The 60,521-nt window shown below is 46.8% G+C and overlaps 1 protein-coding gene across 1 annotated transcript; it reads left to right on the plus strand.

The window, feature by feature from the left end:
- Positions 1 to 1,879: 1,879 nt before the first annotated feature.
- LOC119976392 (membrane-spanning 4-domains subfamily A member 4A-like) lies at positions 1,880 to 38,617 on the plus strand. The gene is made up of 7 exons (XM_038816905.1): positions 1,880 to 1,996; positions 12,598 to 12,792; positions 18,867 to 18,995; positions 27,865 to 27,921; positions 33,863 to 33,985; positions 34,082 to 34,198; positions 38,330 to 38,617. The coding sequence occupies exons 2-7, from the start codon at positions 12,613 to 12,615 to the stop codon at positions 38,405 to 38,407; spliced, it is 684 nt and encodes a 227-aa protein (XP_038672833.1). The 5' UTR covers positions 1,880 to 1,996; positions 12,598 to 12,612; the 3' UTR covers positions 38,408 to 38,617.
- The last annotated feature ends 21,904 nt before the right edge of the window (positions 38,618 to 60,521 follow it).

Raw genomic sequence — 60,521 nt, forward strand, 5'->3', positions numbered from 1 at the left:
ATATTTAATACTTTTTCAGTCTAACATTCCCTGGGTAACTGTTCAGGCACGTCGGAACTTTTGGAAGATTTGGGGCAGTATGTTCTGAACGAGCTTTGAAGGCTAGTTGAGTATAATCAGTTCTGTCTACGGCAAACAGCCGAAGGCAATTGCTGCTTGGTCGGATGGATCAGTCTTTGGGAGGTCTGTTCCATGTACTTGGCATCGCAGGAACACTGAAATTCACACACCACGTTTGTGTGGGAAACAGAACGTCTTTTTTTTGGCTTGACGGGAGCATCTTAGTAAAAAATACGACTGTTTTGCAGCAGTATGAACCGGCTTCAGCTGTTGCTCACTTTTTATAATAGAGTAATTGAAAACATGAAACAATGAGTCCTTTGGAAAGAACTGACCTGGTTTTGTTTCGGGTCAGTCGGGTCTGATTAATATTTTTATTTGTTTTGTGGAGATTGCTAAGAAGACAGACAAGGAGTGTCTTGGCTTGTTTTCTGTATCAAGTTCCAGAAGGCATCAGTTAATGTTTAACACGATTATCCAAAATGAGAGTGAACATAATTGGAGATAACATTTAGATTTGGAGTAAAAATTGGTGTAACATAGACAACGATTCGGTAGAAGAATGGGCACTCGGATTGGCACAATGATTGGTGTTGCCCAGGGTCCATTCTCGAGCCTTAGTTTCTCACTATACAGTAATGACTTGGGTGAATTCACAGAGAGCTGTGTGTCCAAGTTTACAGATTGTATCAATTTAGGAGGATCATTGATTTCGATTCCACTAAGTAATTTGGAGCTAAAGTATTTTGGAGCAGTCAGTTGCAGAGGGACGTGAACAGATTAAGTGAGTGAGAAAATCTTTGGAAAATGGAACTCAGTTTGGGGAAGGGCGAGGCCATTCACATTGGACAAAGAGAAGATAAATCGAGTATGTTCGATATGGTGAAAAATGCGGAACGTTAGAGGAGAAAAGAGGTTCCGGAACCAACTGCACAAATCTTTAAACGGTGCGAAGCAAATTCGAAAACAGTCAAATGGCGAATGGACTGTTAATAATGTGCCTGGAATAAAAACGGGTGGAAATGATTGTTTGCTGTACAGACAGAGCCTTGGCTAGACACCAGCTAGAATAGAGCATTCCGTCCGGACACAGCGCCGCAGGAATGATATATTAACTTGGAAGGATCGTTGCACAGGTTGACCAGAAAAATACTGGAGTTAGAGAAACTAAATTCTGAGGAAAGGTTGCACAAACAAGGTTTTTATTCTCGTGCAGATACGAGATTGAAGGGTAATCAGATCAAGGTGATTAACATATTTAGAGGATTTGAAAGAGTAGATACAAAAAAGATTATTTCCTTGGTGGGGATCGGGTACAAGGATAGAGCGAGAACATTCTCAAATTACACTTAAATGACAAATGAGGGAATCCAGTTTGAGGATTATTTCGCTCTGTGGATGCTGGGTCAACCTGATCTTTCAAGGTTGAATAGATAGATTATAATTGGCTAGAAAGTAGTGAGAGATATGGAGCAAAGATGGAAAATGGAATTGAGAGGCATATCAGACATCATCGATTTGATTGGTAGATCGGGCTCAAGAAGCTGGAATGTGTATTCATGTCCCAATGCCAAGTGAATGCTGAAAAGACCCAACACACTGTTCTCATCCGGAATTCACAGCCAGCGTTCCCAGTGAAGGTGATTGGACAGCAGTGACTGGACAGAATCCCGACTGATTCCTCCCTCAGCTCCTGGGTGCTGGTAACAAGGAAAAAGACGACAGAAAATGCAGAGGGAATGGTAAAGAGCAAAGGATTGGGGCTGATTTGATAGTTCTTTCAAAGAGCCAGCATTGAGAAAAGGGGCCGAGTGGTCTCGTGTGAGCTGTGCAATACACCAACCCTGCTGGGATCAGATAACTCAACCTGTCAACAGAATAATAAGTGGATCCATTTCCGGAATGAGAAGTGGACGGAGGGGTTGAGCAACTCAAGGTGGGATATTTTTATTTATATTCATTTTCAACTTGCGAAACATGGGCGGCACGGTAGCATAATGGTTAGCACTGTTGCTTCACAGCTACAGGGTCCCAGGCTTGGGTCACTGAGAGGTTTGACGTTCTCCCAGTGTCTGCGTGGGTTTCCTCCGGGTGCTCCGGTTTCCTCCCAAAGATGTTCAGGTTAAGTGGATTGGCCACACTAAATTGCCCATGGGTCCAAAAAGGTAGGGTGTGGTTACGGGGATAGGGTGGAGGTGTGGGTTTAAATGGGGTGCTCTTTCCAGCGGCTGGTGCAGACTCGATGGGCTGAATGGCCTCCTGCACTGTACATTCAATAATTCCCGCATAGTTCAACAGTGAACGTATTAACACATTCAATGCTGGAATTTTCCAGACAACTTCCTGATAATCAGACAAAGGCATTTTCCACAAAGGGAGGGGTCCCACAGTGCATCTTGTCCTTTCTTTGGTGACCCGGAGAACGGAAGATTTGGGGCATTATGTTCAGAATTTTGCAAGCCAGGGCTAGTTGAGTTAATGGAAATTATAAGTGGGACTTTGGACATTCTTTGGCCAAATGGACGTGTTTGATTGGATCAAAGTGAACAATGCACCTTGGGGTTTACTCGGCATCATTAGATGTGTTAAACTTTCAAACACATTGTCAAACTAAATTGATCGATGTTCACCAGAGGTACAGGACTGGTTCTATGTTTGGGAGACTCCAGGACTGGGGAAATTTAGGACGGGTTAATGGCACCCGCGCCATGTGGAACTCATGCAATTCCAAAGCCTGTGGGTGTGTGATACGACGGGGTCGGGATCTGCACTAGAGAGTGTGACAAGCAGGAGCTGCATCTAAGCACTCCACTGCCCACACACCCTCATCCCGCCAAGAAGATGGCACTACTTGTGCTAGAGCACAGCCGTTCCATTGCTGAGTTGGCTGGGGAAAGAGTCTACCTCGGGGGGGTGGTTGAGGGAGGGGGCACCCATACACCCATGGCACTAAGTTCACAATGGGCAGTCAGCGGCGTGCATAGCCACATGGTTGGCTTGCAGGCTGCAGCAGCAATGATGGTTTGTGCCTGGCCACCCAGATCCTGCAGCCCACCTCCTGGCCATACCCTGCTACTCCCCCCAGCCCTAGCAGATGCCCCTTGGCCAGCGGCACAACTTCAGCACACTATAGCATTGCTGCACACTTTTTATACCCATTCTCTCTCCCTCAGCAACCACGGCACTCGGTTCCCGATATTCAATACCACAAGTGAACCTCGCCATCAGTAATGGCGGAGGTGGAGCATCGCGGGAGGCCTGCACAATGCTGGGTCAGACCCGGTAATGATACGCCAAAGGCATGCCCATGCTGGCATGGGCTCCATTCACGTCGCTGTCGAGCATGGCATTCTGTTGGGTGCCTGGCACCAGCCTCGACTTTCTGGTGACATGCAATTTTCCGCTCTATCCCGTTTCGCGATTCCGGCATCGCTAGATGGAGAATCCTGCCCTCAGTTACTTCCATGGAGGATGAGCGATCCTAACATGGGTGGAGAGAGCTGAGTACCTCAAATCTTTATATTATTGTTTCCAATTGAAATCCTAAAAGTTTGATAATTCAACAGAATTAAAATGACAATATAATCCATCGTGATTTGAATCTAATTTGAAGGATTTATCCTCCATGATATCAGATCCAATTAATCATCATGCTATCTACCATAGGTCATTATGATATTGGTTTGATTTTAAACCATTGGCATGAGACCATTAATGTGTAAATTAATCCAACGTGTAGCTGAACAACACAGAAATACGAGTTAAAATCCTGAACTGCTGAAAAATTCAAGACCATCGGGCAGATTTAGCATGGTTATCTGAAAGGAAAATCATTTGTCCAATACACTGAAGTTATTTGACGGAATCACAACTATTGTGGATAAAAGATGTGCCATGAGTTTCAAGAAGGCTTTTGATAAGGCAACACATCAATGGTTATTGTAGGAAAATGGTATCGAGGGTAACGTATTGGCATGGATAACATATCGGCTAGCTGACAGGAGAGAGTAAGCATAATGGGTCTTGTTCTGGTTGGGAGGATGTAACAAGTGGATCAGTGCTGGGGCCTCAACAATTTACAATTTATGTAAGTTACTTGGATGAAAAGATCAAAGGTACAGTTGCTTCATTTATGATGACACAAAGATAGGTAAGGAAAATAAGTTGTGAAGAGGACATATGGAGGCTACAAAGCGACATAGATCAGTTAAATGAGTGGGTAAAGACCTGGGGTGGTATTCTTCATCCCACTGCACCCGTTTTCTGGTGTGGTGCACTCCTGCCGCCAACGGGATCCACTGGCCTGGCAGCTGGTAAATGGGGTTTCCCATTGTGAGCACTCCACGCCGTTGGGAAATCCGTGGGCGTGAGTATGCTGCCAGCAAAATGGAGGATCCAGCCCCTGGCAAATGGAGTATAAGGGCAGCACAGTAGCACAAGTGGATAGCACTGTGCCTCAAAGCGCCAGGGTCCCAGGTTCAATTCCGCGCTGGGTCACTGTCTGTGCGGAGTCTGCATGTTCTCCCCGTGTCTGCGTGGGTTTCCTCTGGGTGTTCTGGTTTCCTCCCACAGCCCAAAGACATGTAGGTTAGGTGGATTGGCCATGATAAATTGCCCTTAGTGTCCAAAATAGGTTAGGAGAGGTTATTTGGGTTACGGGGATAGGGTGGAAGTGAGGGCTTAAATGGGTCGGTGCAGACTCGATGGGCCGAATGACCTCCTTCTGCACTGTATGTTCTATGTTCTAATGTGGACAAATGTGAAATGGTCCATTTTGACAGGAAAAATAAAGAAGAAAACGAGAGATTGCAGAGCTGAGATTCAGAGGGATCTGGGTGTCCAAATGCATGGATCAGTAAAGGCTAGTATAGTAAGTAATTAGGAAAGATAATAGAATATTATTGTGAGGTTAATTGAATATGAAGTCGTGCAGATATGCTTCAGTTGTAAACGGCACCGGTGGGACCACATCTGGAATACAAAATACAGTATTGGTAACCTTATTTAAGGAAAGATGTAACTGAGTGAGAAACAATTCAGAGGAGGTATACTGGGTTAATACCAAGAATGGGCACATTGTCTTATGAGAAAGGTTGGACAGAACAGGCTTGAATCCAGTGACATTTGGAAGAGTAAGAGGCGCCTTGACTGAAATCTTTAAGATCCCAAAAGGTATTGACAGGTTGAATGTGGAAAGGATGTTTCCTCTTGTGGGAGATTCTAGAACTGGGGCTCACCAATTAAAAATCAGGGGCAGGATTCACCGTCCCGCTGCACCCAATTTCTGGTGTGGCGCGCTCCTGCTGGCTGCGGGATTCTCCATCCCAGCAGCCGGCCAATGGGGTTTCCCATTGTGGGCATTCCCTCGCCATCGGGAAATCCGCAGGCGTGAGAGCACTGCCGACGAAGCGGAGGATCCCGCCGACGGAGACTCCAGCCCAAGGTGTTACCCATTATGAGAGAACATAGGAGAATTTCCTTTGCTCGGATGGTCGTGAGTCTTTGGAAACCCTTCCTCAGAAGACAGTGGAATATTTAAGGCAAAGGTAGATAGATTCTTGATTAACAAATGTATGTTTATCGGGGGTAGGCAAGAGGTTATGATAAGTAATAATCCTCTTGAAAAGCAGAGGAATTTTGAATGGCTGATTGACCTCTCATGCTCCTAATTCATGTTTTTTTGGTAATACATTTGTGCTGATAAATTTGTGTCCCTGAGCAATTTTACTCCGAATCATCACCCCTTTTGTAACATTAATGTGTTTTTAACCAAAATCCTGAAGTAAACCGAAGTTTCATACTTCGTGACCTTACTTTGGTATTTGCTATTTGAAGAATCCAGGTAATGCTTTAACTAATCCAGTTTACATACTGCGGCTATGTGCCCACTATCTAACACAGCACAATTGAATGAGTCCATTACTAGAACACCCATTACTTGACAAAAGTTTTTGTGAACAGTATAATTCTTGCTGACTAATTAGTATCATCATTTTACCCTTTGACACTCGACATGTCATGCGTTATTTCAAAAAACCCTGGCGGGTTTCTCCATCCCGCTGCACCAGATTTCTGGTGCAGCAAGCTGTCGGGATTCTCCGTTTTGCCGGCTGGTCAATGGGGTTTCCCATTGTGGGGCAGCCCCACGCCGTTGGGAAACCCCCGGGCTGCCAGAAAAATGGAGAATCCCACCGGCGGAGAATTCAGCCCCTGTTATTCTGTTTCACACAACTCATCGCGTAATTATATTTTGATTCATATTTGTGTCACTGTCTGTGCGGGATCTGCACATTCTCACTTTGTCTGCGTGGGTTTCCTCCGGGTGCTCCGGTTTCCTCCCACAAGTCCATAAAGACGTGCTGTCAGGTGAATTGGACATTCTGAATTCTCCCTCTGTGTACTCGAACAGGCGCCGGAATGTGGCGACTAGGGGATTTTTCCAGTAACTTCATTGCAGCGTTAATGTTAGCCTACTTGTGACAATAAAGATTATTATTATTATTTGTGGTCCTTCTTTTTTTATTGACACTTGTGACCCACATCTAAACAGTCTCGAAATGCTGCCAGCATTGAATCTTCCACCATTTTTGTTACCACTGAAGGTCCCACTTGTGCCTTGAAAGTGGCTGGAAATGAATGTTTCCCCAAAACCTCTTTCAAGCTTCATGCTTCTAAATTGTCTTTAGTGTCCAAAGATGTGCAGGTTAAGTGGAGTTATGGGGATATGGTGGGGGAGTTTCAGAGTGTCTGTGCAGACTCAATGGGCCTAATGGCCTCCTTCTGTACTGCAGGAATTCTATAAGGATTCTTGGGATTCTATTTCAAAGGTGAATCTCTTTCTAAGAATCTAACTCCAGGCAAGGCCAGGAGCCTATCTATGTTTGATACTTTAGCACAATCCAATGAGAAGTAAGGGTTTCCAGATAGGATTTCTGCAATCTTATATATAACCTGTTAAATTCCATAATATATTCTTCCATGGAATAGCCATCCTTCTAAAATGATCAAAGTCTGACCATGCCTCATCATTTAACAGATTATCTTTCTTTCAAATTTTAATCCTATTTTGAAGAGTTTATCCAAACCTTCTAATGTGTCCAAATGATGAGCCGGCAACTCTGAAAATACTTTGCACCTGTTCCAGCTTCTGCTGGGAAGTGAAAGTGCCAAGGACAAACTTTGCTGTTTCTTTGGTTATGAAGTAATCAGTATCCATATCTGCATTTCATTCTTTCAATGACCATAAGCCTCAGCTTCACAGAACAAGAGAAAATCATACCTGATAGTTTCCACTTGTTCCAACCATTCTTCTCCAAAGTAACTTTAATTAGAAGCTTCCACACCAAAATATATCTCAGATTCCAATCTTCACCTTTAAGCCACCATCTCCCCCGATGTTGTTCAGCCTCAATACTCCTCTCAACCTTCCCCTATTTATAATTCTTCTAATAAAACAAAACTAACAAGACAGGGTGGAAGCCCCTCATGTGGAACTGTCATAAAGAAATTCAAAACTTCAAAGGAACCTTATAAAATCAAATTAAAATGTTGTTCCATGGGTGATGATGCACCTCAGCTCCCATGCTGCTCATCAGTCACAGATGGTCTTCTATTCATCAATTTTGAGCCCATTCTTAACGTTCCAAAGCCAATGTGCAGAGTGGACAAGGCAAATCCTTAATCAATCTCATTGCTTGTTCCAAAAAACAATTCAAATTCAAATTAATGCCAATTCATGGACCGGGATTCTCCGTTTGCGCTCGCAGATCAGGATAATTCACTATCTTTCGACATGCAAATTTATGCATGGCGAGGACGACGAGGGATTCCAGTGGGAATCCCACTATCGGGCCGCCCGCTCAAAATGGCGGCCCGATAGTGAGGTCCCGCAGTGACCAACCCCCACCCGCATCACGAATTAGCCCCCTACCGCTCCCCTCCCAATCGTGAATCTACCCCCCACCCCAGGATTTTCTGGGTACCCCTCCTCCCCCAAGTACGGGGGTGCCCAAAGTTTACAAATATCAACCACTTCAAAGAAAGTTAACCGCTGCCTATTTCCAGCTGAGCACTTCAAAATCACTCAAGCGGGAACATGGGTGATTGCAATTCAGTAAACTCTCTTTGAAATGGTTGATGTTTGTAAACATTGTGGTTTCAGCCCTTGCCAGTTACTCGAGCATGAGGGAAGATGAATGAGGCAGGGCTGACAGCTGTGTTTCTGGAAGCTGTCAATCACGGCCCACTAAGGTAAATGAATGAATGGATTGCAGCTCAAGGATCTTTAAACATAGGTTACTCTTTCCAGGAATTGACACACGGTGCTTCCTGTGTTTGAGCCAGTAGCTCTATGCCCAGGTGAGTGTTACTGTTACAACAGTATTTGTTTTGAGCTTCCAGACATGGATCTCTTTTCTGGGGGTCTCTGGGGATTCCTTTATTTAGGGGGTCTCTGGGGGGCTCCCTTTATTTGGGGGGATCTCTGTGTCCCTATATTTAGGGTTTCTGGGGGTCCCTTTATTTAGCAGTCTCTGTGGGGAACCTTTTATTAATGGAGTCTCTGTGTGTGGGCCCCCTATTTAGGGGTCTTTGAGGGTCCCTTAATTTAGGGACTTTCTGTGGGGGGGGTTCCCCTATTTAGGGGGTCCCTTGTGGGTCTTTTTACTCAGGGGATCTCTGGGGAGCTGGCGGGGGGGAGGGAGTCTGGTGTGGGAGGGGTGGGCAGGTCTGGCATTGTGGGGGGGGGGGGGGGCTCTCGGATGAACTTAGGGTGCAACTCCCTGAAGGGGTTACCCCCTGGCCCACACCAAGGTCCACCACGTCACGGTCATGCTGGTAAATATGAGTAGTGATTTCCGCCCACGTGATTCCTGGCCCAGATATCCGGAGAATCATACAGGCCCAGAGATTCTGGTGCCCGGCCAGCTTAATGGATGTAAATGGGTTATTAGGCCCCATTTGCATCCCCCCCGACTAGCCCGTCCCTTGTTGAACCCCCAACCCAACACCAGAAGGGGGGCCGGAGCGTCACAAAAGGATTGGCGCTCAACGCTGATCCCGCTTTTACCCCAGATGTCCAATTCTCTGCCACATCGTGAACCTCGCTACCAGCGGCGAGTGGCGGAGAATCCAGGCCGTGGTCTCTACAAGAGAGACGTACAAGATCCAAGCTGACCAGATAAGGCATTGCACTTCATCTTGAGCTTGACCTGACACTTTATCTTAGCCAAAAGGCTCAAAGTATTTAATTAAACAATGTCCTTTGCCTGTGTGCCTTAGGAATATGATTAACATACTATGAACACTAGCCATTTTCTATACCCAAGCCAGCAAGGATTTGGGGTTGAAGGGTGAAGAGGGGAATTAGCACAAATATTTAGGACCCCAGTTCTGTTCATATTCACTATGTTACAAGACTATAATTTGCAAATTAATTGTTCTAAATTTTAAGCCTATTGATAACATGACAAAGCTTTATGCAGAACATAATCATATTACTTTCCCTTCTGATATATTTTATTTGTTGTGATTTTAGATTCAATGACTCTGAATTAGGTTAACCAGACGTCCCGGTTGCAACAGGGGGGTCCAGGTTTAACACTAAGTGGCCCAATGCCCAACACTTTTCCCGAGGTTGCTCAAATATCCAGGTTTTCAGTTCCACTGAGGTCCCTTCCCTTTACCCGCTACTTGTGCTCCATTTCATTTACATTGCGAGGATATCGGGAGAGTGGAACATAATTGTTTAAAAAATAGATTCCTTTTAAATTGTAAAGTGTTAAAAACGCCAATTCAGGGAGTTAGATAGCAGACTGAAAAGCAGGACCTCTCGGATTGCAATCTCTGGATTACTCCCAGCGCCACGTGCTAGTGAGTATAGCAATAGGAGAATATCGCAGATGAATGCGTGGCATGGCAGAATGAGTTGGTGCAGGAGGGAGGGGTTTAAATTTCTGGACCACTGGGGCCTAGTCTGGGGAAGGTGGGAGCTGGACAAGTGGGACGGTCAACATCTGAACCAGAGCAGGGTTAACATCTTTGATTGTGGATTTGCTAGCGCTGTTGGGAGGAGTTTAAACTAATTTGGCAAGGGGGGGGGGGTCTGGAAGCAGAATAGGGACCCAGCATAACACAGAAAAGCAATCAAGTTCGAGGAATTACAGCGGGAGTAAGTTTCAAGGGAGTAAGACAAGGCTGAAATGGCCTCTACTTTAATGCCAGGAGTATTACAGGTAAAATGGATGAGTAAAGGGCGAGAATTGAAACATGGAGTTGTGATTTAGTAGCCATCACAGAGACGAGGTTGAGGGAGGGGCAGGATTCCCGGGATACAGAATCTTCAGGCGAGACAGCGGAGGGGGTAAAAGAGTAGGAGGTAATGCATTATTAGTTAAAGAGTCAGTTATTGTGGTAAGGAGAGATTAAATCTTGGAGGGGGCATCAAATGAAGCTTTATGGATATAGCTTTGGAACAAAAAAGGGACAGCCACACTGCTAGGTGTTTATTATAGACTCCCAGATAGTCAGTGGGAAATTGAGGAGGAAATGTGTGCGCAATTCGCAGATATGTATAAAAATAATAACAGGTTAATTATATCAGTGATTTCAACTTTCCAAACATTAATTGGGATCGTCGCTTCGTTATGCGCTTAGATGGGGTGGAGTTCGTAAAAGATATACAGGATTTTAGCTCAATATGTCAAGTGTCCAACAAGCAACGGGCCAGTGCTGGACCTAATTCTGGGGAATGAAGCCAGTCAGGTGGTTGATGTGTTGTTGGGGGAGCATTTCGGTGATAGCGACCATAATATGGTGCTATTTCTGTTTGTTATGGACAAAGGAATAGACAAGTTGCAAAAAAAAGATTTGGATTGGGAGAGAGCGGATTTTAGTAAAATAAATCAGGATCTGGCCAAGGTAGACTGGAGAAATAAATCAGGATCTGGGGAAGGTACATGTTCCTTCCAGGGAAATAGGAAGGAGTAATACGCCCAGAGAACCATGGATGACCAGAAACATTCAAGATACGATGAGCAGGAAAACAGAGGAGGTGATACACTTTGGTGGGAGTAATATGACAAGGAAGTATTCAATGAATGGCCTAACACTGGGATGTTCCGAGGCAAAAAAGGACTTGGTAGTTTGATGAGCACTTGGTAGAACGTCATAACATTCAAGGCTATGGGCCAAGTGCTGGCAAATGGGATTAGGTAGGCAGGTCAGGTGTTTTTCATTCATCAGTACAGACTCGATGGGACAAAGGGCTTCTTCTGCGCTGTATTATTCTGTGATTCTATCCACATAACCTGGCCTAACCTGCACATCTTTGGATATGAAGGAGCAACTTAGCAGGACCAGTCCACCTAACATACACATAGCATAACATAACATGGACTAAGGGAGGAAACTGGAGCATTGGGAGGAAACTCACACAGACACGGGGAGAATGTGCAAACTCCACACAGACAGTCACCCAAGGCCGGACTCAAACTTGGGTCCCTAGTGCTGTAAGGCAGCGGTGCTAATCATTGTGCCACCTTAGGACTGAGATGAGAAGAAATTTCTTCACTCAGAAGATGGTGAACCTGTGGCATTCTCTACCACAGAAGGCCATGGAGGCCAAGTCACTGAATACATTGAAGAAGGAAATAGATAGATTTCTTTTTTTTTTAATTTAGAGTACCCAATTCATTTTTTCCAATTAAGGGGCAATTTATTGTGTTAAATCTACCTACCTTGCACATCTTTGGGTGTGGGGGCGAAACCAACGCAAACACAGGGAGAATGTGCAAATGCCACTCGGACAGTGACCCAGAGCCAGGATCGAACCTGGGACCGCGGCATTGTGAGACTGCAGTGCTACCACTGCGCCACCCCATAGATAGATTTCTGTACACTAACAGCATCATGAGGTGTCAGGATAGAGCAGAAGTATGGCATTGAGATAGAGGATCGGCCATGATCATGTTGAAAGATGTAGCAGGTTCCAAGGGCCGAATGGCCTCCTGCTCCTATTTTCTATGTCTGTGTCAATGCGATGATCTTCTACCACCAACAGCACCTTCTCCAGATTTGTGCCATTGGTCACCCAACATGTCAATCTCATGGAGCCCCACCCTTCCCAAAGCTTTTCAACGTAAACAGGTATTGATTTTTGAAAATCTGGACACCCTAATCAGAATGCCCTTTCTGGAATGAATGCCTTCAGACTTTTTTGAAATGCTGCTGAGGTTTTCTGTTCCACCGCCCTACAGATAATCTTTCTGCTGTTCTATGATGCTCATACTGAAAAAAATGCTGCTTAGATTTATTTCCTGTGGGCACCCTCTCTTCACAACTGTGTCCACCACTCCTGCAATCCTAAAACAAGACAGAAAGATTTCCTGGCCCTCACTGTTTCTGTGTATCTGTGTTTAATTAAGAATTGTGAAGACACGACTGTACACAATGTCACACACTGTAATCAGCGAATGCAAGTTGAGATACACAATCGAATATTGGTTCACAAACCAAAATAGACTCTACTTTAAATTTCAGACAACTGCCGTGAAAATGCCGGACTTTTTGGACAAGGTCTTAAATGCACAAGCACAAAACAAATTCCCAGCAGAACGGCCACTGCCCAACACCCCTCAAGTGAACAATGTTTTGAACCAAGCCATGGCTGCAACACTCGCTCAAAATAATGCTGTTGGACAGAATATGCTCCGAGGAAACCTCAAGGCCCTTGGTGTAAGTACACTTTTTAAAGGGCAGATTATTGTTTATATACTAACAGGATACAGTTCAGAAACAACACAAAGGTGTTGTCACAGCATTAACGCTTTTGGCATCACTGCTGGATATTAACCAATGGGGGAACATGCATAATGATCAGTAATCTGGTGGCCTGAATTAATGATCTGGAATCAGGGGCGCAATTCTGCCAAAGGGAGACAAACAGCCGATGCCGGAGTGAAACCTGGAGTGTTTCACTCCGGCGTCGGAGGCCGCTCCTTGCCCCTATTCTCCACCCCCCCCCCCCCCCTCAGGGGGCTATGAGCGGTGGCGCGTGAATCCCAAGCGCCTGGCCTTGATGCTTGCGTCAAAGTGGCGCACCGGGAATGATGTGGCCAGCGGCGCCGAAGTGACGTCAGCCGCGCATACTTCACACACACCACACAGATAATGATCTGCTGCAGTGTCATGGAATAAGCCAAATACTCATCTTACTTTCAAAAGGTGATTCCAGCCACAAACCATAATGGGACTGCTGGTAGCAATTATGTTATGTTAATTTGTAGCTTAGCTCAGTTGGCTAGACAGCTGGTTCAAAGAACAATACAGCTCGGGAACAGACCATTTGGCGCTCCAAGCCTGTACTGGTCATACATAGAAGACAGGAGCAGGAGGAGGCCTTTTGGCCCTTCGAGCCTGCTCCGCCATTCATCACCATCATGGCTGACCATCCAACTCAATAGCCTAATCCTGCTTTCTTCCCATAGCCTTTGATCCCATTCTCCCCCAAGTGCTATATCCAGCCGCCTCTCGAATATATTCAAAGTTTTGGCATCAACTACTTCCTGTGGCAATGAATTCCACAGGCTCACCACTCTTTGGGTGAAGAAATGTTTCCTTATCTCTGTCTGAAATGGTTTACCCTGAATCCTCAGACTGTGACCCCTGGTTCTGGACACACCCATCATTGGTAATATCCTCCCTGCATCTACTCTGTCTAGTCCTTTTAGAATTTTATAAGTCTCTGTGAGATTCCCCCCTCATTCCTCTGAACTCCAGCGAGAACAATCCTAACCTAGTCAATCTCTCCCCATATGACGGTCCTGCCATCCCTGGAATCAGTCTGGGAAACGATCGTTGCACTCCCTCGAGTGCAAGAACATCCTTCCTCAGGGAAGGAGACCAAAACTGCACACAATACTCCAGGTGTGGCCTCACCACGGCCCTGTACAATTGCAGCAGCACATCCCTGCTTCTATACTCAAAACCTCTTGCACTGAAGGCCAACATACCATTTGCCTTCTTTACTGCCTGCTGCACATGCATGGTTACCTTCAGCGACTGGTGCACAAGGACACCCAGGTCCCGCTGCACACTCCACTCTCCCAATTTACAACCATTCAGGTAGTAATCTGCCTTCCTGTTTTTGCTTCCAAAATGAATAACCTCACACTTATCCAAATTATACTGCATCTGCCATTGATTTGCCCACTCGCCCAACCTGTCCAAATCATGCTGTCGGATCCCTGCACCCTCATCACAATTCACCCTCCCACCTAACTTGGTATCATCTGCAAACTTTGAGATGTTACATTTTGTTCCCTCATCCAAATCATGAATGTATGTTGTGAATAGCTGGGGTCCAAACACCAATCCCTGTGGTCCCCCACTAGTTACTGCCTGCCAATTTGAAAAGGACCCATTAATCCTTACTCTTTGTTTCCTCTCTGTCAACTAGTTTTCTATCCACCTCAATACATCTCCCCCATTCACGTGTACTTTAATTTTGCACAATAATCTCTTATGCGGGATTTGTTAAACTCCTTCTGAATGTCCAAATATATCACATCGACTGGCTCCCCCTTGTCAACTGTACTGGTTACGTGAATGAAAATGAAATGAAAATGAAAATTTGCTTATTGGCACAAGTAGGCTTCAAATGAAGTGATTGTGAAAAGCCCCTAGTCGCCACATTCCGGCGCCTGTTCAGGGAGGCTGTTACGGGAACATCTTCAAAGAATTCCAACAGATTTGTCAAGCATGATTTCCCCTTCATAAATCCATGCTGACTCTGACTGATCCTGCCACTGCTTTCTAAATGTTCTGCTATAAAGTCCTTGATAATGGATTCAAGCATTTTCCCCACTGCCGATGTTAGGCTTACTGGTCTATAATTCCCTGCTTTCTCTCTACCTCCCTTTTTGAATATTGGAGTGACGTGAGCTACCCTCCAATCTGCAGGGACAGTTCCAGAGTCTGTAGAATCCCGGACGATGACGACTAATGCATCCACTATTTCCAGAGCCACCTCCTTAAGCACTCTGGGATGCAGATTCTCAGGCCCTGGGGATTTATCCGCCTTCAATTCCATCAATTTTCCCAGAGCCATTTCCCTACTAATGTCGATCTCCCTCAGTTCTTCCATCTCACTAAACCTTTCATTCTCCAACATTTCTGGTATCTGATTTGTGTCCTCTTTTGTGAAGACAGAACCAAAGTATTTATTCAATTGCTCAGCCATTTCTTTGTCCCTTATTATGCATTCCCCTGTTTCTGTCTGTAGGGGGCCTACATTTCTCTTTACCAATCTCTTTCTCTTCACATATCTATAGAAACTCTTAGTGTCAGTCTTAATGTTCCCTGCAAGTTTCCTTTCGTACTGTACTTTCCGCTTCTTAATCAATCCTTTTGTCCTTCTTTGATGAATTCTAAACTGCTCCCAATCCTCAGACCTATTATTTTTCTTGGCCAATCTGTATGCTTCTTCCTTGTTTCGGATACTATTTCTAATTTGTAAGCCATGGATTGGCCCTCTTACCCCCTTTGCTTTTGTGTCAGACAGAAATGAACAGTTGCTGTAGTTCCTCCATGCATTCCTTGAATGTTTGCCATTGTCTATCCACTGTCATCCCTTTAAGTAACTCTCCCCAATCTTTGAAGGCCAACTCACATCTCATATCTTCATAGTTCCCTTTATTGAGATTCGGCACCCTAGTCTCCAAATCAACTATTTCACTCTCCACCTTGATAAAAAATTCCATCATGTTATGGTCACTGATCCCCAAGGGGTCTCGCACAGCCTGATTGGCAATGACTCCTTTCTCATTACACAGTACCCAGTCTAAGATGGCGTGCTCTCTAGTTGGTTCCTCCACATATTGGTCAAGAAAACCATCCAGTATACACTCCAGGAATTCCTCCTCTACGGCATTGTGGTTAATATGATTTGCCCAATCTATGTGAAGATTAAAATCACCCATGATCACTGATATTGCCTTGTTACATGTATCTCTAATTTCTTGTTTAATGCCGTTCCCAACCTCACCACTGCAGTTTGGGGGTCTATATATGATGCCCACTAATGTTTTTTGTCCCTTGGTATTTCTCAACTCTACCCACACAGATTCCACATTGTCAGAGCTAATATCCTTTCTCACTATTGTGTTAATTTCCTCTTTAAACAGCAGTGCCACGCCACCACCTTTTCTTTTACGTCTGCCCTTCCTAAATACTGAAAACCCTGGGACATTCAGTTCCCTTCCCTGTTCACCCTGCAGCCATGTCTCCGTAATCCCAATTATATCATACCCATGTATATCTATCTGCACGATTAATTTATCCACTTTATTGCAAATGCACCTGCATTAAGGCACAGAGCCTTTAAGTTTGTCTTTTTCACAATGTTTGTCTTGCTCCCAATATTTTTCTCTATTGCCCTGTTTGAATTTTGCCCTTGGTTTCTCTACCTATCACTTTTCTTCTTCATTTTTCTACCTTTTCCATTTGCCTTTGCTCCCTCTTTCTCTGACTCCTTGCATAGTTTCCCATCCTCCTGGCATTGTAGTTGAAACCCTCCCTAACCGCTCTAGCAAATAGGACATCAGTTCCAATCCTGCCCAGGTGTAACCTGTCCAGTTTGTACAGGTCCCATCTCCCCCAGAACGGGGGTAATTTAAATCAACCCAAAATGGTTATTTAAGTCAAATAAAAAAAATAGTAATTCAAATCAACTTAAAAAAAGCAATTTAAATCAAATTAAAACTAGTATTTAAATCAGTAACTCCACAGATATTCAAATTTAGCCCAGTCTGCCTTTCAGCCAATCAGGTAACGTCCTCCTGTGATGCCACTTTACCAGTTTTTTTCAATGTTGAAACAAACAAACAAGAGTCTTACCTGTAGAAGAGTCCACGCAGGTCCGACTCCTCATGATATCGACCTTTGCCAAAAACCCTCAGCACTTCCATGTCTCATATCCCTCTATACCCATCCTATCCATGTATTTATCAAGATGCCTTTTGAATGCCGTTAATGTAGCTGCTTCCACAACCTCCCCTGGCAACGTGTTCCAAGGAATCATCACCCTCTGCATAAAAAACCTGCCTCGCACATCTCTTCTAAACTTTGCTCCATGGATCTTAAATCTATGTCCCCTGGTGACTGACCCCTTCACCTGGGAAAGAGTGCCTGCCAATCCACTCTATCCATCCCCCTCATAATCTTGTAGACCTCTATCAGGTCACCTCTCAACTCCATCTTTCTAATGAAAACAGTCTGAGTCTATTCAGCCTCCCCGCATAGCTAACACCCGCCAGACCAGGCAACATCCTGGTAAACCTCCTCTGCACCCTCTCCAAAGCCTCCACATCCTTCTGGTAGTGTGGCGACCAGAAATGTGCACAGTATTCCAAGTGCAGCCTTACCAAGGTTCTATCCAACTTCAGCATGACTTGCCAGTTTTTATACTCTACGCCCCGTCCAATGAAAGCAAGCATTCCGTATGCTTTCTTGACTACCTTGTCCACTTGCATTGCCACTTTCAAAGATCTGTGGACATGCACACCCAGATCTCTCTGACTTTATATATTCACAAGAGTTTTGCCAATATATGGTATATTTCCCCTCTATGTTAGATCAAACAAAATGCATTACCTCATATTTGTACGGATTACACTCCATTTGCCATTTCTCAGCCCAAGTCTCCAACCTATCTATGTCCTGCTGTATCTTCTGACAATCCTCAACACTATCTGCCACTCCACTAACCTTGGTGTCATCCGCGAACTTACAAATCAGACCGGCTACATTTTCGTCCAAATCGTTTTTGTACACTACAAACAACAGAGACCTAAGCACAGATCCCTGTGGAACACCACTCGTCACAACCTTCCATTGAGAAAAACATCCTTCTCCTGCTACCCTTTGCCTTCTGTGACCGAGCCAGTTCTGTATCCATCTTACCACCTTATCTCTGATCCCATGTAACTTCACCTTTTGCACCAGTCTGCCATGAGGCACCTTGCCCAAGGCTTGACTGAAGTCCATGTCAACAACATCCACCGCTCTCCCCTCATCAATTATCTTTTTCACCTCCTCAAAAAACTCGATCAAGTTAGTGAGGCGCAACCTTCCCTTCACAAAACCATGCTGTCTATCGCTTATGAGTCTATTTGTTTCTAAATGTGTATAAATCCTGTCCGTGAGAATTCTCTCCAATAACTTACCTGCTACCGACGTGAGGCTTGCCAGCCTATAGTTTCCAGGATTATCCATGCTACCTTGCTTAAACAGCGGTACATTAGCTATTCTCCAGCCCTCTGGGATCACACCTGTTCATGATGTAAAGTGATGTTAGCAGCGCATGTTCAATTCCTGCACAAGCTGAGGTTATTTATAAGGCCCCGCCTTCTCAACTTTGCCCCTCGCCTGAGGTGTGGTGACCCTCAGGTTAAACCACCTCCAGTCAGCTCTCCCCCCTCAAAGTGGGAAAGCAGCCTCTGGTCACCTGGGACTTTACCTTCAATGTTATGTTGATACGTTAATTATAAAGGAGAGAAGATTCCATTAATTATTGTTTTTCTTAGTACTGCATTTTCTAAAATAAATCCTCAAAGTTACTATTTCAAATTCAGGAATTCCACATTGTGCTTCTGTCGATAAACTGTACAGAATGGAAATCAATGGAGAGGAAAATCAGACTCTTTCTATGGAATGGGCGGGTGATCTACCATGCCAATTTCATACCGAAGGAGCAAATTGAAACTGATGCTCATTTATTATAAGTTAACACAATTTTTTGGTTCTTTCAGATAACAGAGATTGTAACGGCTATAATTATACTACTCATTGGAATAGTAAAAATTGGTGTTAATTCAAATCAACATGTCCCAAACAAATTCAGCCTAATAATCGGGGCACCTTTTTGGACTGCAGCTCTTGTAAGTACTATTGATGAATAGATGAAAGTAAAATTTAGATCTTTCAACATCTGCTTGTATCTGTCAATATCTGTCAGTACATCTGGCAGCAATCATGCATTGGCAACCTTGTACAAAGAATGCAATGTGCAGTCAATCTCCAATTGAGGCTCTGCACTCTTTGCACATGTTAATAATAGAGCATAGCCCCTATCTTAGAATCCCTTTGTCAAATTCGGCATCCTTCAGCAGCCGGACACTCCAAGGTTTTCTTGTTGTGGATGCGTGCAATAAAATGGGAGCTACCTAAATGTCACCATTATACTTTATTTTGAAAACTTCCATACGAGGAGCTCTTCCTGCCTTCAGGAATACTCCAGAGGGCCCTCCTCCATAGAATAGAATAGAATGCAATAAATCCCTACAGTGCAGAAGGAGGCCATTTGGCCCATCGAGTCTGCACTGACCCTCTGAAAGAGCACCCAACCAAGGCTCACTCTCCCGCCCTATCCCCGTAATGCCATAACCCCACTAATCTACACATCTTTGGACGCTATGGGGAAATTTAGCATGGCCAATCCATCTAACCTACACATCTGTGCACTGCGGGAGGAGACCAGAGCACCCAGAGGAAGCCCAAGCAGACAGGGGGAGAATGTGCAAACAGCACATAGGCAAGCACCCAAGGCCAGAATTGAACGTGGATCCCTGGCACTGAAAGGCAGTGGTGCTAACTACTGTGCCACCGTGCCGACCCCTTTACCCATACCATTATTTTTCAACCACCTAAGTCCCATGATTTAGTTGAATGCCCCCAACTGCAAGACAGGGGGCGGAATTCTCCGACCCCCGCAGGGTCGGACAATCGCCCGGGGCCAGCGTAAATCCCGCCCCCGCCGTGGCCGGAATTCCCCGCCACCTGGGAATCGGCGGGAGTGGGAATCACGCCCCGCCGGTCGATGGGCCCCCCGCGGCGATCTCCAGCCTGCGATGGGCCAAAGTCCCGCCGCTGTCAGGCCTCTCCCGCCGATGTGGTTTAAACCACCTCTGGTGCCAGCGGGAGCAGGCGGCACGAGCAGGCCCCGGGGTCCTTGGGCGGGGGGGGGGGGGGGGGGGGGCGCGGGGCGATCTGACCCCGGGGGTGCCGACACGGTGGACTGGCCCGCGATCGGGGCCCACCGATCGGCGGGCGGGCCTGTGCCGTGGAGGCACTCTTTTTCTTCCGCTCCGCCACGGCCTCCACTATGGCGGAGGCGGAAGAGACCCCCTTCACTGCGCATGCGCCGGGGTGACATCTGCGGCCGCTGATGTCCGGCGCATGCGCGGACTCACGCTGACCGGCAAAGGCCTTTCGGCCAACCGTGGCACCGGTCGGCGGAGCGGGAGCCACTACGGTGCGGGCCTAGGCCCGAAAGGTGCGGAGAATTCCACACCTTTGGGGAGGTCCGACGCCGGAGTGGTTCTCGCCACTCCAGTACGCCGGGACCCCCCGCCCCGCCAGGTAGCGGAGAATCCCGGCCAGGCTTCCTGAAGTGAAACACTCTGAGGCAGGATAGGTGCAAACAGCCTGTCATTAGTATTAAAATGTGAAACAAGGCCCATTGGTTATCAGGCTGAAAATGAACAGCCCTGGCGTAAAGAAGTGTAAAATTCCCTGAGTTCCTTTTTCATTGAATCTGTTTGCAGATTATGCACGTCACCTCGAGGTCAGCATTTATTGCCACACTTGACCCTTGCCTGTGTGGTGTGCAAGATGTTGTGGTGGGGTTAATAAACTGGGAAGAGAACCCATCTGATTCTCCATCCATTGATATTAGCCACCTTATTGAACTGCTGCAGTCCATGTGGTAAAGGTGCATCCACAGTATTGTCAAGAAGGGAGTTCCAGGAATTAGACTCTGAAACTGTGAAAGAAAAGTGAACTTTAAATCAGGATGTTGTATGGCATGGAGAGGGACCTGCAGGTGGTTGGAATCCCACACGTCTGCTGCCCTTGTCCTTCTAGCTGGAGAGGTTGTGGGTTTGGAAGATGCTATTGCAGGAGCCTTGACAGCTTGCTGCAGTGCATCTTGTGGATAGTACATACTGTTGCCACTGTGCGTCCTTCCTGGATCAAATGCATGTTTATGCTGATGGCTGGGGTGTCAATCAACTGGGGTACTTTGTCTTGAATTATGCTGACCTCCTCAAGTGTTGCTGGAGCTGTCTCATCCAAGCAGGTGGACAGTATCCCATCAAACCCCATAAGGCGAACTTGATTTTTTCCAAGCCGAGAAAGCTTGCCATGTCCGACAGCCATATTTCGGTCTTTGGGGGCTTTGAGTCCCTCCAGGCCAACAGTATTTGTCGCCGGGCTATCAAGGAAGGCCACAATGTCGGCCTCAATCCCCTCCTGTACTCACAGGTCTTCCGACACCCCAAAAATCGTCACCTCTGGACTCATCGCCACCCTTGCTTTCAGTACCCGGGATATGACATCCGCAAATCCCTGCCAGTATCCCCTGAGTTTTGGACACGCCCAGAACATGTGGACATGGTCCGCTGCTCCTCTCCCACATCTAGCACACTTGTCCTCCAGCCCAAAGAATTTGTTCATCCGGGCCACCGTCATGTGGGCCCTGTGAACCACCTTGAACTCAATCAGACCGAGCCTGGCACATGTTGCGGTTGCATTTACCCTCCTCAGAGCGTCTGCCCATACGCCTCCCTCCAACTCCCCACCAAGCTCCTCCTCCAGCTTAAGTTTCAGTTCCTCGGTCCCTGTGTCCTCCGCTCCCATAAGCTCCTTATAAATATCTGACACTCTCCCCTCCCCTACCTCACCCCTGGAAATTACCCTGTCCTGGATCCCCCTTGGTGGAAGACGTGGAAAGGATGGGACCTGTCTACGTACGAAATCCCGCACCTGCAATTACCGAAAGTCATTCCCCCTCGCCAGCCCGAACTTCTCCTCCAGCGCCCTCATGTTTCCTAAGCTCCCTTCCAGGAACAAGTCGCCCATCCTTCCCACCCCCGCCCTCCGCCACGCTCGAAACCCGCCATCCACCTTCCCCGGGACAAATCGGTGGTTGTCACATATTGGGGACCAGACCGACGGTCCCTTGCATGCCTCCTCCATTGGCCCCAAATCCGCAAAGCCGCCACCATTACAGGGCTGGTGGAGTACCTGGCCAGCGGGAACAGCAGGGGAGCCGTGACCACTGCTGCCAAACTGGTGCCCCTGCACGAAGCAGTCTCCACCCGCTCCCAAACCGACCCCGTACCCACCATCCATTTCCTTATCATGGCTATGTTAACCGCCCAGTAGTAGTTGCTGAGGTTCGGCAATGCCAGCCCACCCCCTCGCTACGGTTCCGTTCCAGCATCCCCCTCCTTTCCCGCGGGGACACAATTCCATGGTTTGATCAAACAAAATTCTCTGGCTGTGCCGGCAGCACACCCCTGCCCTTGGGTTTCCCGGTGGCTTTAGTGGGAATTCCTATTGGCAGCGGTGGGAGCAGAAGCGTCTCCAATACAGACTGACTCGACACTTGCTCACCTCCTATGGTGCAATCTCCCCTCCTGAGACCGTGTTCCATGGGAGTCACAAAGCTGAATTCCACTCTAATTACCAACATAATTAAAGCTCTTTTACAGATAGCTATCTTCACTAAGCTAACACTGCCCAATGTTTCTCCAACCGAGCTATAAATGCCTCCCAGTGCTTACCTGAGCCCGAACGGTCTCCAGCATGTCCAGCAAACCTCTGCCACCTTTCCCTGAACCCTAACTGCATTGAAGACACCAGGGATTTCACGTGAGGTGTAACCAACATGAGGTCCAAACTACAACAAGCCACCTCTCCCAGCATTTACACAGATAAATTGAAACCAGATAACCTTCAGTTCCACACAGCTCCATGATAATGTATCTTTCAGGGTACACTGAATGTTTCAAACTAAGTATGGGGAGATAGAAGCAGATAGGTAATGTCACTAACTAGTAATCCAGAGGCCCAGGATAATCCCCTGGGGACACAAGTTCCAATACAACCTAGTAGAACTTCAATAAAATCTGGGATTGAAGTAATGGTGACCATGAAAGTATTATTAACTGATAACTTCCCTCTGAAATGGCTAGCAGGTCGTTCAATTCAAAGGCATTTAGGGATGGGCAACAAACTTTGTCCAGAAGACCATAAGACATAGGAGCAGAATTAGGCCACTTGGCCTATCGAGTCTGCTCCGCCATTCAATCATGGCTCATATTTTCTCATCCCCATTCTCCTGCCTTCTCCCCATAACCCCTGATCCCCTTATTAATCAATAACCAATCTATCTGTCTTAAAGACACTCAGTGAATTGGCCTCCGCAGCCTTCTGTGGCAAAGAGTTCCACAGATTCACCACCCTCCGGCTGAAGAAATTCCTCCTCATCTCTGTTTTAAAGAATCGTCCCTTTTATCTGAGACGGTGTCCTCTGGTTCCAGTTTTTCCTACAAGTGGAAACATCCTCTCCATGTCCACTCTATCCGGGCCTCGCAGTATCTTGTGCGTTTCAATAAGATCCCCTCTCATCCTTCTAAACTCCAACAAGTACAGACCCAGAGTCCTCAAACGTTGCTCATACGACAAGTTCTTCATTCCAGGGATCATTCTTGTGAACCTCCTCTGGACCCTCTCAAAGGCCAGCACATCCTTCCTTAGATACGGGGCCCAAAACTGCTCACAATACTCCAAATGCGGTCTGACCAGAGCCCTATACAACCTCAGAAGTACATTCCTGGTTTTGTATTCTAGTCCTCTTGACATGAATGCTAACATTACATTTGCCTTCTTAACTGCCGACTGAACCTGCAGATTAACCTTCAGAGAATTGTGAACAAGGATTCCCAAGTCCCTTTGTGCTTCTGCTTTCCGAAGCATTTCCCCATTGAGAAAATAGTCTATGCAGAGATTTCTCCTTCCAAAGTGCATAACCTCACACTTTTCCACATTGTATTTCATTTGCCACTTCATTGCCCACTCTCCTAGCTTGTCCAAGTCCTTCTGCAGCCCCCTAGCTTCCTCAATACTACCTGTCCCTCCACAGATCTTGTATCATCTGCCAACTTAGCAACAGTGCCTTCAGTTCCTTCTTCCAGATCATTAATGTATATTATGAAAGGTTGTGGTCCCAGCACAGACCCCTGAGGCACACCACTAGTCACCGGCTGCCATCCTGAAAAATACCCCTTTATCCCCACTCTTTGCCTTCTGCCAGTCAGCCAATCTTCTATCCATGCCAGGATCTTACCCTGAACACCATGAGCTCTTAACTTATTTAACAATATCTTATGCGGCACCTTGTCAAAGGCCTTCTGGAAATCTAAATAAATTACGTCCACTGGTTCTCCTTTGTCTAACTTGCTTGTTACCTCCTCAACAAACTCTAACAGATTTGTCAGGCACGACCTCCCTTTGACAAAGCCATGCTGACTCAGTCCTATTTTACCATGCACTTCCAAGTGCTTTGCGATCTCATCTCTAATAACAGACTGTAAAATCTTACCAATGACCGAAGTCAGGCAAACCGGCCCATAATTTCCAGTCTTCTGCCTCCCTCCCTTCTTAAACAGTGGTGTTACATTAGCCACCTTCCAATCCTCTGGGTCTCTTCCTGCCCCCAGTGATTCCTGAAAGATCATCATTAATGCCGCCACAATTTCCTCAGCTATCTCTTTTAGGATCCTGGGGTGTAGTCCATCCGGTCCAGGTGACTTATCCACCTTCAGACCTTTCAGTTTCCCCAGAACCTTTTCCTTAGTAATGGTCACTGCATTCACCTCTGCCCCCTGATTCTCCTGGAGCTCTGGCATCCCACTGGTGTCTTCCACCGTGAAGACTGATGCAAAGTTACTATTCCGTTCCGATGCCATTTCTTTCTTTCCTATTATTACTTCTCCAGCCACATTTTCTAGTTGTCCAATGTCTATTTTTGCCTCTCTCTTATCTTTTATAGATTGAAAAAATCTCTTCCTATCTTCCTTTATATTACTAGCTAGCTTGCACCTGTACTTCATCTTCTCCCCCCTTATTGCTTTTTGAGTTGTCCTCTGCTTGCTTTTAAAGGCTTGCCAATCCTCTGGTTTCCCACTAAACCTCGCCACTTTGTCTGTTTTTGTTTAGCCTTTATGCTGTCCTTGACATTCCTCATCAGCCGTGGATGCCTTGTCCTCCCAGCAACGCCGTATCTCATAAAAGAATAATTACTTTAGGTCTAACTTCCAACACAAAACATCTCTCTGAATTGAACTTCTTTGCAAGTGGATTGTCAGAGACTTTTTCCCAGGGTATTGGGGTCAATTACTAGAGGGCATAGGTTTTAAGGTGCAAGGGGCAAGGTTTAGAGGAGATGTACTGGGCAACTTTTTTTTTATACAGAGGGTAGTGGGTGCCTAGAACTCGCTGCTGGGGGAGTTGGTGGAAGCAGATACGATAGTGACATTTAAGGGGCATCTTGACAAATGCATGAATAGGATGGGAATAGAGGGATACGGACCCCGGAAGTGTAGAAGATTTTAGTTTAGACAGGCAGCATGGTCGGCACAGGCATGGAGGACCGAAGGGCCTGTTCCGGTGTTGTACTTTTCTTTGTTCTTTGTTTGTTTTGTTCAATGTATACATCATGTCCCCGATTCACCAGCTGAGTAGTCCTCTCTTTTGTTTATGGCTCCCTCTCTTCTATTTTGAATCTATTAAACAAACATGGGTAACCGTCTGAATTGACTTTTTCTTTTAGATGTTCTGGAAATCTCTAAAGCCCAGCATTTTCCCGTACCAGCCTCCCCGAACAGGCGCCGGAATGTGGCAACCAGGGGCTTTTCACATAACTTCATTGAAGTCCACTTGTGACAATAAGTGATATTTAGTTACCCTACCTTCACAACAATAATCTTCCCAGAACTAAACATTGCCTCTAAAATATTGACATGAAGCACGGACTAGATACTTGCAACAATGGTAATGGTAAAGTTGTTGAATGTCAAAGGAAGGTCCGACTCTTTCTTGTTGAAGATACTCATTGGCCTGGCATGAATGCTGTCTCCCATTTATAAGCGATTGTACGTTGTCTAGATCTGACTGTGTTAGAGCAGAGACTTTACCAGTATCTGAGGAATTGTGAATGGTAATGAGCAAAACACAATTATCAGTGAACATCTCCACTTCTGACCATTATGTTGGAGAGAAGATCATTGAAGAAGCAGCTGCAAATGGCAGAACCCTTAGAAGTATTGATAAGCAGAGGGATCTGGATGTACACGTCCACAGATCACTGAAAGTGGCAACGCAGGTGGAGACGGTAGTGTAGAAGTCATACGGCTTGCTTGCCTTCATCAGTCAGGGCATTGAGTATAAAAATTGGCAAATCATGCTGCGAACCACTAGTCTTCTAAGCAACCGTCTTATGGACTGATCTGATCTCTTCACACGTCTTCTCTGCTGAGTAGTACTGCACTCCTGTATGCTTCACACAATTTCATTGCCTATGTATTTACATTGTGTATTTATGTTTGCCCTATGTTCTTTTATGTATAGAATGATCTGTCTGAACTGTCCACAGAAAAATACTTTTCACTGTACCTCACTACACGTGACAATAAACAAATCATTCAGTCATTTCTTGATATCAACGGGGTGACTCAAATTTTGTGAAGACTGGTATCTGAGATGGTGGGGACCTCAGAAGGAACATAGAAAATAGAGCACAGAACAGGCCCTTCGGCCCACGATGTTGTGCCAAACATTTGTCCTCGATTAAGAAAAAATTAATCTACACCCCATCATTCTACCGTAATCCATGTACCTATCCAATAGCCGCTTGAAGGTCCCTAATGTTTCCGACTCAACTACTTCCACAGGCAGTGCATTCCATGCCCCACTACTCTCTGGGTAAAGAACCAACCTCTGATATCCCCCTTATATCTTCCACCATTCCGCTTAAGTTTAGGTCCCCTTGTAATGGTTTGTTCCACCCGAGGAAAAAGTCTCTGACTGTCTACTCTATTCCCCTGATCATCTTCTAAATCGCCATCAAGTCGCCCCCTCATCCTTCCCCGTTCTAATGAGAAAAGGCCGAGGACCCTCAACCTTTCCTCATAAGACCTACTCTCCATTCCAGGCAACATCCTGGTAAATCTCCTTTGCACATTTTCCAAAGCTTCCACATCCTTCCCAAAATGAAACGAAAATGAAAATTGCTTATTGTCACATGTAGGCTTCAAATGAAGTTACTGTGAAAAGCCCCAAGTTGCCTCATTCCGGCAACCAGAACTGCAGACAGTACTCCAAATGTGGCCTTATCAAGGCTTTGTACAGCTGGATCATCACCTCACGGCTCTTAAATTCAATCCCTCTGCTAATGAACACTAGCACACCATAGGCCTTCTTCACAGTTCTATCCACTTGAGTGGCAACTTTCAAAGATTTATGAACATAGACCCGAAGATCTCTCTGCTCCTCCACATTGCTGAGATGGATCATCATCCAACACTTTTATCATTCATTTATCAAATATTTTAGCAAAATATTCAAGTACCTCAGCCTGAGTCTCTAACAGGGTGACAATCAGCCTGCTCATCTCTCTAACACCTCAAGATTTTGTTTCTCAAAGGGAAAATTAATGTGTGAAGATACAAAACAAATAAATGTTGATCTGAACTGTCTTGCTCCCCACCCTATAGTTCCATCAAACTTTCTTCATTCATTCTCTTTCCAGCTTCAAACAATAATAGTAGCTTTTGGAATAAGAAATCAGACAGGCAGGGGGTATATGGAACCAATGTTTTGGGGAGAAGAGTTTATAAAAACCCTATATTTCAATTACTATTGAATTCTTCCAATTTGCTTTCTGAATTGAGATGCCTTTTTCAGTTTATTATTGCAGGGTCACTTGCGGTAGCTGTTGAGAGGGAACCAACTGTTCCTCTGGTAAGTCCTTGCTCAAAATACCATTTTCATGTGGCTGATTTGAAATTAGTATCTCGGCTCAAGATGACAAACAAGAAAATCTTGTTACTAGATATTGTCGCATTATATCCCTGTTATTTTAGTTTGCACAGAATGAACAGTAGAATAGAATAATGGAATGAGAGTGCAGTGTGTAAAAATCCACCCCTTCAGCATTTCACTCTTGGATTGAATTGCATCAATGTTGACACTTATGCACTTGGAAGAGGTGAGGTGATACACTTCCACTTCTTGACCCAAGGTAGAGATGCAGCCATATAGAAGATGAACATAATTATTTCTGATGGCAAAAAGGGTAACGCTTCTAAACTACACAGTACTTCAATGTGTTTAACAGGGCATTCTGGAGCTGGCTCCTGCTCTATCTTCCATGGGAGTGTTTGATGGGGACAGTATTAATTGTTGTCTCCCGTTTTGCCTTGCCGGTTGGTTTCCAAAACCCTCCTTGCCCCTGTCCCTAGCGTGCCCAATCCCTTCCACCAACAAGTTTTTACTCCATGAATGAACACTGATAGGTAATTGCATCAGCTAAGATGGATTGAGTCAGAAAGGCCAGGATGTCCCCATAAGGTGAAAAGAAAAATTAGCAGGAATACACCACCCCAATCTGGAATCTCCATCAAGGAAATCATTTGCTTACTGCAATTGGGCTTAGCGCAGAGATACTTACTGTTTGCCACTTTGGTGAACGGAAGTTTCTACAAGGCTATCCACACCACCAGTATTACACTTGGGTAGAAAAATTATCATATTTTCCTGCATGTTTTATATGGGCAGGGTGAAAGAAGTTTGTACTTTCATTCTGCAGTACTGTGAAGTTATTATTACGACCACAGCAGATGTTAATTGTGGAACAAACCAAATCCCAGAGGGAAACTTGGTTTACAGGACCATACCATTTTTCTATTCTGATAACAAGAAGAAAACGTATTAATCTCAGCCGTACAAAATCCAGTAATAATAATCTTTATTATTGTCATAACTAGGCTTACATTAACACTGCAATGAAGTTACTGTGAAAAGCCCCTAGTCGCCACACTCCGGCTCCTGTTCAGGTATACAGAGGGAGAATTCAGAATGTCCAATTCACTTAATAGCATGTTTTTCGGAACCTGTGGGAGGAAAACTGGAGCACCCGGAGGCAACCCACGCAGACACAGGGAGAATGTGCAGACTCCGCACAGACAGTGACCCAAGCTGGGTATCGAATCCGGGACCCTGGTGCTATGAAGCAACGGTGCTAACCACTGTGCTACCGTGCCACCCGTATTGGGATTTAAAATATTTTAATTCATGGGTTTTTTTTAGCAACAAAAGAAAACCTAAGCACACAAGTTTACAGTTACACTGTTAAAATATTCCCACCAAATATTTTGGTCAGATCCAAAAGTAAACACCCTCCAAGCAAATAATGCCTTATAGATGTTGAACTGTAAAAATCCAGTAATATTACCCCAAAGAAAAGCTACTGTTGCTTTAATAAGGCATACCACGCAACTTCGGAAACCCATACCACACTGCTGTGAAAATCCAAGACTACCGAACAAGACTGCTTTTTCAGCCTCCAAACTTTTCTTGACTGGATAGCTGATTCAAACTGCAACTCCTCTCCCAGCCCAGAGCTGCTCCAGCAGGTCTTCCTCACACAGTCAATTCAGCATCACCTTCCACTATTTGCCATCTCAAATCGCATTATAACAGTTGTGCATTGCCAAGGTGCTTGGTGTCTGTCTATCTAATCATGGGTTGACAGAAAGGATTCTGGGGTCTGATATTATTCAAGTCAGCCTTATAAATGGAACATAAATCAAAATAAAACCAAACTCAGTCTATAACAAATCTGAGCTGTTAAAGCCATCCAGTGCTAGGGAAACAATTTAATTGATGGGGAAAAATCACCAGCACCTTATTCTGAAACTAACTATATATGGGTTTCCGAATTTGCGTGGTGAAATTGGTAACATTGGGTTACTGTAATTTCACTGCAATCTCTGTTAACACATTTATTGAAATAATCAGAGTTGTATTTCTCAACCAATCCATTCAATATCATCAATCAGCCCTGCACTGATTTGTTGGTCTAGGAAGATATCATTACCTCCAATAAATCACATTACTTTTGATGTGTTGGCACCATTTCACCATCTTTGCCTTCAATATTCCTCCCTCCAACAATTGACACAATTACCTGTTGACAGTTTTAATCATTTCATTTTGACTACTTATCCTCATCAGCTTTGTCAATTCATTTCAAAGTCGACAAAAGTTCAGCAGATTACCTGAATGGTAAATCATTCTTTTAAAAATATACTAGATTGTGTATAACGTGGAGAAGGATTGGGTTTGATGGGCAGAGTTACCTTTATCTCCTTCTATATTTTCTTGTTGTGTACAGTGTTTATTTGTGGATCAGGGAACCACAACCATCTATAGCAATTCCCCCTTTCCAGCTGTAATAATGTAGAATCTAACCATGGCAGTGGGATACGCCTTAAACTTTCCTTATGCTTAAATACGTAACATTGGAATCATCAGTCTGCAGACCTGTCGGGGCACTAAGCTACACACAAATGCTGCACTTGGAAAATCAAACTCTCGTATCCTTGACATCTGTCATGAATGTAGAAATATAACTTTGCATAACAACTGTTATTGGGCATGGGCAACAACAGTGTAGCACAGTGGGTAGCACTGTTGCTTCACAGCTCCAAGGTCCCAGGTTAGATTCCCGGCTTGGGTCAGTGTCTGTGTGGAGTCTGCACATTCTCCCCGTGTCTGCGTGGGTTTCCTCCGGGTGCTCCAGTTTCATCCCACAAGTCCCGAAAGACGTGCTCGTTAGGTAATTTGGACATTCTGAATTCTTCCTCTGTGTACCCGAACAGGCGCCGGAATGTGGCGACTCGGGGCTTTTCACAGTAACTTCATTGCAGTGTTAATGTAAGCCTACTTGTGACAATAAAGATAATTTTAATTATTATTAACTATTAAAATATAATTAAATCTTCTGTTGGGAGAGCTAATAAACTGGGTGAATAAATATAAATGGTCTCATTTGTCTTTCCTGAATGTAACAATTCTTACCTCTAAAACTGCCTGAAGAAGTATACATTAAACTGCCTCCGATATCACTTGAGTACAATTGTTCTATGCTGTACACTTACATTATGAAATAAGTAACGTGAATTTAGAGTGAATGAAATCTTGAGGTTAGTTTCCTCACTAAGCTCAGGGTACAGATTCAAAGTGATTGTCAAAGAAACCGGAGACAACACGAGAAGAATATTTTTTATGCAATATGTTTTAGGTTTTGGAATTCACTGCCTGATAGGCTTATATTTACAGATTCAATCATTGCTTTCAAAATGGAATTTGATAATTACGTGAAGCAAAACATATTAGAGGGAAATGGGAAAACAGCCCAAAATTGGGACTTAGGTGCATGGGGTTGGATTCTCCATTTGGGAGACTAAGTCCCCATGCTGGCGTGAAAACGGTGGTGTTTTACGCCAGGAAAACTGGTGCAAAGCGGCCACCGATTCCCTGCTCCGGTGGGAGATGGAGGGGGGCGCTAGCAGCCAGGGAACGTAGAACTCCTAGCTCTAGCTGCCGATATGGCCCGGAACATTGCCGGGTCCGTGGTCGCGCATGCGCACGGCGGCGGCCTGCAACGGCTATGCTGTGTTATATTGCCGATGCAGCCCGTGCATCCGGCCCGCAAAAATAGTTCCCCTTTTGGCCTGCTCACACACCCCGGACTGCCCCACGACAGTGCCCCCAGCCCTGATTAATGTCCCCCTGCTGCCTGTGGGTCGGCCCTCTCCCGACTGTGGCGTTTGTTGGACTGAGTCCGCAACTGCCACGCTGAGTTCCTCACGGGTGAGACCACATGTAACCCACGCCGTCGGGAACTCGGCTGGTCGGGAACGGAGCATCGCGGGGCGGGACTCGGGCAGTGGCCTGAGGTCGTGGATACGTCGTGCGGTGTATCCTGAGAATACACTGCTTTTCAGGGGTGGAGCAGCGTGAAAGTGGCACCGCCCTTGATTCTGTTGTCATCGGAGATTCTCCGCCCCGTCGCCGAATGAGATTTCGGCTTCGGGATCTGAGAATCCAGCCCATGGTATTTGAATGAGCCAGTATAGACCTGATAGTTTAAATGACCTTCTTCAATACTGTGTGTCCTATGATTAAAGTTGTGCAGAAAAGTCGGATGTGTCATAATATACATCCAGGTATATGATGGTGTGCAGGCAGGCAGTGATTGACACACAGGATGACCAGTGATCACACAGAACACAGCAGCCAATCACCAGACAGGACACGGCCACTATAAAGCCAGAGGGCACTAGTTTTCCCGCTCTCTCGGGATCCAGCCTCTGAGACAGTCAGAGCTCGTGAGCAGCAACTAGAACATACACCATGTGGTAGTAAGATAGTCTGGTCAGGTTAGCCTCAGGTTTCCAGTCAAGTCAGCATCGTGTCAACCCACAGTTAAAGTATGTATTATAGTTAAGTGTTCAATAAAATCGAGTTGCATTTCTTCAAGTGTTGGAAGCCTGTCTCTCTCACCACTTCAGTAAACATACACCTCGTAGACCCAGCTTACCCAACACATCAGGATGCAGCAAGCGAGAGTGGCCATATGGCCTCCTCTTGCTCCTTTTCTTTTGATCTTATGTTTTATTTATACCAGCATTGAGCAAAATTAAAGACTGACTGTTAGCTGTATCGCTGACGGAGGGAGGTTACAAGGTGGAATTTAGTTTCTGCAGTGTTGATCTCAGCACTAATTAGAGAAGAGTGGGGCCCCTGACTTCCTTTTGTGGGGAACCTCAAAGTGTATGCGGATAGGGAGGATCAGAGAGAGCGTCATGTGTAGGTCAGAGACTAGTGCAGTGGGTTATTTTTGGTGTCGTTGTCACCCCACCCCTCCCCCACCCCTCCCCTTCCACCCTCCAGCACCCCCACTATCACCAGTCCCCGCTGTCAGCGGTGTTCTTTGATTGGGCATGGAATGCCTGTCGTCAAGGGACTCCCGTCACTATTCCCACTTTTGAGAGCACTGACAAACACTAAAGGATTGTTGAGCAGCCTTCAGGAACTCTAGGAGAGCAGTGCAAAACTGTTAAATGCCAGCGCAGCCCTTAAATTCCCCATCCCTGGCACCAAATCTCTGCTGCACCTTTTCCAAACCCTTGGACATTCTTCCTGGAGTATGGAATTGAATAGGTTTATATAGATTCAGTGATATGGGTCAATTTCCCATAGACTAGAGTCAGAGTAGTAAAAACAGAAAATGTCGGATAAACTCAGTACGTCTGGCAGCATCTGTGGAGAGAAAGTGAGTTGACGGGTGAGATCTGCTGGCTGACCATGCTGCTGGGATCTTCTGTTCCGCTGACGGTGCGCCCCCACCGTGGGTTTCTGTGATGTATTAATAACTGCTGTAAACGGTACCTGACCTTTAATACCATGCCCCTTTAAGATGCTTGGAACCCTGGGGGACTCCGCCTCTGACTACGCCCCCAGGAAACGGTGTATAGGATAAGGCTCCATGTGGTGAGCACACTTCTCTCGGATGCTGTACAGTTCTCTGTAGATTAAAGCCTTTTAATTATCGCTCTCGCATCGTAATTGAGGGTGCCTCAGTTTCCCAATGACATGGGGCGGATTCAATGGGAAATTCCATTGACAGCGGCGAGATCTTGCTCAGAATGGCCGCCTCCCCTCCACCAAGAAACATGCTGCGGAAAGACCAGAGAACCTCGCCCAATGTTTTGACCCTCCTACAGAACTTTCAGAATCCGTGGTACTTTGTTTTTATTATAATAGGAGTAGCCTGAATGAGATAATTGGACATTTTCTCCTTCTGTGTTTTCTCATTAATTTTTCTAACTTCCAGATCAGAGGTTGCTTATCGATGAACATCATCAGTGCCATTTCCTGCTTGCCAGCTATAATAATCTATTTTACGACCCTTCTATCTCCACGTCTTTGTTATTATTCCCCTGAATGTAATAATACAGTGAGTGTTAAATTCTATTGATACTGAGACTTTTATAAGCAACATTTTAAAATGTTTTCTGTCCAATTTAATTTTTCTACCTTCAACACTTTGCAGGGTTCGATTGCATATGTGGCCATTCTTATAGTGCTAACCCTGCTCGATGCAGCAATATCCATTACAGTTTCAAGCTTCAATTGTCAAGCTATGAATTGCTGCTGTGCTTCACCAGTGGTAAGTTAAATCAAGAATATTGCCGTCTGTACATTCACTTGTATATTAGTTCTCTTTCCCATTTTAGAAAACCATATGTGCAACAATGGAAACTGCTGGGCACTGACAGGTTAGACACTTGTGTCAAAACCCACCCTACAAAAGTCAATGGAACAGGTCAGGCAGGACATAAATTAGGTCAGGCAGGACATAGACTAAGAAGGCAATGTGTTTCTGCCACTTCTAACACAGCAGGAACAATTAAAACTGTTTTTTATTGTCTGTCCTCAGTCCAGCATTTCCATAAGTTAGCAGTTAAGCGAAAAGGAAGTGCTGTGGATTCAACAAGGTTAACCCAACCAAAGCTTCAACTATAAAAGGTTACCCACACACAAACCTTTGGCCTGGACGATCAGAAATGAAGTGATCTGTTCTTCTCCTTTTGCTTGTCCCCTTCCTGTTCGTTTTTTCCCCCACTTATTCTAAGCCTGCTCTGCCCCAACATTCCTTTAATATTCCCAGTATTCCAGCCAGAATCCAGCTATAACCTTCAGCTAACTCGGCGCTCTGTGGATCCAGTTCCAAATCAAAGATTTGAACATGAATTCATGGTGAATATCTCCCAGTGTTTGGAGAGAGGGTTAGTGCTACATTGTTATTGGTGCTGGAATTTCAGATCAGGGGCGAAATTCTCCCACCACCCGCAGGGTCGGAGAATCGCCCGGGGCCGGCGAAAATCCCGCCCCCACAGTGGCCGGAATTCTTCACCACCCGGGAATTGGCGGGGGCGGGAATCGCGCCGATCGGTGTGCCCTCCGCACTGATCGGCGACCCCCTGCGGCGATTCTCCGGCCTGCGATGGGCCGAAGTTCCGCCGCCGAGAGGCCAATCCCGCCGCCGTGATTTCAACCACCTCTGGTGGCGGCAGGATTGGCGGCATGAGTGGGCCACCGGGGTCCGGGGGGGGGGGGGGTGCAGGGCGATCGGACCCCGGGGGGTGCCCCCACGGTGGCCTGGCCCGCGATCGGGGCCCACCGATCGGCGGGCGGGCCAGTGCCGTGGGGGCATTCTTTTCCTTCCGCTGCCGCCACGGCCTCAACCATGGCGGAGGCGGAAGAGACCCCCTCCACCCTGCATGCGCCGGTAGTGACTTCAGCGGCCGCTGAAGCACCAGCACATGCGCGAACCGCGAAGGTCTTTCGGCCAGCCCCGACGCCGAGCGGCGAGCGTCAAAGGCCGTTGGCGCCGGTGTTGGTGCCAGTCGGCGTGGCGCCAACCACTCCGGCGCGATCCTAGCCCCCAAAGGTGCAGAGAATTCCGCACATTTGGGGAGGCCCCACGCCGGAGTGGTTGGCGCCACTCCGCTACGCCGGGACCCCCGCCCCGCTGGGTAGGGGAGAATCCCGGCCCAGATGTTAAACTGAGGCCATAGCCACATTCAGGTCAATGATCTCAGGAATTGATTTTGAAGAACAGGAATGTCTTAGGATCAGCATCTCTAAAACAGATTTGCTATTCATACATAGAGAAACATACATAGACAATAGAAGCAGGAGGAGGCCACTCGGCCTTTCAAGCCTGTTCCACCATTTATTTTGATCATGGTTGATCGTCAAGTTCAATACCCCGATCCCATCTTTCCCCCATATCCCTTGATTCCGTTCGCCCCAAGAGCTGTATATAATTGCTTCTTGGAATTATACAATTGTTTTGACCTCAACTACTTTTTGTGGTAGTGAATTCCATTGATTCACCACTCTTTGGGTGAAGAAATTTCTCCTCACTTCAGTCCCAAAGGTTTACCCCTTATCCTCAAACTATGACCCATAGTTCTGGACTCCCCCACCATCGGGAACATTATTTCTGAGTTTATTCAATCTTATTCAAAAAGAGAGGGAGGCAGAATGTAGGAAATTACAGACCAGTTAGTTTAACATTTGTTGTTGGGAAATTGTTGGAATCCATTATTAAGGAAGTAACATCAGGACATTTGGAAAGTCAAAATGCTATCCATCAAAGTCAGCATGGTTTTATGAAGGGTAAAGCATGTTTGACTAACTTGCTAGAGTTCTTTGAAGATGTAACAAGCCAAGTGGACAAGGAGGTCCTGATATGGACTTCCGGAAGCCATTTGATTAGGTGCCGCACAGACTATTAATACACAAGTTTAGATCACATGGGGTTAGAGGTAATTTATTAGCTTGGTTAGAAGGCTGGCTGATGGTCAGAGGACAAGAGTTTAAATAAATGGGTCTTTTTCTGGATAGCAAGATGCAACTAGTGGGGCGCCACAGGGTTGGGTTTGGGCCCCAACTATTTACAATATATGTTAAAGACTTGGATACAGGGAAAGAAGGTTCTATAGTTTGCAGATGACACTAAAATAGGTGGGACAGTAAGTTGCAATGAGGAAATAAGAACCTTGCAAATGGATAGAGATAGGTTAGGAGAGTGGACCAAAATGTGGCAGATGGAGTTGAATGTGGATAAGTGTGAGGTCATCCATTTTGGTCAGGAAAATGGAACACCAACTTATTATCTAAATGGGGAGAGACATCGTTGCAGTGGGATCTGGGTCAACCCGTGCATGAGTCGCGGAAAACTAGCATGAAGGTACAGCAGGCAATAAAGCAAATGTAATGTTGGCATTTATAGCTAAAGGAATAGAGTATAAAGGTAAGGAAGTGTTTTTGCAACTATACAAGGCATTGTGAGGCCGCACCTGGAGTATTGTACATCCCCTTATTTGAGGAAAGATGTAATGGCATTGAAGGCAGTTCAGAGGAGGTTCACTGGATTGATTCCAGAGATCAGGAGTTTGTCTTATGAAGAGGGATTAAGCAGTTTAGGCCGATGCTCCCTAATGTTTAGAAAAATGAAGAGAGATCGAATTGAGGTTGGACAAGGTGATAAAAGGTATGGATAAAGTAGACATGGAGTGGATGCTTCCTCTTGTGGGGCATTCTTGAAAGAAAGATAATAGTCTCAGAATAAGGGGTAGCAAATTTAAAACAGAGATGAGGGGAATCTATGGAATTCACTGTCCCATATTGCGGTGGATGCTGGGGCAGTGAGTAAATTTGAGGAGGAGTTGGACATATTTTAGCTAGTAATGGGATGAAGGGTTATGGAGAATTTGGCAAGACGGTGGAGTTGAGGCCATAATAAGATCACCCACGATAGTACTGAATGGTGGAGCGGGCTCGCGAGGCTACCTGTGAGCTCTTTAATTAATGTCACATGAGAGGTTATGAGGACATTTTGAGTAAATGTTCAAAATGACTTGAGACTTTGCTAAAGTGAAAAGGGCAAATAATTTCCAAACGAGTAACAAGAGGCAGCACGGTGGCACAGTGGTTAGCACAGCTGCCTCACGGCACCGAGGTCCCAGGTTCAATCCGCCTCTGTCCGTGTGGAGTTTGCACATTCTCCCCGTGTTTGCGTGGGTTTCGCTCCCACGACCCAGAGATGTGCAGGGTAGATGGATTGGCCACGCTAAATTGCCACTTAATTGGAAAAAATGAATTGGGTACTCTAAAGGTATTTATTTTTAAAATCGAGTAACATACACCATCAGAAAAATGAAGTGAGCGTTTAGGGTTAATGCTGGAAGCAGAATTCATGATAGATTCTAATTGTAATTTGGATAAATAGTTGAGAGAATGAAAGCAGGGGAATGGAGCGAAAGAAAAGGGTGGCAAGTTAGCACCGCTGCCTCACGGCTCCAGGGTCCCAGATTCAATCTGGCCTCGGGTTGACTGTCTCTGTGGTGTTTGCACACTCTCCCATGTCTGTGTGGGTTTCCTCCGGGTGCTTCGGTTTCTTCCCACAGTCCAAAGATGTGCAGTTTAGGTGCATAGACCAATGCTAAATTGCCTGTTAGTGTCCAAAAACAAAAGGTTGGTGGGGATACTGGGTTACAGGGATAGGGTGGAGACATGGGCTTAAGTAGGGTGCTCTTTCCAAGGTCCAGTGCAGACTCGATGGGCTGAATGGCCTCCTTCAGCCTGTAAATTCCATGATTCTATGAAAAGGGGAAGTGGCAGGGATTCAATGGTGTTGGAGAGGTGGCTGAGCCCTGATCAATTGGCTGGCTTAATGTGCACTAAAACCTTTCAAATTCTATATATTTCTATTCCTTTCTTCCCCCAGCCTGTTATTGTGATGTACAGCAACGCTTCAGAACAACTGATTCCCTCTCAACAGTTCCAAGTGAATCCTGCTCGCTAGTGACAGCTTTGGGAAATGTATATACTGGAATAAGAAGAGGTTTCTGTTGAAATTCTGCTTTGCACAAGTGAATTCAACTTACAGAGTTTAGTGCAATATTAGATGCATGGAAAGATTCAGGTTTCTGCACATTTAAAGTATATTTTTATTCAAATTTTCAGTTTACAAACGTGTAAAATATTCAACCAGATTCATAAAGTATCCAAAAAATATCTGCCGCCGTCCAACCCATACCCCCAAATTTTAAAATATTATTTTCTTCACAATTTTCCAGAATAACACCAATACAACAATTTATGTGCAACAGTTACTGATATTCCAACCTTTCCATCCACCCCCAACAACCCAAATGAAACAACAAACAATCCCCAATGCCCCCCTCCACCTAACATCTGATGGTGACTAACTCTCTGAAAAAGGAAATGAACGGCTGCCATTTGAGGTAGAATCTTTCAGCCGACTCTCTACGTACCCGATTTGCACTCCCTGCATTTGCTGCTGAAACAACTTTGTCCACCGAGGGTGTGGGGGGAGGGGGGGGAGGGGGGGGTCAAAGGGAAGGAAATGATCGCCTTGCGCGCAAAGTTTCCGAACCTGGAAATATTGAAACTGCTTAGCTGTTGAGGGTTTGCCCCTCTCCGTCAACAAGCAGATCCACAAACCTTTCCAACCCTTCCTCCTTCCAAACCACAAAGGAGGAATCCAAATCCAGCGGCACAAAATGATTGTTCCACAGATTGGGGCCAACATTGATGGAATAATTTTTATTAGTGTCACAAGTAGCCTTATATTAACACTGCAATGAAGTAATTGTGAAAATCCCCCCGTCGCCACACTCCGGCGCCTCATCGGGTACACAGGGAGAATTCAGAATGTCCAATTCACCTAACAAGCACATATTTTGTGTCTTTCGGCACCCAGTTTGAACAGCTGTCTAAATCGTCCCAATATTTTCAAGGCGGCCACCACCACCAGATTGGCAGTCCGTTTCATTCGGGAAAATGGAAAGGGAGCTATAAACTGGTACCGTTACAATCATTCCTCTCCATCCGCCCCCACATGGACTCCGTCCCTATATACCAGTGTTCTTCAAAGTCGGGGGCGCAACCCGCGGGCTTTTCATAACGCCGGCTGCAAGCGGCCGCGAACGTGTTTAAAAGAATATATAATTTGGCCGCATGCGCGCCGATAATCCAGCACGCATGCGCAGTGCAGCCACTATTTTTTTAAAACGGTTGCAGCTTTTTGTTTTACAAGTTCTGTAGTGGTTTTTATTCATTTATTTTATTCATTTAATTTTTTTTTTACAAGTTCGGGGTGGTTTTATTCATTTGTTTTCATTTATTTTACTCATTTTATTTTTTATTATTTTTACAAGTTCGGGGGGGGGTTTATTTGATAAATTTTTACAAAAAAAGTTTGAAGAACACTGCTCTACGCTACCCCGCACATTTTCACTATTCGCCACCCAATAATAAGACAACTGGAAGTGCTACGCAAGACCCCCTGATTGTCCATTCCTTTGTTTAAAAATCTATGCTGAACAGAACCCGAGGCAACCATCATATCTACATCGTGCGGGGAGTGATCAGAGATCATCTTTGCTGAATATCCCGACTCCGCCACCCTTGGCAGCAAGGACCTGCCGACTACAAAAAAGTCAATCCTTGAATAGACCTGGTGGACCTGAGAAAAGAACAACAGATCCCTCTCCCCCAGGTGTAAAAATCTCCAACGGTCCGCTCCACCCATCTGCTCCATGATGGTCCACAGAGTCTTCATCATCAAAGAACAAAGAACAATGCAGCCCAGGAACAGGCCCTTCGGCCCTCCAAGCCTGTGCCGATCATGGTACCACCCTTGGCCAAAACCCTCAGCTCTTCCCTGTGTCATATCCCTCTATACCCATCCTATCCATGTGTTTGTCAAGATGCCTTTTGAACGCCGTTAATGTATCTGCTTTATAACCTCCCGTGGCAACGTGTTCCAGACACTCACCCTCTGTGTAAAAAACCTGCCTCGCACATCTCTAAACTTTGCCCCATGGATCTTAAATCTATGTCCCCTGGTGACTGACCCCTCCACCCTGGGAAAGAGTGCCTGCTCATCCACTCTATCCATGCCCCTCATTATCTTGCAGACCTCCATCAGTTCACCCCTCAACCTCCATCTTTCGAATGAAAACAGTCCAAGTCTATTCAGCCTCTCCCCATAGATAACAGGCTCCAAACCAGGCATCATCCTGGTAAACCTCCTTTGCACCCTCTCCAAAGTCTCCACATCCTTCTGGCAGTGTGTTGACCAGAATTGTGCGCACTATTCCAAGTGCGGCCTGACCAAGGTTCCATACACTGTAGCATGACTTGCCTATGCTCTGTCCAATGAAGGCAAGCATTCCAAATGCTTTCTTGACTACCTTGTCCACTTGTGTTGCCACTTTCAAAGATCTATGGACCTGCACGCCCAGATCTCTCTGACTTTATATATTCCTAAGAGTTTTGCCAATATATGGTATATTTCCCCTCTATGTTAGACCTATCAAAATGTGTTACTTCATATTTGTCTGGATTAAACTCCACTTGCCATTTCTCTGTCCAAGTCTCTAACCTATCTATGTCCTGCTGCATTCTCTGACAATCCTCAACACTATCTGCCACTGCACCAACTTTGTGTCATCCGCAAACTTCCTAATCAGACAAGCTACATTTTCCTCCTAATCATTCATGTACACTACAAACAACAGAGGCCCCAGCACAGATCCCTGTGGAACACCAATAGTCACAACCTTCCATTCAGAAAAAACGCACTTCGACTGTTACCCTTTGCCTTCTGTGACCGAGCCAGTTCTGTATCCATCTTGCCACCTCACCTCTGATCCCGTGTGACTTCACCTTTTGTACCAGTCTGCCATGAGGCACCTTGTCAAAGGCTTTACTGATGAAGTCCATGTAAACAACATCCACTGCCCTACCCACATCAATAATCTTTGTCACTTTCCCAAAAACCCCGATCAAGTTAGTGAGGCACAACCTCCCCTTCACAAAACCATGTTGTCTATCGCTGATGAGTCCAATGAGTCTATTCTAGAAGGTATTAACACCTTAGGTCTTGATTTATCCAGTCAGGAGGCCAAAACGCAGTTCATGTCCCCAGCCATGGTCAGCTGGTGTGAATCCAAATCCGGGCTAGTGACAGCAACCTCTTAATAAAAGTTGTGCTGTCCCAATTTGGAGCGTATACATTGAGCAGTATGACTGGTGCACCCACTAACAGTCTCTGACAATGATGTACCTCCCACTCTGGTCCGTCAAAATCCTCCCCACTGAAATGGTTACCCTCTTGTTGATCAGGATTACAGCCCCCGGGCCCGGCCATCGAACCCCGAATGAAACACTTGCCCCACCCAGCTCCTCCATAACCTTATCTGGTCTCTAACCCGTAAATGGGTCTCCTGCAACAGCACCGCATCAGCCCTAAAAGCCTCAAGGTGCGTAAACACACCCTGGGTCCCTTAACCGGGCCACTCAACCCCCTCACATTCCATGGGGGAATGGGGGAACATCCACCCCCTTCCCCACCAGAGTCAGCCATTCCCAACCCGTGAGGCCGTCCAGCAATCCTCTAGGAAAGGCCGACACCAGATCCACCCAAGATGGCCGCCAAACACCCAGAAAAAAGTCGACAAAGAAAAGTCTCCTGTCATCATCAAAGAACTAAACCAGTCTTTATCCCATCCCCTCTCTCCGCCACCCACCGACACCACCCCCAACAACCAGGTAAACTATACACAAAACCCCAAACAGCCCCCTCTCCCATTCTGCAACTCAACCATCCCATTAGCATAACCCCAAACTTAAACTAAATGAATGACCCCTCATATGAGCCACAGATAACCCCATCTCCTCACTCCTAATTAATCCAGCTTGCACAGAGAGCCTTCAAAAACCTTACATTTTCAAAGTAACCAACACCAAATTCATCCAAAACCGATTTATAAATTCCACGTCAGAACAGAAAAAACAATAAACTTCTTCATAAAAAACCCACAGACAGCCCAATCGACACTTTTTCCACCATTAACAAAAATGAAAAGACTAATAGAAAACCCCCAAAAAAACTCCAAATGATCCTCCCTCCTTTTCCGAACCAGTTTCCATCAATCCAGATACAATACAAATTATTTCAACCCTAGTCCATTCCTTTGAATGAACGCCTCAACTTCCTCTGGAGTCTCCAAGTGATGATGTTCATTCTCAAAGGTCACCCAAAGTCGTGCGGGGTAAACCGTGTCAAACCAAACTTTCTCGAGTTGCAGTGCAGCCTTAGCCTTGTTAAAAGCTCCTGACAGGCTCCGAACCTGCATCTTGATCTATTCACACCCGGTGGCCTTCCCATCTGCTGTCCCACTGTTCTTCGGCCCATCTTGAGATTTTTACTTTCCCTGAAAACTGTGGAACTGGATCACAATCACCCGAGGTGGCTCCCCAGCATGAGGCTTGTCGATCGATTTTCGAGGTCGTCTATCTGAGGCTTCAGACCCTTGTTATCGGTCGCCAGCTTCGCTATTTCCACTTCCAAGTAAGCAATCTGGACGCTCTGCCTCAACAGGGCAACCCCTATCTCCTGCAGCTCCGCACTCTGCTGCTTCACTACCTCATCTACCTTGGCCAGGGCCCTACGGATCGAAGAAACCGTCACCTTGATTACCTTCTCATGGTCCTCTGTAACCTCTCGGCAAAGCTTCTATACCTCGGCGGCCAAAATATTCATGGTTATTGGGCTGGCCCCTGGCACTGTGATCGCCTCCGATGCCATTTTGTGTTTTTTTTATGGTCTCGAGGTGTCTGATTTTAAAGCTGTGTCTTCCATCTTTTGGTGTCTGGTGACACCTATTCCGCATCCCCTTACAGTGGAAGGCTTAAACTGATAGGTTTATGGCTTTTGGGGTTTATGGGTTTTGGGTGCAAGTTCCCAGTGAAAAATGGAATAAAGTTGCGATCCCCGGAGGAAGCCACGTGTGGCCATTCCACTACATTCCGAACTGGAAGTCCTTTCTGCACATTTTGCTCTTGGGCTGCACATGATTCAGCCATGGGCACATATATTGCCCAAACACCAGTTGCCTTGCAAAAGCAGCTATGGGATTTGTATTCAAGACTGCTTCACAGGGTATTAAGAGTCAACAATTACAGGGGCTGTTTAGCACACTGGGCTAAATCGCTGGCTTTGAAAGCAGACCAAGCAGGCCAGCAGCACGGTTCGATTCCCGTAACAGCCTCCCTGAACAGGCGGTGGAATGTGGTGACTAGGGGCTTTTCACAGTAACTTCATTTGAAGCCTACTCGTGACAATAAGCGATTTTCATTTCATTTCATTTTTCATTACAGTGGACCAGGTTCCCATGCAGATCATGCAAGTGAGGCGGGCAAACTCCCTCTGCTGTAAGCAATTGGTAAAGCAATGGTATTGTTCCAACCATCCATATGTACAATAGTGATTTATTCTTGGTGTCAGTTCTTTAGTTGTTGGATTTATTGAATTCAATTTCATGACTTGCAGTGATTTCAAAGCCATCAGGATTCTCCAGTGCGCCATCCGCATTTTCCTGGGTGGCGTACCCTCGCCGGCAACCCTCCATTTCTGCCACCTGCCAATGGGATTTCCCATTGTGGCCACCCCACACTGTATCTCAGGAATGGAACAGACTGTAATTGTGCACTTGTATAGGGAAATACATGAAAATGTTCATTCACTTGGATAACAAGCAAACTTCAGTCAAAGATCACAACCCGTGGCACACAGTGACAACTCAATACTTTATCACATAGCAGAATGTCTCCCAAACACATGATAAAATAGAAAATACAATTGCACCTAATAACAAGTAGGGACCAAAAACACAAATAACAACCAAAGGAATGTTAGCTGAATGTGTGAATAAATAATTGCGTAGCACAATGTTACACACACACACACACCTCAGCAAATAGTAAACTCCAACAATGTCACAAAGACACATGAACAATAAACCCAACATTCACACACATATCAACAGATAATTCAAGGAAACCTGTATCTCATGCAATTTATCAATAAAAATATTGATGCTGGAATAGTTTAATGCTCAAGGTTATGAATCATTGTTGTTTTTCAATAGATTTGGTGTGTGCTATGATTCGAGTTCTGTAAGATGTACTGCCTTGCCCTATTATCACATTGCTGTCCTGACTAGGTACAAAATGTAACGGAATGGGAAAATGAGAAAGAAAGTGTTTAAAATGTAATGCTATTTTTCGATCACTTTGCAATGTATAATGGAGATCACTGAGTGAGACTCCTTTTGAATGATTGCTTCTGAGGAAGGGATGGTCAGGATTTTCGGATGTTGCTGTATTTTTCTGCTGTTCAATAAATCTACACAAATATAAAATATTCATTCGCCAAACCTTAAAAATATTGAATTGGGTAACAGAGGGTGCGATTTAACCAAAATGTTTCGAAGTGTGGTAGTGAGCGGGAACTGTCACGAGCTTCGCGACGCTCTGCCTGGCGAGGCCACTATAAAACGTTAAATTGGTCCATTTAACGAGGCCCCACGGGCTTCTCGCTGCAAATGCTGGTCCCGCCGGCTGATTCGCCTGGACCGCGCTCGCCAGCCCCCTGCCAACAAGGGATAGCAGCATTTAAACCGACCCTGCACAGCCAACCCCACTCAGCTCGCAGCCATGGCGCCGAGACGACCAGCCCCACGATTCGGCGATGCCGACTTGGCCAGACTGTTGGACGCGGTGGAGGCCAGATGGGATGTGCTGTTCCCCCCCCTGGTCATTGAGGAGCCACTGCCGCCCTGGAGGAAGTGGCAGTGCTCGTCAGCTCGTGTGACCAGGAGGACCGGCACCCAGTGCCACAAGAAGGTTAACAACCTCCACTGGGTCACTTGGGTGAGTTTGCACCAGCCCCGCGACCAACACTCCAACCCCCAACATACACTCCCCCCCCTCCTCCCCTACGTGGAAAGGATGTAGGAAAAGCTAGAACCTGAGGCCGCAGCCTCAGACTGAATGGACGATCCTTTAAAACAGAGATGAGGAGGAATTTCTTCAGCCAGACGGTGGTGATCTGTGGAACTCTTTGCCGCAGAAGGCTGTGGAGGCCAAATCACTGAGCGTCTTTATCAGAGGTAGATAGGTTCTTGATTAACATGGGGATCAGGGGTTATGGGGAAAAGGCAGGAAAATAGGGATGAGAAACATATCAGTCATGATTGAATGGCGGAGCAGATTCAATGGGCCGAATGGCCCAATTCTGCCCCTATGTTTTATGGTCTTATCTCCCCAAGCCCCATCCACCAAACTCCAAGCCATCCCCCTCTCCACCCTGCATGAGTAATCACATGCACAGCTGACTATGCCCCCTCTGTGAACCCGCAGGGGAAGTTGGCCCACAACTGATGGGAGAGTGCCCAGACCACTATGAGGAACTTGCCCTGGAGATCTCGGAGATGGCCAACGACAGAGCAGAGACCACCGTAGAGGTCGCCGCAAGGTGCAGATGTGAGGATCCCCCTTATCCACCCAGATGACCTGCCAAACATGAGTTGTTAATGCCATACACACTGACCTATCCCTCCGCTGACCAACATGTGAATTCGACCTGCAGCCGACAGCACCGGCCTATCCCGGATTGTTCCCTCCCCTGCCTCCCAGGAGAACACATCGGAGGAGAGCTTTGAGGATGCCACCATAATAGTCGCGGCACAGCTGTCATCCCCACCCTCCACCAGCGAAGATACACACACGTTAGTGGACAGGCGTCTGGGGCACAACCTGGTCAGCACCACACTGCTGCTGATACACATCAGGTAGAGGCAGGAACGCCCGGGCAAGACAGCAGTCGGAGGTCTGCTGGATCCCAGGACCCAGCTGGGTCCCAGCCTGATGCTGAGCCTGTGAACCGAGTTACCCGGACCTAATGTAGACAGTAGCGTGTGACTATGAAATTCAGAGGGGGATGTCAGCGACACTCCAGCAGGTCCATAGCCGATTGGAGGTGACCATGCAACTCTGGGCATGGAGATGGAGCAGCAATGCGGGGCACCAAGGCCAACACTGCTAGGGTGGTGACTGCAGTGGAGAGCACAATGTTGGAAGCATGAGAGGAGGTGTCCAAGGCGTGGCTCAGTTGGTGATGGCCATGGCTGAGCGTCTCAACAGCATGCCCCAGTTGCTGGCGTACTTCACCCAATACCAGGTGGACCCTGATGAGGTGTTACGGGGAATATCCCAGACTCAGGTGGGCAAAGTCCAGGTGCTTCAGAGCAGGTCTCAGTCTCAGGTGGGCATAGCTGAGGTTCTGCAGAGCATGTCCCGGTCACTGGGGGACGTGTACCAGTCACAGTTGGTATTGCTGGGACACTCCAGTGCATGTCCCATTCACTGGGGGGCATCATCGAGGGTTACAGAAATTGGGAAGCGCCAGGGCGAGCAGAGCCAGATGCCGCAGGGGTAGCTGGGGCTCGATCCAACTGTCCCTCCATCCTGAGCTGAACCCTAGGGCCCTATGGGCACCGACCGGGAGGGGGGCGCTGTGTGTCAACCGGGAGCTATCCTCTGGAGTTGCGACGGTGGTCACCAAGCAAACAAGCCCCAGGCATTAAACAAGAAACAGCAACAATACAGTGGCAAACATATGACTTCCAGACATGAAACGTTAAATAGGCAGCAGTACAGATAAAAGCAGCAGCAAGCTGCAAAGCAGACTGCATACCTTCAGCAAATCACGCAGGTGAAACAGCCGCCAGCCTTTCCCCTTCCTCACTGCAGGCAACAGATGTAAAGAGGTGGCAGCAAGCACACTAGCAGCCACTAAGTGGAGCAGCAGCAGTCCTCCAAGCAAACAGGCAGGCGGTTTTTAAATCGGCTGCAGGCTGAGGCCCAGGCCAGGGCCTTACCTGCAGCATGTCCTGCCCCTCTCCCTCTCTCTCTCTCTCCCCCTCTCTCCCCTGCAGGTCCCTGAAGAAGTCGCTCAGCAATGGAATTGAGAGCAAGGAGAGAGAGAGAACTCTCCTTCCCCTTCTCCTTGTTCAAAACCAGGCAGCAGCTAATCTCTCCTTTCTTCGCTGTCTGGTTTCTGGGCTGTAGCAAACCGCAGCCTGTAAACACTTTGCAATCAACAGGCAGGAGCTGTCAGCAGGCACATACATGCATCCACTTGGGGGGCGCGTCGGCATGACACCCGGTGTGTTTCACGCCAGTGTTGGAGGCTGCTCCTCGCCCCCTATTCTCCCCCCCACCCCGGGGGGCTAGGAGTGGCGTTGCGGGAAACCCGGCCGCCGGGTCTTGACACCCACGTCAAAGCGGCGCGCCGAGTATTACGCGGCCGGCGGCACCTAAGTGACGTCAGCCGCGCATGCACAGGTTGACCGACGCCAACCCGCGCATGCCGTCTTCCCCTCCGCTGCCCCGAAAGACATGGCGGCTTGATCTTGCGGGGCGGCAGAGGGGAAAGAGTCCGTCTCTTAGAGACGCCCGCCCGACGATCAGTGGGCACCGATCGCGGGCCAGTCCCCTCACGAGCACGCCCGTGGTGCTCGATCTTCTCTCCGCCCCCCCCCCCCCCACAGGCCCCACACTTACCTGTCGCGCGCTGTTCACGCCGGCAGTGACCAGGTGTGGTTGACGCCGGCGTGAACAGGTCGGGATTATCAGGCCGCTTGGCCCATCCGGGCCGGAGATCGCCGACCGCCGTGAAAAACGGTGAATGCCGATTCTCCTAGCGGTGTGTCACGTTTTGCGACACGCCATTTTGGGGGGGTGGAAGAATCGCGGGGGTTGCCAGAGCAGCCTCTCGCGATTCTCCCACCCGGCCTGGGGAGCAGAGAATCGCGCCCGGGATGTATGAAGTGCTCACTTAACCATGATTAACAATTCCCAATTAGCTGTAGCCTTCAGCCACACGGCCAGAGGGGGTTATGATTGGTCGGCGGGACAGGCGGGCAGGGGCTGGGGTTCCCCCAGAATGGGAACACACCATCCAGGACCCATGGCCACTGTGATACCCATGTGCTCCCTCATCCCAGCCCCGGTGATGAGCGGCCACCTAACTGATTCCGGCCCCCCCGCCGACTGAGGCTGGCCCCCTCGGTGACTCCCCCATCCCCCCTCTGAGCACTGGGGCAGAAACCTCAGTGCCCCTGGGCTCTTTGCCTGTGAGCAATGATGACTATTCACCTCCTCGGCTACCCGCAGCAACCCTTATGCCAGCTTCACGTTTTTAAAAAGGAGTCCAAATCGGCACCCGCATGGCCACTTGCTGGGATGGCCGTTAGATCACGGGAGGCCGTTTGATAGGGGGTCGCTCCCGTTAATTGTATGGAGTACGGGCTGAAGTGGTGATTATTGGTTTCGCCAACGGGAGCGGGCTGGTTCGATTGCAAACAGATCAGTGTCCAGAGCGGCTCTCTATTTAACCGCCTCGTCGCACTCTCATTTAAGCGCAATATGGTCATTAAATTGCACCCAGTCTCTCTGAAAGTGGTGAGAAATGATTGATTAGATTTGAATGTCAGGGGACATACGTCACTGTGCTGTTACCCTTCTCCCTGCACTGAAAGAAATGTCCACTGATTGTCCCGCTTTCTCTCTTATGTCTTTACACTTCTTTAGTCTCTGAAATGTTTGCTCACTCATTTCAATCATAAACAGTATCACCATCGAGAATTAGTTTCGCACTTACATTTTCTGCTGCTGCCTGCGGCTGTTTCCTCGGTTGTATGTTTAATCTCAGTCACGATGTTACCGCCTCCGGGAAAGGGTGCTACATTGTTGATGAAGCTGTCCTTTTGTGAAGCTATCAATTCCAGATCATTTCAATCTGTTCTCGTGATTCACCTGGAACTAACAGCGTTTAAACAGACTATTTGATCCAATCAGTCCATTGTTGTTAATGTTTCTCACAAGATTTCCCCCATCTTGCTTCATCATATCCTATATGTAAGCATTAAAGACCACATGGTAATTTGCAATGACTAAGTCCATTCAGCCCATCTTAATTGAACATCCCACATTACAGCATCTTCAATTATTCCAGCTTCTTTTTGGACAAGTCGCGCTACCACTGAAGAGGTTCTAGTAAACTGTGAGACCAAAAGAACCTGCTCAGCAAGATCAGAAAGAGACATTTGAATTTTTTGGGCATTGTAATAAGAAATCATGGAAGTCTGTTGTTGATGAGAAATATCAATGATAAAAGAATTCAAGGTAAACAAAGAGTGATTTGTTTAAAGCACCTCATAACCAATCAAGGTGATCCACCTCTACAGAGCAAGATCAACATGAATGTTCATGGTCGCTATTGCCCCTTGGGCAGATTACATACAAAGAGAGAGGATATTTAGCCAGAGGTTTATTCCAATTGTGGATCATTTTCTGAGAACGAGAAAGTTCTAGTTATATCTGGGCCGGGATTCTCCCCTATCCGGTGGGGCGGGGGGTCCCGGCGTGATGGAGTGGCGTGAACCACTCCAGCGTCGGGCCGCCCCAAAGGTGCGGAAGTCTCCGCATCTTTAGGGGCCAAGCCCTAACATTGAGGGGCTAGGCCCGCGCTGGAGTGGTTGGTGCTCCGCCGGCTGGCGGGAACGGCCTTTGCCGCCACGTGAGGACCATGGCGAAGGCGGAAGGAAAAGAGTGACCCCACGGCACAGGCCCGCCCGCCAATCGGTGGGACCCAATCACGGACCAGGCCACCGTGGGGGCACCCCTCAGGGCCAGATCGCCCCACCACCCCCAGGACCCCGGAGCCCGCCCGCGCCGCCTGGTCCCGCCGATAAGGTAGGTGGTTTGATCCACGCCAGTGGGACCAGCATAACAGCGACGAGACTTCGGCCCATCGCCGGCTCAAGAATCGCCAGGGGGAGGACCGCCGACCGGCGCGGCACGATTCCCGCCCCCGCTGAATCTCCGGTGCCGGAGACTTCGGGACACGGCGGGGGCGGGATTGACGCCGGTCCCCGGCGATTCTCCGACACGGCGGGGGGGGTCGGAGAATCCCGCCCCTGGTGTCCATCTTACTCTAAAGTCCAACTATAATAAAGTGCTGGGTTTATTTTAATCTATACCCTTTCAAACTGACATATTCCTTTAAAGTCAACCCTCAAAAAGTGCCTTTGCAGGAAAATAAATCCAAGTTTATCAGAACTTACCTCATTCGTTTTTAAAGATTCATTAATGGGATGTGGGCACGTTGGTTAGCCCGGCATTTACTGCTCCTCCATAATTCCTATTTAAGGTGGTGGTGAACTGCCTTCTTGAACCACTTCCGTCCCGTATTGTAGGTATACCCACAGTGCGGTTAGAGAGTTCCAGGGTTTTGACCAATGAGAATGAAGGAATGGGAATGTATTTCCAAGTTAGCATGGTAGGTAACTAGGAAGGAAAATTCCAGGTGGTGGTTATCCCATGTCTCTGCCTCCTTTGTCCTTCTAGATGGTAGCGGTTGGGAGGTGCTGCCTGAGGGGTTTTGGTGAGTTCTTTTTTATATTCGTCATGGGGTGTGGGTGTCACAGGCTGAGCCAGCATTTATCACCCATTCCTACATGCCCTTGAAGGGACAGTTAAGAGTCAACCACATTACTGTGGACCTGGAGTCACATGTAGGCCAGACCAGGTAAGGACGGCAGAATTCCTTCCCTTCCCTAAGGGACATTCGTGAATCAGATGGGTTTTCACAACTATCAACAATTGTTTCAATGGTCATCATTAGAATTTTCATTCCAGATTTTCTTTACAATTCAAATTTCACTTACTGCAGTGGTGGGTCCCCAGAGCATCACTCTAGGTCTCTCGTTTACTAGTCCAGTCACAATACCACCGCCTCCTTGTGAAATATATCCCAGGCTGTTGAGTGAGGCAAGGGAGGAAATAGCTGGCAATAATTTTCAATTCCTCTCTGCCCAGAGGAGAGGTGCCGGAGGACTGGAGGATAGTCAATGCGGGACCATTACACAAGAAGGTAGGAAGGGATAACAGGCTAGTCAGCCGAATTTCAGTGGTGGGGAAATAATTGGAAGCCATTCTGAGAGACTGAATTAATCTGTATTTGGAGAGGCAAGGATTAGTCAAGAGCAGTCACAATGGTTTTGTTAAGGAGACGTCACGTCTGACCAACTTGATTGAGTTTTATGTTCTTTTTAAAAATAAATTTAGAGTGCCAATTAATTTTTTTTCCAATTAAGGGGCAATTTAGCGTGGCCAATCCAGCTACCCTGCACATCTTTGGGTTGTGGGGACGAAATCCACGCAAACACGGGGAGAATGTACAAACTCCACACGAACAGTGACCCGGGGCCGAGATCGAACCTGGAACCTCAGCGCCATGAGGCAGCAGTGCTAACCACTGCGACACCGTGCTGCCTCTTGATTGAGTTTTTTTTGAAGAGGTGACCAGGTGTGTAGATGAGGGAAATTCACTTTGGACTTCAGCAAAACTTTTGATAAGATCCCACATGAGAGTCTGATAGCGAAGGTGAGAGCCCATGAGATCCAAGGAAATTTGGCAAATTGGATCTAGAATTGGCTGAGAGGCAGAAAGCAGAGGGTGATGGTCGAGGGGTGCTTTTTGAGACTGGAAGCCTGTGTCCACTGGGATCCCATAGGGATTATGTGCTATAGGTCCCCATGCCTCTATGACTCTAATTGTCCAAGTGTGGTCTCACCAAGGCCCTGTTTGACTGCAGTAAGAAATCCCTGCTCCTGAACCCAAATCCTCTTGCAATGAAGACCAACATATCATTTGCCTTCCTAATTGCTTATTGTACCTGCCTCTCCACTTTCATTGACTGATGTACAAGGACACCCAGGTTGATCCCTTTGTACATCCACACTTCCCTATATATCACAATTTGAAGAATACTCTTCCTTTCTGTTTCTCACACTGAAGTGTATCACTTCACATTTAGCTGCATTGTCCTGCATCTGCCACGTGTTTGCCCCTCAGTCAACTTGCCCATCCATCCTCCTCACAATTCTGTCCAGTTTTGTGTTGACAGCAAACTTGGAAATGTTACATTTGGTTCCCTCATCCAGGTCATTTATGAACATTATGAACAGTTGGGACCCAAGCACTGCCCCCTGCAGTACCCCACTAGTCACTGCCTGCCACACGGAAAGAGACGCTTTTATATTCTTGATTTCTTGTCTGTCAACCAATTCTCGATCCATGCCAATGCATTACCATATGCTTTAACTTTGCCCACTAACCCCGGATGAGAGACATTAGCGAAGGTCTTCTGCAAGTCCAAACATACCACATCTAGTGGTTTCCCGTTATCTGTTCTATAAGTTACACCCTCAAAAAATTGCAGTATTTTTGTTCAGCATGATTTGCCTTTCATTTTTTAAAAATAAAATTTAGAGCACGCAATAATTTTCTCTCCAATTAAGGGGCAATTTAGCGTGGCCAATCCACCTAATCTGCACATCTTTGAGTTGTGGGGGTGAAACCCATGCAGACATGGGGACAATGTGCAAACTCCACACAGACAGTGACCAGAGCTGGGATTCGCAGTCCCAGTGCTAACCACTAGCCACATGCGGCCCTTGATTTGCCTTTCATAAACCCATGCTGGCTTTGTCCAATCCCGGTAATGCTTTCTAAATGTTCTGTTATCATGTGTTTTGTAATAGACTCTAACATCTGCCCCACTACTGATGTCAGACTGACTGGTCTATAATTCTCCCTTTTTTTTTGACCTCCCTTTTTAGATACCAGACAGCATTCCCAGGGTAAAGGTTTATAAATTCCATTCAAGGCCAGAAAAACCACATAGGTCATTTGAGAGATTTAGACCAGCAGTTGGGATTGAGGAGTGGGATATGGATGAAATATAATTATATAAAAAGAGTATTCATTTTCACTTCAAGGTACAAATGCTTTACATGTTATCTCCTGAAATGTCAATGCATAAATGGCCTTAATTTAGTTTGAGGCACGGAAGATTGATCAGTTTGTGGACTGCTAACATTTCGCCTCGAATGCTGTAAAAAATCAATGAGGTACTATTCAAGCCATTCATTTATCTGGCCTAATATATTTTTTGAGGCCCAGGCAAGTTCAATTTTCTTGGAGAAAGAACTTGATGTGTGAATGTGCCAATGTGCCAATACCCACCCATTGATATCTATATAAGGACATAGAAACAATGGAGGACATTCAGCCCCTTGAGTTTGTTCTACCTTTCAGCTAAATTATGGCTGATGTGTATTTTAACTCTATTTATCCAGTTTTGTTCCATATCCTGTAAGCAAAGCTCTGTTATTCATGCTTTATCGTCTTTAATTAAATAATTAAACCATTGCATAATTAAATTATAGCTATGCTAAAGAATAATGATTTAAAATATCACATGGTTTGAAATAATATGCCCACCGGTACTAATAAGTACTCAAATAAAAGGTCTAGTGTTAATGGCCTTTGGGGACTCAAATGATTAATACATAGAAAAACAACATAAGTAAAGATTTTAAAATTATATGGCCAACACACTTTCTTAGAGCTCCTGCATCTCACAATTTCAGTGACAGAGTCAGAAGTTAGGGGAGAGAGATGGAGTGCGAGGGCAGGAGGGGGGGGGGGGGATCGGGGGGGCCTTCGACCTACAGGTCCAGGTAGCGGAGGGGGATTGGCAGAATGGTAAAGATGAAGCTGAGCACAGGGCCCCACTAACAGGAAATCTGCCACTGGTCAAAATCCTGGAATTCCCTGCCTAATATTACTGTGGGCGTACTTGCACTCTACCAGACCGCTCCTGCCACACAAAACTGCTCCCCGACCATCAAGATCCCAGGTGAGCCCCTGGACAATGTGGATCATTTCCCATACCACAGCAGCCTCCTCCCGGTGCGAGCAGACATCGACCATGAAATCCAGCATCGACTCCAATGCGCCAGTGCAGTGTTCGGACACCTGAGGAACAGAGTGTTCAAAGACCGAGGCCTCAGATCCAGCACCAAGCTCATGGTCTACAGAGCAGCCGTGGTCCCCGCCCTCCTGTGTGCATCAGAAACATGGACAATGTACAGCAAACGCCTCAAATTCCTGAAGCTATATCACCAATATTGCCTCCGCAAAATCCTACAAATCCACTGGCAGGATTGGCGTACCAACATGAGGGTTGTCTCCCGGCCAATATCCCCAGTATCGAGGCACTGGTCACACTCAACCAGCTGCGATGGGCTGGCCATATTGTGCGCATGCCCAACACAAGACTCCCGAACTAAGTACTCTATACCGAGCTCTACAACGCCAAGCAATCACTAGGGGAGCAGAGGAAACACTACAAGGACACTCTGCAAGCCTCTCTAAATAAATGCAACATCCCCACCGGCACATGGGAATCGCTTGCCTTAAAACGCACAAACCGGAGTAGAAGCATCTGTGAAGGTGACAATCACCTCGAGTGTCACAGGGTGGAGCACGCAGAGGCCAAGCGTAAACAGCGGATAGGGAGCGCAGAATCCAGAGCGTCCCCCCTACCCACCCACCTCATCAAGCACCACCTGCCAAACCTGGGGCAGAGTCTGCGGATCCAGGGCTGGACTATTCAGCCACCGGAGAACCCATCTCCCCGGAGTGGAAGCAAGTCATCCTGGACTCTGAGGGACTGCCCAAGGCCACAAGAATGCAGTTCACCACCACCTGCTTTAGGGTAATTAGGGATGGGCAATAAATTCTGGCTTGGCCAAAGACACCCACATCACAGGAATGAGTATATACTGCCTCAATCTCCAGAACCCATCTCCGTACACTATTCACTGGAGAGGTATGCTCTGTATTGGGTGTTGGTTCGCTCAGCTAGCTGGAGGGCTGGTTTGTCATGTGGAGCGGTGCCAACAGTGGGGGTACAATTACTGTACCTGTGCGATTATTTGTGAAGGCACTGCCTTCTCATCCATGCTCCATGTCTGAGGTATGGAGGCCCTTAGATTAAATCACCACCAAGCTACCTTTCAAAGTGGGAGAGCAGCCTATGGTCCACGGGGACTATGGCAACTTTCATATTATATAGCAGATACCCTGACCCATACATTATCTGGGCTGTTATAATCTGCCTAACTCATGTTAGAACATAAAGCATTGAATTCCTACAGATTGCGGATAAGTAGTATTAAAACACAAATTTATTCACCAGATGCAAAACGGGAAAATGACCTACTTATCACCTGTTTGAAATGCAGGATGTATGGTTCGCTCCGCTTTCCACAGCAAAGATGGAAAATGGAATTGGGGGACACGTTAGACATCATCGATTTGATTGACAGATCGCGCTCCAGAAGCTGAAATGTCTATTCATGTCCCAATGCCAAGTGAATGTTGAAAAGACCCCACACACTGTTCTCATCTGGAATTCATGGCCAGCGTTCCCAGTGAAGTTGATTGGATAGCAGTGACTGGACAGAATCCCGACTGATTCCTCCCTCAGCTCCTGGGTGTTGGTAACAAGGAAAAAGGCGACAGAAAATGCAGAGCGAATGATAAAGAGCAAAGGATTGGGGCTGATTTGATAGTTCTTTCAACGAGCCAGCAATGAGAAAAGGGGCCAAATGGTCTCATGTGAGCTGTATGATTCTGTGCAATTTATTACCTCAGTTCTCCCCGTGCCTGCATGGGTTTCCTCCGGGTGCTCCAGTTTCCTCCCACAAATCCGAAGATGTGCTTGTTAGGTGAATTAGACATTCTGAATTCTCCCTCTGTGCACCTGAACAGGCACCGGAATGTGGCGACTAGGGCTTTTCACAGTAACTTCATTGCAGTGTTAATGTAAGCCTACTTGTGGCACTAAAGATTATTAAAAAATATATACATTAAGATAGCTGGAAGATGACATTCAGTGTGTGAGGTGGTGCATTTTGTTAGGAAGAACATGGAGAAACAATCTAAAATAAGGGATAAAATCCTCAAAGGGTGCATGAGCCGAGGGACCTGTGTGTATATGTGCCCACATCATTGAAGGTGGCAGGACAGATGGAGAGTGCAGTTAATAAAGCAAATAGTATCCTGGACTTTATTAGTAGGGGAGATGGAGTACAAGAACAAGGAAGTTATGGTAAACTTATATAGTTAGATCTCAGCTGAACTATTGTCTACAGTTCTGAGTGCCATAATAGAGGAAGGGTGTAAACGCATTAGAGAGTGAAGAAGAGGTTTAGAAGAATGGTTCCAGGATTGAGAAACATCATTTATGAGGATAGATTGGAGAGGTTGGGACTGTTCTCCTTAAAGAAAAGAAGACTAAGATGAGATTTGATAGAAAACATTTTTTAATCGCTTATTGTCACAAGTTGGCTTCAAATGAAGTTACTGTGAAAAGCCCCTAGTCGCCACATTCCGGCGCCTGTTCGGGGAGGCTGGTCCAGGAATTGAACCGTGCTGCTGGCCTGCCTTGGTCTGCTTTAAAAGCCAGCGATTTAGTCCTGTGCTAGAGATGTTTAAAATCATGGGTGGGCTGGACAGAGTGGATAGGGAGACAATATTCCCGCTTGTCAAAGGATCGAGATCCAGGGGGGACAGGTTTAAAGCGATTTACAAAAAAACCAAATGTGGGGCGCGATTCTCCGCTCCCCACGTCGGGTGGGAGAATTGTGGGAGGGCCGGGCGACTCACGACACGCCCCCCTGCTCCCCCCCGCGATACTCCCTTCCCCCGCTCGGATGAATCACCGCTCGCCGTTTTTCACGGCGACCGGCGATTCTCCGGCCCGGAGCGGCCTGACGTTCCCGACTGGTTCATGATGGCGGCAACCACACTTGGTCGCTGCCGTCGTGAAGATGGGCGGCAAATGCTCGTTTGTGGCTTGTGGGGGACGGAGAGGGGAGTGAGCACCACGGCCGTGCTCGGGAGGGGACTGGCCCGTGATCGGTACCCACCGATCGTCGGGCCGGCGTCTCCAAGCGACACACTCTTTCCCCTCCGCCGCCCCACAAGATCAAGCCGCCACGTCGTGTGGGGCCGCAGCGGAGGGGAAGACGGCAACCGCGCATGCGCGGGTTGGAGCCGTCAGCTGTCGTGACGTCAGCTGCGTATGCGCGGGTTGGAGGCGGCCAACCTGCGCATGCGCGGCTGATGTCACTTAGGCGCCACCGTCGCGTCATTCTCGGCGCGCCGCCTTGACGCAAGCGTCAAGGCCCAGTGGCCGAGATTTACGGAGCGCTGCTCCTAGCACCCCGGGTGGGGGTTAATAAGGTGTGAGGAGCGGCCTCCATCGCCGTCGTGAAACTTGGCCGGGTTCACGACGGCCTTCCCGATTCCGCGCTGGAGCGGAGAATTCCGCCCCTGATGTGAGAAAAATCAAACCAATGAGTGATTTGAGTCTGGAATGAACTGTCTGGAAGTGTGGTGGAGGCAGGTTCAATCAGGGCATTCAAGAGGTCATTCGTTGATTACTGGAATAGAAACCATTTGCAGAGCAGAAGTAATGGGCGCCTTCAGCATCATAACAAATCTATTATTCTGTAAATTGAAAATCAGTTCCCATACAAGATTGGAAGCTCACTGCCTCAAATCTTTAGGAAAAGTTAAATCAGTAAGTGTTTGATAATATTCCAGAACTGAAACCACAATCTAATTACTTTGGTTTGCATCATTTAATTTGAAGGTTTGAAGATCAGTGCTACATCAGTTTCACTTTAAAATCATTGGCATGATGCCTAAAATGTGGTTGTTCCAGCGAGCAGCTGAATCACAGAGAGATACACCTAATCAGATCCCAAGCTCTCAAACCAGTTTCATTTCAGACTGTGAGGCAGCGGGATTGCTACCACTTCTCTAACTGACTCTGATCAAGGAGTTCACTTTGCTGACGACTATGCAGTGACTGCTGACCACGCACAGATGTAGGATAGAGATTGTAATTTAACCCTGAAGAGAGGCCAGGGGTTGAATTCCAAGGATTTGCCCACACTCTGTACTCAGACAAGCAAATGGAAACTAAGTCATCCGCAACCTCACTATTCCCAATCAAGCAAGGATTTGGGCATTGAAGGGAGTAGAGGGGAATTAGTAGAAAAGACATTAATTCTGTTCAGATTTCCAATGTTCTGAGACTACAATTTGCAAATGAATTGTTCGAAGTTTTCGGCTAATTTGAAGTAGTGAGATGGTAAAATTGAAGGCAGCAAATTGCCTTCCCTTCCAGCATTACCTGGCGCACTGGGATACTGAGCATCGTAAACCAAAACCCTGCCTGCACGCCCTGAAAATTCTTCCTTTACTAGCACCTGGGAGTTTGTAGAAAAATTGGGAGAGCAGTCCCATAGACTACTTAAACAAGGGACTGAGGGTCCCGCTCATGGAGTCATTCCTTACAATGTCCCAGGCATCTCCATCACCATCCTTGAGTATGTCCTATCCCACTGGCAGGACAGACCCAAGAGACGTGATGGCACAGGGGCATAGCGTCAGGAGCTGCATAGGAGTTCACAACGTTGACTCTGGACCCCATGAAGGATCGTGGGATCTGGGCAAACATGGGCAAGGAAATCTTGCCGATTGCCAGCTACCGCCCGCCTCTTCTCAGCTGATGAATCAATACTCCTCTATGTTGAACCCCACATGGAAGAAGCACCGAGGGTGGCAGAGGCACGGAATATACTCTGTGCGGGAAACTTCTCCATCACCCACAGTGGCTCAATGGCATCACTCCAGACAGGCTGGCTGAATCCTTAAGGACATGGTTGATTGACGGGGTCTGCAGAATGCGGTGAGGGAAGCAACAAGGGGAAAAAATATACTTGACCTCATCCTCATAAACCTGCCTGCTATAAATGTATCTGTCCATGACTATATCATGAAATCATAGAGTTTTACAGCACAGAAAGAGGCACTTTGGCCCATCATGTATGTGGCGGCCATCAAACACCTATCTATTCGCACCCCATTTTCAAGCAGTTGGTCCATAGACTTGTGTGCTATGGCATTTCAAGTGCTCCTCTAAATGCTTCTTAAATGATGTGAAGGTTTCCACCCCTACCATCCTTTCAGGCAGTGAATTCCAGATACCCACACCCTCTGAGTGAAAATATTTTTCCTCAAATCCTCTCAAACCTCCTGCTCCTTACCTTAAATGTAAGCTGCCTGATCATTGAGCCATCTATTAAGGGGAAACGTTTCTTCCCGTCTACTCTCTCTATATCCCTCATAATTTTGTAGACCTCAAGGAGGTCCCTCTCTGCTCTAAGGAAAACAACCCCAGCCGACCCAGCCTCTCCTCATGGCTGAAATGCTGCAGCCCAGGCAACATCCTGGTGAATGTCCTCTGCACCCTTTCTAGTGCAATCACACCCTTCCTATAGTGTGGCGACCAGAACTGCATACAGCACTCTAGCTGTGGCCTAAGGAGTGTTTTATACAGCTCCATCATAACCTCCCTGCTCTTATATTCAATGCCTCGGCAAATAAAGGCACTATCCCATATACCTTCGGAGCCACCTTATCTACATGTCCTGCTTCTTCAGAAACCTTTGGACATGCAGCCAAGGTCCTTCTGGTCCTCTATGCTTCCTAGCGACCTACCATTTATTGAGTATTCCCTTGCCTTGTCAGTCCTTCCAATATGCACCACACTTTTCAGGGTTAAATTCCATTTACCATTGTGTGCCCATCTGACTGCCCATGTATACCATCCTGTAATCTAATGTTTTCCTCCTCACTATTTGCCACACTACCACTTTTCATGTCATCTGCGAACTCACTGATCTGCCCCCCCACACATTCACATGTAGATTATTAATGCACACTACAAACAGCATGGGACCCAGTACCAATCACTGTGGCACACCACTGGACACAGGTTTCCAGTCACAAAACATATCTTCGACCATCACCCTCTGCCAGGGCATTTACCTGGCAATGTGGAAAACTGCCCAAGTATGCCATGTCAACAAAAAAGGTCTGACCTCAATACAGCCTTCGTCCAAATGTGGAAAAAAAGCTGAATTCAAGAGGTGAGGTGGGAATGACTGCCCTTGACAACAAGGCCACATTTCCCTGAGTGTGGCATCAAGGAGTCCTCGCCAAACCGGATTCAGGGGAAAACACTCCACTCATTGGAATCATACCAACC

Source organism: Scyliorhinus canicula, chromosome 13 (assembly GCF_902713615.1).
Source record: "Scyliorhinus canicula chromosome 13, sScyCan1.1, whole genome shotgun sequence".
Taxonomy (NCBI): Eukaryota; Metazoa; Chordata; class Chondrichthyes; order Carcharhiniformes; family Scyliorhinidae; genus Scyliorhinus; species Scyliorhinus canicula.

Excerpts from the sequence above, each read along its gene's own strand:
- LOC119976392 (XM_038816905.1), top strand. The coding sequence starts at position 12,613 with ATGCCGGACTTTTTGGACAAGGTCTTAAATGCACAAGCACAAAACAAA. Across the intron at positions 27,922-33,862 it reads GGGAACCAACTGTTCCTCTG|ATCAGAGGTTGCTTATCGAT; the intron begins GTAAGTCCTTGC and ends TCTAACTTCCAG. Across the intron at positions 33,986-34,081 it reads CCCCTGAATGTAATAATACA|GGTTCGATTGCATATGTGGC; the intron begins GTGAGTGTTAAA and ends AACACTTTGCAG.